This window comes from Myxine glutinosa, chromosome 7, assembly GCF_964187855.1.
Source record: "Myxine glutinosa chromosome 7, kmMyxGlut1.1, whole genome shotgun sequence".
In the NCBI taxonomy this organism is placed as follows: domain Eukaryota; kingdom Metazoa; phylum Chordata; class Myxini; order Myxiniformes; family Myxinidae; genus Myxine; species Myxine glutinosa.
In genome coordinates, this window is record NC_136267.1 from 88726616 (window position 1) to 88798704 (window position 72089).

Below are 72089 nucleotides of genomic sequence, written 5' to 3' on the forward strand. Positions count from 1 at the left end.
CGCTTCATTGTGAGCTGTGAATAACGAAACGAACGAACGATCGTTCACTCATTCACATTCTTTCTCCACGCTCCTCTTCCCGTGCAGACGGAGCACATCACGGGGACGTTGGCGCGTTCCGCCGCGGACGCAAAAAGCGCGTGCCCTACACGAAGGCACAACTCAAGGAGCTGGAAAAGGAATATGCGACGTACAAGTTCATCACCAAGGACAAGCGACGAAACATCTCGTCGAACACTGGTCTAAGCGAACGCCAGATCACCATCTGGTTCCAGAACCGTCGTGTGAAGGAGAAGAAGATTGTGTGCAAATTAAAGTGCGGCAGCACGCACGCTTAGCATGGGCGGACTGGCCGTGGGGTATTGTAAGTGCAATGTTGTGAGGAACAAGTCCTGGAGGTACATGCAGAGGCCACGCATATGATTCTCCATGACGAGTGCATGGATATGTTTTATATACGAGCCGTTTATATGTCTATCATTCGGGCAGAGGAGTGCGTGCATGTTCGTTAAACCGATACGAGCTCTGGTTTTATTCCGATCTTTCCCCATTTGTTTCATAAATCTGTACATGTAAAAGTAATTATTTTTTTGTGTAAATTGTAAAAATAATTGCCAAGTGTTTACGATAAATTTATTGTAGCAAAATGCAATACGTAGTTAAATGCGGTATATACTCTGTGTGTGTTTGTGTGTGCATGTATATCTATACATATGTCCCTGAAGTCTGAAACCACAGGGCAAAATAAGTGATTCATGATTTTTTCGTTCAAGAATGATCTTTTCATGATGTTTTTCATTTCATCAAGTTCCAGACTTATGGGACACCCTGTATGTGTGTGTATATATATATGTATATATATATATATATATATAAATATATATATGTATATGTATATATATATAAATATATATATATGTATATATATACTGTATATATATATATATATATATATATATATATATATGTATTATATATATATATATATATATATATATATATATATATATATATATATATATATATATATATATATATATATGTATATGTATAATATATATATATATATATATATATATATATATATATATATATATGTATATGTATAATATATATATATATATATATATATATATATATATATATATATATATATATATATATATATATATATATATATATATATATATATATATATATATATATATATACAGACTTGGCATTTAATATGGAATATATATTTTTTCTTGAATTGGGTTTACTTTCTGAACTCAGTATATCAATCTGGTGAGTTTCTTTTACCCTTCGGTGATGTCTTTGTTGAAAGAACCATGTCACTGATTGTCTTTCGCAACAAGTCAATAACAGGATTATATCACAGGTGGCATGACAAAATGTAAGGACAGGTACATTTGACGATTGGCTTCACAATGGGGTATATAAGGGTTGTTGCATTCTGTATTAGTGGAAAACAACTGCTGCAGCTGCACGTCTACAAAAGTTATTGCCGCTTCCTCTGGAGATGGTCCGTCAACTTGACAATGCTGTTTGTCATGGAGTGGTGGCTTTACGAAATTCTGGCATGAAACAGCGTGCTATTGCTCGACAGTATGGCGTCACTCAAGGTCAGGTGTCAAATATCCTGAAACGAAATGCTCAGAGGGGTGTCCCTACTCCAATACCGAGGCCAGGACGTCCCCGCAGAACCACAAGGAGAGATGATCGCCAGCTGCACTGCTTAGTCTGCAATGGCCGTACCAAGTCAGCTAATCAGCTTAGGGCTGAGTGGCAGCAACTGACAAATGTGCCTGTATCCAGAAGGCGAGTCAACCAACGACTGGTTCAAGCAGGCTATCGTGCCAGGCGTCCCCTGAGAAAGCCACGCCTGACCAGACAACACAGCCAGCGCCGATTGCAGTGGGCCAGAGAGCACCGTCAATGGCAGCCAGGACACTGGAATCATGTGATCTTCAGTGACGAGTCTAGATTTCTGGTCTATCGTCAAGATGGCCACGTCCGAGTGTGCAGACAAGTACATGAAGCCCACAACGAAGATTGTATAGTGCCAAGAGTCCAAGCTGGAGGTGGTGGGGTGACCGTTTGGGCTGCTATTCATACAGGGGGCAAAACTGACCTGGTTGTTCTGAATGGAAACCTGAACCAGTTCAAGTACAGGGTCATTCTGGAAGAAACATTGCTTCCATTTGCTCGTGCAGCCTTTCGAGGAAACTTTGTCTTCCAAGATGACAATGCACGGCCTCATCGTGCTCGCATGATCCAACACTTTCTTGCTGACCGTGGTGTAGAGCATATGGAGTGGCCTGCCATGTCCCCGGATATGAATCCGATAGAGAACATGTGGGCAGAATTAACACATCAAATCGACAACTTGGACCAGCAGCCGACCTCTGTGCCTGAATTGCAGCAGGCTATTGTCACTGCATGGCAAGCGATTCCTGTCCAAACCTTGGCAAATCTGGTGAACAGCATGCCTCGACGTGTATGTGCTCTCCTGAATGCTCGTGGGGGTTACACGAAGTACTGAACTGTAATTTTAGTCCGTAATCCCAGTCATAATTTAGCTTTTGTTTTTGTTGAAAAAAAATTTGGCTAATGTGCAAAATAAAGAGATACTTCTGGAAAACGCACAGAAGTTTAACACAGTACTGTCCGTGAATTGAGTTCGATATCAGTTTACATCACTTTCAAGGATCAATTTATTTGCTTCGAAATGTCAAATGTGGTTTTTGTTTCTTTTAAAGGTCACATTAACAAAATCTAGAATAATTTCAACATAATTCCAATGAACTTTTGGTTCTACGTCATCTTGAAAAGTACGTTTACCCCCACAAAAAAAAGATTCCATATTAAATGCCAAGTCTGTATATATATATATATATATGTATATATACATACATACACACAAACATACATACATACATACATACATATATATACATATGTATACATACATACATATACATATACACACACAAACGTACACAGTATCGGGTTGATAATATAACTTTAAACCAAGCAATTATATTGTGATTGATGTGAAGGATTTATCCTTTGTCCTGAATGAAATATTTTGTGATACGGTTATGTGCCCATGAAACCGTAGAAATGTGAGTGAAGTGAAAAAGGAACTGAAATAAACAGGTTCCCTCATGTGGAAGAAATGCCGGATACATGCTGATGCTTCACTCAACACCGCAGGAATATTCACCACATCTTGAGTGTCAGTACCATTAATTCACCATGGCAATTTTCGCTGTGTGGACCATGTGTGTTCGAAGTTGGAACCCCGCCTGTTTTTAATTACTGGTCGGCACAGAAGGGAATGGGAGAATTTATATATATATATATGTATATATATATATACATATATATATATATATATATATATATATATATATATATATATATATATATATATATATATATATATATATATATATATATATATATATATACGTATATATATATTGTTGCGGTTTTCCGAAGCCCGTTCCCTTACAAAGGGGAGATTAAGCCCCTTTTTCTCTCTGGGTCTTCGAAACCACGAGATTGCGTCGCCACTTCCGGGCAGATGTGGAAAAGTGTCTCGGGACAATTTCGCACGTACCCACGCCGCAGCGGAAGCGGGGATCGAGTCTCGCACGAGCCAAGCGTGATTGCGTACGCCCGAGCGGATGGCGTACCACGTGACCCGTGCTGTTACCTTTCTGATTGAACCTGATCAGAGCGATCTAATTCATACCATGCTAAGCCAATGATGGAAAACACAGGACGGTCAAATCAAAGGAATAACACGATTTAATTATTATTTACACAATGTACAATGATTCGGTAGAAGAAGAGACACAGGGCAGTCTTAAACAGTCGTAACTAATTTACCCAGACAATGGGCCCACTTACACACACAGGGAGATGGAGGAAGAATCTTCACGCGCCGAACGCACCTGCTTTGGTCGCTCCAGGAACAGCTCACCCGGTGTGGCCCTCTGGCGGTCACAGCACGTATCCCGGCGAAGGCAGGCAGGCAGGCGGGAAAATCCTCGCGGCGCGTATATTGGCAAAGGCAGGCAGAAGGAAATATGCACGTCTGTGGCCCGGCGCGGGTCTCTCTTTACAGCCGCGATTAATACTGCATAGAGCGTGGGGAGCAGGGCAAAGTTCGTATATGCGGAGTTATTCAGTTCCTCCGATCTGACTCAACACAACGGAATCTCACGCGCGTCTTCTCACAACTCCGATTCGTAACTCTTCTCATGGGACGCGCAACTCATCTGCTGACTCACCAACTGAACACCCGGAGAACTCACGTATTCTGACCCGACTCAACTCAGCGCATCCCCTCTCATAACTCAACGGAGGACCCCAAACTCTGACTTGCCCTGCGCGCATCTCATAACTGAGGTGGGGGGCTCTGGGCACAGGGTTATATTGCCCCACCCTAGCCCGACTCGAACGTTTCAAACCCCGACTTTTGCCGCAGTGGTAAGTCACTCCCCTCGAGCCCTGATTGGTGGCTCACGCTTACCGTCAGCTCCTCCTCCGCCTTCCTTTGGCCTTGATCGACTTGCTCATTCCGGCCTCGTGGTATTTCGTGCCAAAACCAAAAGCATCGAGGCATCGTAAAGGACCTAATTCTCATTATCCTTCTCAACGCAAAACTAAACACAGGAAAGGCCTACGCTTACATTTACTAAGAAATAACTGAGCTTTAAACGAGGCTACATGTTGTAGTGTAACTAAACTAGGAGGGGAAATTAACTTTAATTATAAACCACAAAACCGCAACACGACACCCCTCCCTCGTCAGACTCGTCCCCGAGTCGGAACCACCAATGGAACGACCGGTTAGAGAATGACATGCAAAATTAACTTTTACTTTTACATGTGACATATAGGTGTGGTTCCCCCTAACATTTACTCTGACCCGTGTATGCGACAGTTTTAAAACACTAGATATGTCCCTCCTATTGCGTTGAGTAGCTACATATCAGATTCACACCCACAACTAACCGAGTATTTGCGGAATTTTTCAAACTAAACACATAGACGGTGGGTAACATTTTTATATTTACAAGCACAAAAACTTAATTTTATTTACAATTCTATGACCCAGGACCTGTCCTTTTTGGAAGAGAAGATTGGAGGGGAGAGAAAGCCCAGCAAAACACATTCAAAATCATGACACTTGCTGCTTGATTATTGCATCTTGCTTCTTCTGTGTGCATCTATCAAACCGGCTAGCCCCCAGACCGGCACACAGGCCATTTTTAATCTTCAGGGCTATCTAAACTTACACATCTTCTCATGCTTAGCACACCATAATAAAATGCACAAAAATGCTTTTATTTCATTTCTTCTTTCCTTTGCCAGGCAGGGCCACTCCCATGTGGTCCGACTGCTTGGCATTAATGCCACTCACCAAGTGGTCCGAAGATGCAAGATGATTTTGCAGCAAGGTGCTGCACAGCAGAGGTGCAAGGCCACAAAGCTTGTGGCCCATAGTGTGTAAGGTGCAGCAAAGAGTTTGTGGCAGAAAAGTGCTGCACAGGTGCAACAAAGTTGCAGCAAAAGGATATGGCGGCAAATGCTGCGCCATTCAGCTGCACAGATGTAGCAAGGTGCAGAATGGATGCTGCACAAGTCGCTGGTGCTGCACAGTTCCACCTTCAAAATGGTCATGGGGTTGGGGGGGAGAGACAAGGCACAACAAGCAAAACGGAAAGGACGCAATGGCACACAGAAACGCAAGGTAATGCGATGCGAGGGGCGCGGAAGAGCGAGCAGAGCAGGTTCATCCCTAACCGTCCGTACCCCCCACCGTCGGCTATACTACCCTAGCCCTCCTTGTATTTACAATCCGTCTCTACGTCTTGTCTCCCATATCCCCCTCTATCTCAAATTCGTCTCCCAATCCCTCCCAGGAAGGAAGGGATGGAACAAACACAATGTCTCATTACGTCCTGATGCGTCTCACAACTCAAAACAGTTCACAGAGCCTTGGTGTGGAGCTTCGTCCTCCTTGGTGACTGGCTGTGGATGGTGCAAAGGGATTTCTCTTCCTAACTACACTACTGACATTTACTCATTTAAACTACCCGGGGTCGTACCCTGTCAATCGGCCTCTTTAAATTATGTGGTTCTAAAAACCCGAATTCCCATTGCCCACCCTGTGGTGCCCCTCAAATTTGGGTCTCACTCCCGCAAATTTTCTCTCTGTACCCTTGCACAATTTCGGGGCTGGGTCATGTGGCCCTACCAGCAGGTCTACCTACCTGCGCACCTCCGCCACTGAAGCCGCTACCCGAGCTTACCTGCTCCCGCGACTACCTAACTGGGGAAGGCCCTCCCTGGCACTTTACCCCCTGATGCCTACCTTGGCATTGGGCAACCCGGGTCCTTCCCTTGGATCCTCGGGCCCCACTCACAACTAACCTAACCGGCTCCCAGAGCCCACCTGCGCCCTCACCTGGCCGACAAACTACCAGTGGCGGAGTGCCCCAATAACCATATGCACCAATTACGCCACACGCCCAGCCATTCCACATACTCATGCACCCAACAAAACACTTCGTTCTACTACCCGCACCACAGGTGTCAATGTCCATACAGATTTTGCCGAAACCCTCTATCTGGCTTTACACTACCCACCCCGGGTGTCCGTGAATGGGTTCCACCTCCCCCCATTCACTCCTTCGCACCATGCATTCCACACCTTTTATTCCACACACCAAGCATTCCACACCACTTATTCGCACACAATTTATCTCACACACCTTTTGTCTCGCACACCTTTTGTGCTCACACACCGCTTTCCATACACTTCAACACAATTCCATTTGTCTCAACACAATTCCTCACACACACAGCATCATCTATCTAACTACTTCCCCTACAACTCGTGCTTCCCCGTCGTCCCTTTACACTATGCACACCCTGTTTCATTATCAACCACCTAAACTACCTACGTCCCCTCCACAGTACAAGTGTCACTACTTAAATCTTGTCCCTACAGTCTTCTAGTTCCTAACATTATCCTAGCCCCCCTCAGCTAGCTTCGGTGCCCCATGGAGGTAATCATTGCTGGCACCCCCATGTGCCTATCACTGCCATCCCCTAAACTAATCCTCATGGGCCCTGTCGTGTGAGGAATGGTCAAACTACCATTCCCCCACGTGGGGTACACTACTCTCCACAGTCCGCTACACTTCGAGCCTCTCCATCTATGGAGGTACGTCGTCACAGCTCGACCGCGAAGGGCCGAGTGATTCATGCGGGTGGTTGGTCACCTGTATGGGGTGTCCATCCGGCATTTTCGATCCAAAGGAGGAGGTATGGATGGGCCAAGGTGCAGGGCTCCATCCCGGCATGGGGCCTTGCGGTCCCACGCACGGTGACCCAACCGGCCACGGTCGGAGCACCGCACCCGACAGGGTGCGCGGCTCCGAAAACTCCTACCTCCCCTTGAACCTCGCCGATTGCATTTGCCGCCACGGCACAGCACCAACCATACAGTGCGGGGGCCGGCACGAATCGTGCACACCAGTCCTTGGGAGACCGACGTGGCACGGATTCCCTCCGGTCCCTGCAGCACACAACTCACCCGGGGCTCGCGTCTGCTATCCGTCCCGATAACTGCTACCCCGGTCGGTGTCGATGCTTGAGCCGCATCCTCACCACTCGTGACCCACTCCGCACTCGCACACCCAGGCACCCCCACGCCTCTCACACACTCCGTCACTGCACACTCTCCTTCCACATTCTCAGGTGTGCATTCTCCCTTACCCTCCGTACTCGTACCTGCACACCTAGGCGCACTCACGCCTTTCACACAGTTCAGTACACACTTTCCCCGCACACAGTCTGGTGTGCATTCTCCCTCGTACTCCGTACTCGTACTCTCAGGTGCACACCACCCAGGCGCACTCGCACCTTCCACACACTTCGTTGTGCATTCTCGCTCGCTCTCCTCGGCCATCGCAAACTCTCTTTCCACACCCCCAGGTGTGCACTCTTCTGTTACACACTCCATAACACACTCTTCTCTAACACACTCACGCTCCACGCTCTCGGGTACGGACTCGCTCTCACACTCCATACCAGTTGCCCTCGTACACCGCACAATGGGCCCTTCGCAAATTGTGTCATCCTCACTCGTACACCGCACAATGGCCCAACCGCGAACGCCCGGGTCTCGCCCTTGTCCCAAGCGTGCCGAAAACCCGTTTGCGCCAAACACATTCGCACCATTTTTTCCACTCACCTCGGGGTCCTCCTTCCCCGGCAGCACCTGCAAACTTTTTATTGAATAAGCAAGCCCGGCATCACAGTGCAAATACGAACTCTGTGCGCATTCCATTTCTTTATCCCGTGATTTGCTCTCTGGCTCTCCCGTCTCTTCAATTTCAATTATTTATTTTTCCTCGGCGACCGCCAGCGCCCCCGAGATTTCTTTGTCTAATTTGGCGATTGTCGGCTCTTCTACACCCCGCGTCGCGATTCTCATAGCCCCGATCAACTTGGCTGTGCTTTGCACTACCTCGCTCTCCACGCGTTCCCCACACTGCTTCACCCCATCGCGTACCACTGCGACCTCCTCGCTCAACCCACGCCTAATGTCCTCCCCCATTTCTTTTATTTCTTTCTTCGACGCCACCCTCATTTTTTCCAATTCCCGGGTGGATTTGTCCCCCATTTCTTTCAATTCCCGGGTGGATTTGTCCCCCATTTCTTTCAATTCCCGGGTGGATTTGTCCCCCAATTCTTCCATTTGTTTTTCAAATCCCTCACCCTGAGCCTTCATATCGTCCTTTTGGGCATTCATTTGATTAGCCAATCGATCCGCCTCCATTTTCATGGATGCCTGTATTTGAGCTAAAAGTAGTTCGAGGCTAATCCCGGCTTGCACAGCGGGCTCGGCTTCCGCCGCCACGTGCGAGGCGCCGCCATTTTCTTCGCCAGCTACCGCACCCTCTTCGACTTCCTCCACTACCAACTGTCCCTCTCGGTCCTGGGTCCTCAATTCCTCCTCTTCTTCTACCCCCACCAGCATTCGACCGCCTTGGCCAGCCATGGTACGAATACAATTTGGATTTTACAACTAAATTTCGTTCGCTCGGAATTTGAAGCCAATTCGTCCAAAAAAAATTTAGGGTTCAAATCCCACTCCTGACACCAAATTGTTGCAGTTTTTCGAAGCCTGTTCCCATTACAAAGGGGAGATTGAGCCCCTTTTCCCCTCTGGGTCTTCGAAACCGCGAGACTGAGTCGCCACTTCCGGGCAGACGTGGAAAAGGGTTTCGGGACAATTTCACACGTACCTTGAGTACCCACGCCACAGCGGCAGCGGGGATCGAGTCTCGCACGAACCACGTGTAATTGAGTACGCCCGAGCGGAATGCATACCACGTGACTCGTGCTGTTACCATTCTTTAGAACCTGATCAGAGCGGTCTAATTTGTACCATGCTAAGCCAATGATGGAAAAGACAAAACGGTCGAATCAGAAGGAATAACAGGGTTTATTTACACTATTTACAGGAATCAGTAGAAGGAAAGGGACACAGGGCAGACTTAATCAATCTTACTTAATTCCCAGACAATGGGCCCACTTACACACACAGGGAGATGGAGGAAGAATGTTCGCGCGCGGAACGCGCCTGCTACGGTCGCTCCAGGAACAGCTCACCCGGTGTGGCCCTCTGGCGGTCACAGCACGTATCCCGGTGAAAGCAGGCAGGAGGGAAAATCCTCGCGGCGCGTATCAGGCAAAGGCAGGCAGGAGGGAAATTGCGCATCTGTGGCCCGGCATGGGTCATCTTTTACAGCGCGATTAATACTGCGCAGAGCGTGGGGAGCAGGGCAAGTTCGTGTCCAATGGGATTATTCAGTTCATCCGATATGACTCAATACGACGCAATCTCTTGCGCGTTCTCAACTCCTTCCATGGGCTGCGCAACTCATCTGCAATGGGGGGCTCTGGGCACAGGGTTATATGGCCCCGCCCTAGCCCGACTCGAATGTTCCAAACCCCGCCTTTTGCCGCAGTGGTAAGTCACTCCCCTCGAGCCCTGATTGGCGGCTCGCGCTTACGGATGGCTCCTCCTCCTGCCTTCCTTCGGCCTCTGTCGACTTGTTCAGGCCTGCCGCGTGGTATTTCGGTGCCAAAAACCAAACCAAAGCGCCATAAGGACACCTAATTTTCATTATCCTACTCAACGCAAAACTAACACAGGAAAGGACTACGCTTACATTTACGAAGAAATAACTGAACTTAAACGAGGCTACATGTTGTAGTGTAACTAACTAGGAGGGGAAATTAACCTTTATCACAAAACCGCAAAACCACAACACTATATATATATATATATTTATTTTTTTTATTTAGTTATTTTATATATATATATATATATATATATATATATATATATATATATATATATATACACTAGCTTGACTCGGCTTGCTATGCTTGCCTCACCTCACGTCGTTACAAAGGAATGGGCTTGTTTTTGCTGAGGATAATGACTGTACCTGAGTTGCTGTGTTGTCATGATTTACACAAATCATAACACAAACAATTATTTTGCAGAAATGTATTTGTAGTGTTTGTGATATTACATTTTTATAGGCAATTTAGGTTGAAGATTTCGGATGAATTTTTTATTTATTAAAAAAAGAACCCCTCCGCACATACATACGGGAGGGAAAGGTGCAGACTGGAAGTTTGGGACGATTACACCTCACTACCAGGTCATTCAAAACACCTGACCACCAGGTAATTCAAAACACCTCATGACAAAGTAATTCAAAACACCTCACCACCAAGTAATTCAAAACACCTCACCACCAGGTAATTCAAAACACCTCACCACCAAGTAATTCAAAACACCTCACCACCAAGTAATTCAAAACACCTCACCACCAGGTAATTCAAAACACCTCACCACCAAGTAATTCAAAACACCTCACCACCAGGTAATTCAAAACACCTCACCACCAAGTAATTCAAAACACCTCACCAACAAGTCATTCAAAACACCTCACCACCACGTAATTCAAAACACCTCACCACCAGGTAATTCAAAACACCTCACCACCAAGTAATTCAAAACACCTCACCACCATGTAATTCAAAACACCTCACCACCACGTCATTCAAAACACCTCACCACCATGTAATCCAAAACACCTCACCACCATGTAATTCAAAACACTTTACCACCATGTAATTCAAAACACCTCACCACCACGTAATCCAAAACATCTCACCACCACGTAATTCAAAACACCTCACCACCATGTAATTCAAAACACCTCACCACCTCATAATGGAAAACAACTCACCACCATGTAATTCAAAACACCTTACCACCATGTAATTCAAAACACCTCACCACCATGTAATTCAAAACACCTCACCACCTCATAATGGAAAACAACTCACCACCATGTAATTCAAAACACCTTACCACCATGTAATTCAAAACACCTCACCACCACGTAATTCAAAACACCTCACCACCAAGTAATTTCAAACACCTCGCCCCCATATAATTTAAAATACCTCACCCGCACGTAATTTAAAACACCTCACACCACATAATTAAAAACACCTCACCACCACATAATTAAAAACACCTCACCACCAGGTAATTAAAAACAACTCACCACGAAGTAATTCAAAACACCTCACCATCACGTAATTCAAAACACCTCACCACCACGTGATTTAAAAACACCTCACCACGACATAATTCAAAATACCTCACCACCAAGTAATTTAAAACACCTCACAGCCATAAAACACATAATAAAAACACCTCACCACCACGAAATTAAAAACACCTCACCACCACGTAATTTAAAAACACCCCACAGGCATAAAACACATAATAAAAAACCTCACAGCCATAAAACACGGAATAAAAACACCACACCGCCATAAAACACGGAATAAAAACACCTCACCGCCATAAAACACGCAATAAAAACACCTCACCACCACGAAATTAAAAACACCTCACAGCCATAAAACACGTAATAAAAAGAGCTCACATCCACAAAATTAAAAACACACCACCACGTCATTTAAAAACACCTCACCACAATGTAATTCAAAACACCTCACCACCACGTAATTCAAAACACCTCATCACCAACTAATTAAAAACACCTCACCACCACATAATTAAAAGCACCTCACCACCACGTAATTATAAATACCTCACCACCACGTCATTTAAAAACACCTCACCATCACATAATTCAAAATACATAACCACCACAACGTTATTAAAAACACTTCACAACCACGGAAACAAAAGTTTGAGGGAGTCGTTAAGTGACAACACAGACACTGCCCAGATGTGTAGATATCTATCTATAATTCCAGTAATCTCTGTGTGTGTGTGTGTGTGTATGTGTGTGTGTATGTGTGTGTGTCGTTTGTCTGTGACCGTTGTTTCTCGACAACCACGGGTCCGATATACTTGAAACTTGCCAGGTATATTGCTGGGGACCCGAGGATGTGCCTTTTCAAGGTTTCATATTAATCGGAGAAGTAGTTACCGAGCTATGGCGATTTATTTACCAAACTCCGCAAGCCGTTCGCTTTGGACCAAACCATTTCATGTAAATAGAGGGGGGGGATTATCACCGTACTCGCAAGCCGTTCGCTTTGGCTTTGCGAATGGACCAAACCATTTCATGTAAATAGAAGGGGGGGATTGTCACCGTACTCGCAAGCCGTTCGCTTTGGCTTTGCGAATGGACCAAACCATTTCATGTAAATAGAGGGGGGGGATATAATTTTCGATATATATATAGTACGGGCATGCCCTAGTATAGATAAATGACTGTACCCGAGTTGCCGTTTTGTCATGGTTTAAACCAATCATAATTCAAACAATTATTTTGCACAAATGTATTTGTAATATATGTGATATCACATTTTATAAACAATTGAAGTTGAAAAAAAAAAAATTCCCCAAAAAAAAAAATTGGAAATCTTTTCAAAAAATACCCTTAGGACATACCGACGGGAGAGATATGTGCATACCAGAAGTTTGGTACGATTTCACAAAAGTTTGAGAAAGTAGTTCAGTGACAAGACAAGACAGGACAACACAAGACAGGACAGACACTGCACAGATATATATATATATATATATATATATATATATATATATATATATATATATATATATATATATATATATATATATATATATACATACAGTATATATATATATATGTATATATATATATATGTATATATATATATATATACACAAAGAATTAAGTTAAGCACCCCCCCCGTTTTTTTACAACCTCGCACATTACAAGTTTGTTGTCGTCAAAACAGTGTAATATACCCATGTTATTGCTATATTTTCTGGAGAAGTGATATTATGGTCACATAAAAACATAACAATCATGCCGTTTTCAATATTTTATTCTGAATAATTTAAGGTGAAATTTTTTGGGAATTTTAGGCATATTTTCACCTCAATTTAAGTATGGAGCTATAGGTCCATCACGGACAGTGTGGATGACGTTTATGTTTTCTAACGTACAGTCATTGTTCTGAGAAGACCTCTAGCGATCTTTGCGTCAATAACGTGTGTCGGACCCACGTGATCGGATCACTGACTCAACCCTACGTCTCATAGACCCTGTAAGCCGTCGTATGCGTTGCTGTGGCAGGTTGTTCCATTCCCGATGTAATGCACGTTCCAATTCATCCAGATTGGCTATTGGAGGGACCATCTTCGCAATTTGTCGTCCCAACATGTCCCGAACGTGCATTACATCGGGAATGGAACAACCTGCCACAGCAACGCATACGACAGCTTACAGGGTCTATGAGACGTAGGGTTGAGTCAGTGATCCGATCACGTGGGTCCTACACACGTTATTGACGCAAAGATCGCTAGAGGTCTTCTCAGAACAATGACTGTACGTTAGAAAACATAAACGTCATCCACACTGTCCGTGATGGACCTATAGCTCCATACTTAAATTGAGGTGAAAATATGCCTAAAATTCCCAAAAAATTTCACCTTAAATTATTCAGAATAAAATATTGAAAACGGCATGATTGTTATGTTTTTATGTGACCATAATATCACTTCTCCAGAAAATATAGCAATAACATGGGTATATTACACTGTTTTGACGACAACAAACTTGTAATGTGCGAGGTTGTAAAAAAACGGGGGGGTGCTTAACTTAATTCTTTGTGTATATATATGTATGTATATATATATATATATATGTATGTATATATATGTATGTATATATATATATATATATATATATATATTGTTACAGGTCGCGGACAGATGTTATAGACCGAGCGGTGGTGTAAGACCGCGACCTAACAAAACTCACCCGATTCACCCAGAACTTTGGCCGTATCGCACCGTAGCTGCTCAATGAGGGAAAAGACAAAAACGACGCAATGCAAGAGGAAAAGGAATTAAAACGAGAAGACGTACAGACGAGTAATGGGGTTTATTATTTACACACACAAGCAAAAAGGAGCAATTAAGTTTATTTACAACACATAAGACGCAGGTGACACAGTGCAAATACTAGCTTATCTACAGGCTTAACTTATCCCAGGACAGAACAAACAAAAGACACTGACTCACGCGGGGAATTGCAGGAATCGCAGGATGTGGAGGGCTGGAGGGAGAGGGAGGTCCAAAGGGGGGTCATGCAGCACGATCGGCGCGTTTAGCAGCCGCCGTTCCTTTTCGGCCCTGCTCCAAACCGCCGCCCAGGCCCCAAGCGGCTGCCGGGTGTCGCTGCTGCTGCCGCCTCCACTTGCCTTGCCAGGCCTTGTCCCACTCGTCTAAACCCTCAACTCTTTCTTGGTCCCTCACTCTTTACCACCACTCTCTTGACGACCAACTCAGACCAACTCAGACCTCTCTCACCAAGACCAACCCTTTGTGACCAACCGACTCAGACCCTCTACTGGCAACCGACTCAGACCAACTCAGAGTGCATCTCTCACCAACTCCTCGTGCATCCCTGACCAACTCCTTGTGCATCCCTGACCAACTCCTTGTGCATCCCTGACCAACTCCTCGTGCATCCCTGACCAAGTCCTTGTGCATCCCTGACCAACTCCTCGTGACCACTTCCGTTTTGCGCCTTTTATAGCGCCTCCAGCGATTACGCCCCCGGCGTTTTGGACACGCCCATCGGGGTGCTCACCTCGGCCCTGGTTGGTCGCGCGACCCTCGGGCTCCGCCTTGGATGACGACGGGCGGGCACGCCCCTCCTCCCCTCTGACGAGGTGGAGACACGCCTTTCTTCTCCGACTCAAAGCACTTGGTCAATGGCGGTTATTGGAGGGGAGGTGATTGGGAATCGAGGGCTCAGCAGTGACGAGAGGGGATGTAATATGGAAATGGAGGTTTTGGGGATGGGAAGGAAAGGGAGATTTTTGGGGATGGGAAGGAAAGGGGATCTATTCTCTTTCACTGGTGCAATGGAGTATTTCAATTAATGGAAGACACAGCCTTACACTAATACACATAATAAGGATATAACTGTCAAAAAAGATATATCGTGTCCTGCATGTATGTTTTATGGACTAACTACGGAAACGCCCTTTGACCTTTATACAACCACAAACGGAGGGAGGAGGGGTGATATTTTACAACAACCTTTTACAACAACCTTTTACAACAACGTTTTACAACAACAATAAAATTAAAAAAACATTCTCATATCCACAACACTGCACCCTCCTCCCCTTAGGCACGTCCCGGGCCTATAACTTTTACCTTAGTGTGGCACGTAGGTGTAGTTCCCTCTACTTTTAACCTGACCCTGAGTGCGACAGTTTTAAAACATAATAAATGTGTCCCGCTGCTCCATTGCACCCTGCCTAACAGACTTACGCCCACAGTTAACCGAATTGCGGAATGGTCTTCAAACTACACACTGACGGTGGGAAGCATTATTTACAATTGACACTATTTTTATTTACAAAACTAACCCAGGACCTGTAATTGTTCTTTCGGGGGGGAGACAGTCTGCTCTGCATCGACGCACCATGAACGCACCCAAAAACGCACCAATACAAGCCCAAGCACCAATCGGTGCAGTCACCATTGTTCATCAATGTTCAACAATAAAATAAAATCAACAACTCCTAACCCTGCAGGTGGTCTCTTGCTCTTCGGCTCCCTCTGCTGGTGATTATTATTTGTCTTCCAGATGTTGTCATTTTCATTTTGCTTTGCTTACTGGCGGCCTATTTTCAATAAAGTGTGCCCAATGTGTCCTTTTTTATTTGCTTTATTTATGGCCCACAGGGCCGACTATGTGTGGTTCACCTGTGGGACACCGGTGCCCTGTGGCCAAGGTCCGCCAGCAAGATTTCGGGCCCTCATGGCCGGTTCCAGCAGAGGGGCCATGCCCCAACCCATGGGGTCCATAAGTGGTGCTCGGCCACAGGCATGTGGTCCATAATGTGGTGCATCGATGCAGACAGCTGGTTCTGGGAATTTCGGGCGCACAATGGCCGACCCACGCACGCTCCCCTCGGCGCCCAACGGCGCACAGGTCATGTGGGAGACAAAAGGGGAAAGACAATTGAGCGAGGGGTAAGGTCACAAGGGTACACATCAATAAGGCAATGCAAGGCGAAATGCGTACGGAGGGCGAAGTGAGAAAGCTCGTCCCTACCGTACGTCACCCCCCCTGTCACCTACCCTACCCTTGCCCTTACCCCATATGTACAAAAATCTACACATTTACAAATTCGTCACTACCGTCACGTCTTCCCCATATTTCCCCTATATCAAATTCGTCTCCACAATCCCTCTACTTCAAAATTTGCCATCACCAAATTCATCATCAATCCTCATAAGGAGGCAGAGATGGAATTACGCACAATGTCACACCCACGTCATGATGCGTCTCACAATCCAAACATTTGCACAGTAAAAATAATAAGACATGGCATGGTGCGGAGTACCTGTCACCTCAGGTGAGTGGATGCAGATGGTGCGAGGAGATCCTTCATCCTAACTATCCTCTAAATGATTTTAACACACTTTACACTACCCGGGGTCTCTCCCTGCCAATCCATTGGCCAACTTACACTATGGGTTCTAATAACCAATTCCCATTGACCAAACTGTGGTGCTTTTCAATTTGGGGTCTCACTCCCCCGATTCATCTCCCGGTGCCCTCGCACAATTTCTGGGCCGCGACGTGTAACTCTCCCAGCAGGTCTACCCACCTGCACACCCCCACCACTGCAGTTGCCTCCGAGCTTACCTGCTCCCTGCCCTAACCTAACTACCTGGGGAAGGCCCTCTGGTGCTCTCCCCACTCGGTGCCCTCTCTGGCACTGGGCTACCCGGGTCCGTCCTCCGGATCCTCGGGCCCCACTGACACTAACGGCTCCCAGAGCCCACCTGCGGCCTCACCTGGCCGACATCCTCACAGTGGTGGAGCGCCCAACCAACTACCCACACTAACAGGCTACACGCCCAGCCATTTCCACGACACTAATGCACCCATCCAAATACCATTCTTTCACCTCGCACCACAGATGCCAATATCCAACCACAATTTACCTATACCCTCTACCTAACACTTACACTACCCGCCCCGGGTATCCGTGATGGGGGTCCACTCTTCCCCCATTCACACCTTCGCACCATCCACTCCACTCCACAATTTCCACCATACTCACTCCACGACCATCCATTCCAATACTCCATACCATTTATTCCATACACCTGTCTTTCATTCATCTGTCGTTGCACACCTGTGCAATCCTACCTGGTGCCACCTGCACCCTCCTCCTCTTCCTGGACCATTTGGTCAACACAACACGCAATCACCACTACTCCCTCATACACTGCCCCACACACCTGTTCAGTTGCACACCTGTGCAATCACACCTGTTCCATTCTCACCTGTTCAATCCTCACACACACGGCATCATCTCAGCTAACTACTCCCCTCTGAAACTTGCGCTTCCCAGTCGCCCCTTTAAACTATTGCGCTCCCTCGTCATTATAATCCACACTAATCTACCTGCGTCCCCACTACAGGTATCAGTCACTAACTAACCTTAACGTTACCTACTGTCATCTTCTAGGGCCCTATCCATATAACCTAACCCACCCGGGCTAGTTTTCACTGCCATACACCCCATAAACTATTGCTCCTTTGCCCCACTCTGTGAGGGATGGTGGATTTGCCATCCCACCACATCGGGGGTCTCTCACTATCAATTTGGCACACCTAAACCCAACCAATCAAAAATTCTGCCAATCATCGTACCAATCATCAAATTTCGCCTTTTTCTAATTTCGGGGCCAAACCACTATCATCACCCGTCTACTTATTACATCCTCTCGGTGCGCCAATTCACGTCAACAGCCCGGCTTCGTTCAGCCGAGCAATGAACGCGGCTTCTTTTGTGCCTGCGGTTGGATGCGTCCCGCATTCGGGGCAGGGGCGGGGGCTTACCCGGGCCGAGATCCCACGCACCACCTCGGCGTGGAGCCATCCAATGTCCCGATCTCGACCTGCCGGCACGTCTCAACAAAACGTGGTCGCCATAACGACCCTTCCTATCCAGCTGCCCGCTCCGCCTAGTGGAGCCCGGCCGCGGCCGTTCCAAGCGAGGCACAGCGTGGATCGCGTACGGCGGTTCTTTCCAAACCGCCGTGGTTCGGATCCCCGCTGATCCTCGCGGCACGCGAAGCTGCCCGACGCGCACCGAGGGCCTGATTCGGCTATAAGTCGTTCTAACCTCTAGCCTGGTTACCGTCGACGCTTCACCTGGACGCTTACATGCATACGCTACCCCTTTCTTGCTCATACATGCAGCTGTTCCCATTCTCCTCGTACCTTTCCTTACACACTTCGGTACACTCATTCCGCTCGCCGACTTGGTCACACACCCGACCACCGAACACTTTGGCACACATTCGTTGGTCGCACACCTCACCAACACACCTCTTCGCGCCCCCTCCTCGGTCACTTCCTCCGTGACAATCACAGGTGTGCTCTCATTCGCACACCCAACCACGTGCCTCACCACCAACTCAAATGTGCCTTCCCACACACGCCCTACCATTCCAGGTGTGCATCCTTCCATTCCAGGTGTACATCCTCGCTCACCTGTCATAACCAACTCACGCTCCGTTTCACTCTCACTACTCTCACCTCCACTCTCGGTCGTGCACTCACCCTTACTCTCGACAGTATGCGCTTTCCCCATGCACCCGTCCGTTACACACCTTTCTCGCGCATCCTCTCGCGCGCACTTTTTCGTTACTTCCTCCGTAACACTCACCACACCGCGCTTCCCTGTGCTCCCTCGCACACGCGCTACGACCGACTCACTCCTGACGGCACACTCACTCCTCGGCGTGCACTTTTTCCTCACACACCCCATGGTCGGACATTCTCGCACACCTCTTTTTTTGCACACCTGACCTGTCACACACTTCACCAACGGCCTTTCACGAACACCCGGATCCAAACCAATCCCCAAGCTGACTGAAGCTTTCCTCACATCATATACATTGCCACTCACCTCCGTACTTCGTCTCCGCACCTCCTTTGCCACCTGCAAACTTTTTATTTGGTTAGTGAGCATCACATTATGAGTTGAGCACCGACCTTGTACATATTCCGCTATCTCCTCCTTTATTTCTCTCTTAGTTTCTGTCCGTCTCTTCTTAATTTCACTCACCTCTTCTTCCACTTCCTCTAATTTTTGTTTAACCTCTTTTATTTCTCGGTGCGTCTCCTCAAGTTCGTCCTCTATAGTCTAGTAGGAAGACTAGGTCCCCCTGCACCCCCCGGAGATATACTTCTAATCAGTGTTTCTAGATTGGAAAAAATGTGTAGAAAATGACTAGCTATGGCCCCAAGCTGCAAAAATGTCCCACATACCATTTTTATGCAAATTACTGCTGCCATTATCAAAAAAACGATTTTTGACATATCTCAGCCAATATTGCAGATAATTGAAAAATGAAGGTGTCTAGACCCATGTTTTGAAGGGCATAGATCATGATAGAACTATTCATAACATGATTACATGTGTCTATGGTATACTAGTATGCATATTAATGCTGTAATTACAAAATAATCAGTTTTATAAATGATAAGGATACGTTAATACTGCAGATAACTTAACATGGTACATAAGGGGTCTAAACCCAGGTATTTTCAAGGTTAAATGTCAACAAGATGCTCCTGAGTCTTGCATAGGGGCGGGACATTGGCAGTAACATTGGTACCACTCAACTTTTCTTCCCACCATTGACTTTGTATTGCGAGAGATTTTCACTTGCTTATTTAAAGGTTTCTCACCCAGCCCACGTAAAATCTACCAACTCCTGCTGTTAACTCCCAAACATATTTTTTTATGTTATCCAATCACAGTGCAGAAATGACAGACTAGAGATCCAAATTAGTGCTGCTATAGCTGCCATTTTACATTTCCATCCATGTAACATGCGCGCTCGCGCGCTCGTATCAATTGGTAATGTCGCGCGCTCGTATCAATTGGTAACGTTGATGTTATTGAATACCTCAGTTGAAAGTTCAGTCTTCCATTCCATCTGTGTGTTGTTCTTGGTATTCATCCTCCAATCTAGCCAGGTAAGATGCTAACTATAATGTTACTCACACTCTTGACTTCAGTTTCTGCATGAAATCATAAACAGGCAGAATAACAGCTGAGCCAGCTAGCACCATGTTAGCTAACGTTAAAGCTAGCCTCATCTATGTACAGTATGTTCCTAATGTCGGTGTAACTTAAACTTTTGTTAATGCCAAACATGAGACATATCTGTTGACTTCTGTATATGAATTGAACCAGAAAGAGGCACGACAGCTGAGCTAGCTACAGTAACTTAGCACAATGTTTCATTGGCCTAGATAGCTAACGTTAGTGTGGAAGAATTTAGATGTTTTAGCTATTAGCACTTTTGATGCCACTAAACATGGTTTAGTCAGCTAAAAAGTACCCTAGTGTAGAACATGACTCAGAACCTCTGTTACCTCACTGAAAACTCAGAGCCTCCTTTCACAGGCACTTTTAACATCATTCGTGATTTCTTATTTGTCATTTAACAGTGATGGTAGACATCGACAGCAAGCATGCCCAAAAGAAAACGGAGTGTAGAACCTGCAGCCCAAAGCTCTCCTCCTACATGCATCCTTCATGTACCATCCATGTCTGATCATGGGGATTTCACGCCCCTCCGTAAAATTAAAGGATCTGCTTCAGAAAAACTGCAACTGCTTCAAAAGATCCGGGATAGACGTCTCAACCAACCGCATGACTCCCCATGTCGTATGCAATCAGTATGTGATCAGATCCCGGCAACTCTTCCTGATGACCTAGAAAGAGTAGGATATCACAGCAAGTGTTATAAGCACTTTGTCCGCCACTTTCATCGTCTGGGAGATGATACAGAACCAGGGCCATCAACCTCATCATGGCATCACTCTCCTCGTAAACCAGGAGGTTCTGCTGAACCCATCTTCCCGCCAGAGTGTATATTTTGTGAGAAAGTTGAGACCAAAGATGCTCATCGCAATACTGAGAGGCCTACAACCTTCCCATCCTTTAAAAACAAAGAAAATGCATGGGAGCAAATCGAAACACGGGCTGAGAAAATGGGTCTCTATCGACTCCATCGAAAGGTGAAAAACAAAGACCTCTTTGCATGTGAGGCCAAACACCATCCGTCATGTTTTAAAGCTTTCCGCACAGCATTCTACAACTATGAGCGTGCGATTCACAGAGCCGAAGCACCAAAGGAGCAGGCTTGCATGTCAGCCGCCCATGAAAAGGCATTCAACTCAGTACTGGAACACATTCAAACCCAGGTCATCCAGCAGAATAAAGTTCTACAGCTTTCTTCCTTGCGCTTGCTCTATGTCGAGGAACTGAAACTGAATGGATATGAGAACTCAAATTATCGGTCAGAGAAACTACTGAAACGCCTACAGAATGACCCAATCAAGGAGCATATCCACTTCACGAAGGTTGATCATGACAAATGTGATGTCATTTCTTTCTGGCTTGTGCACAGCTCAAACATAACAGTTTCCAATGCTCTCGCACGAGCATTCACACTCGGAAGCACAAACAAGAACCAAAATGTTGCCCTCCAACTTCGCCAGGGTATTCTACAGGCTTTCAGAGAGTGTAAAGACCAACCATGGCCACCAACAGCTGAAGACATGGAGCTCAATCCTGAAGACATCCTACCTCCAGACCTTGTCCGCTTTCTCAGCGTGCTAATGACTGGCAAGGAGGGCATCGAGACAGAAAAGGTGAAGCGTCTGGTCTTCTCCATTGGACAAGATCTGTGCCGTGCAGTGTCAGATGGAAAATGGAAGTTACCAAAGCACATTCTCCTCTGTGTGACTGTAAGGCACCTGTTCCGAAGCAAACAGCTCACCACAATACTACACAGGCTTGGACACTCTGAGAGCTACGATTTCGCCTTGGAGTTGGAAACTGCTCTCGCCAAGGTCCTGGATGAAGTCTCAACTTATCGTACACCACAAATTGTGACAGGAGAGGGCAACCTTGTATTCCACTGTGAGTGGGACAACTTGAATAAAACCACTACCAGTGTGCACGGCAGCAACATTGTAAACAGTGCTGGAGGAATCATGGTGCAGGAGGTCAAGCCCGGGTTCGAGAGCAGCAAGGACCGAATGCTACCTACCATCAATAGGTCACAACAGCGTAGCCTGAAGGTCGACACACCAAAAACTCTCCCACCCTTGCACTTTACTCGCGTTGGCCCGAAGTTCCCTGAAGGCTCATCATTCACACCGCCAGCAGAGAATGACACAGTCTATGCCACTACGATGCAAGAGTACTACATCTGGCTCTTCATCAGATACATCGGAAGCTGTGGCCTGCAGCCTGTGCCTGGGCTAGGGGGTTTCACCTCTGCAACTGGTTCTCCCCCACCCAGCAAATCAACAGTCGACTACTGCACGCCTATCCACCAACCGATCACAGACAACGCAGTTGTTCGTGAGCTACTGAAGCGTTCCGAGACAGCAACTGCTGAGGTGGGTCAGAGATGGGTCCTGAATACATTTGATCTGGGTGTCTGCATGAAAGCCCTTCCCATCATCTGGCGCTGGCCAAATGAATTTGCTAGTCATGTAGTAACGATTGGACCCTTCCACACATCAAGCTGACGGTGTACCTGGATACAGGGTCAGGGAAGCATCGCCAACTTGTCAACGTCTCTGAGCTGGCAGAATCCCTGGGAGAGGACTACTGTGCCACTCTCCTGGGGTACTATGTGTTCAGCGGAGAAGACTGCACCAGTGCCTTCAAAGGGAAGGGAAAAGTCGGGCCCTTGAAAAAGCTGGAGAAGAATCCCAGGTTTCACAGGGCATTCGGTGAACTGGGTGACAACTGGGATGCCAACCCTGAGGTGGAGAGGCAGTTAGAAAAATTCACCTGTGTGATGTACGGCCAGAGTCGCGAGTCATCAGTGGACATTGTCCGTGCCAAGCTGCTACGAAAAATGGTGGGAGAGGACAAGACCCTCACATCCAAGTCCAAGGTTGATCTGGCTCGCCTTCCTCCATGCCAGTCTGCCCTGAAGCCGCACATCCAGCGTGTGAACCACCGCGTAGCATTGTACAAAAGAGCCGATCAACCTATCATCGAAAAGCCAAAACCTTATGAGGAGCAAGGATGGATAAGGACTGATGAAGGACTGTTGAAACCAATGTGGTCCAGTGGTCCCATCCTACCAACCTCACTGGTGGATCTTCTGAACACAGGAGAGCACGAAGAGGAGGAGGAAGAGGAAGGAGAAGAAGAGTTTGACTCTGACGATTTCGATGAAAATGATGATGACTGACTCAGTGTAGAATAACTAATGCTAATGATGTTTATCTAAAACAAGCAAGAGAAGAGTGGTCACATTGAGTGCTAGGACTATTTTGACAGTTGTAATATTTAGAAAAATAAAACTTTGTGTTAACGTCTGTGTAGACGGACCTTAATATGAGTCTATTATTTCGTAAAACTGTGATTATTTTGTAAATAAAGCACTAATTAGCATACTAGTATACCATAGACACATGTAATCATGTTATGAATAGTTCTATCATGATCTATGCCCTTCAAAACATGGGTCTAGACACCTTCATTTTTCAATTATCTGCAATATTGGCTGAGATATGTCAAAAATCGTTTTTTTTATAATGGCAGCAGTAATTTGCATAAAAATGGTATGTGGGACATTTTTTCAGCTTGGGGCCATAGCTAGTCATTTTCTACACATTTTTTCCAATCTAGAAACACTGATTAGAAGTATATCTCCGGGGGTGCAGGGGGACCTAGTCTTCCTACTAGACTACTAAGGCTACCGTGACCGTCTCTATGTGCATCCTCACCTGCCGGTCCTTTGTCTCCATTATCTCTGTCACCTCGTCCACCCTCATTGTCAGTTCCTCCCGTACCATCTGACATTGCCTCTGTGTCGCTATTAATTCATTTTTAATGTCCTTTTGTGTCGCTTTTAAACCCCCGATGATTGCAGTGTTCTTTTCCACTTGGTCCGCTAGTTCCTTTTGTCCCACTGTCAGCTGTTCTACTCCTTTCGTCAGATCTTCTATTCCCCCCTGTAACTTTGCTGTATTATTTCTCACCTCTTTCTCTATACGCTTTTCGCCTCGCTTTACCTCCTCGCGTAGCCCCGAGACCTCCTCACCCACACCTCGTCGTATCTCCTCTTTCATCTCCCCCATCTCTTTTGTAGATGCCACCCTCATCTGTCCCAATTCATCCCTCTGAGCATCCAGTTTACTTTCTAACCCGATTTGCACCTCCTCTATCTGGTTTCCCATTCGTTTGATTTCCCTGGCAGATTGTTCCCCTATCTCCCGCAATTTGCCTTCCATCCTGTTTTCTAGCCCCATTAACCCATTTTTCACCCCTTCTAACTGATTCTCCTGGGCAGCCATTCTATTTTCCACCCCCGTTAACCCATTCTTTACTTCTTTTATCCCGTTGTCTAACCCCTCAAAATTATTGTCTAACTTCCCAAATTTCTTGTCTAACTCCTCCCCAGTACCCCTCGCTTCGTCCCTCATTACCCCCATTTGGCCCCCCATTACGCCCATTTGGCCCCCCATTACGCCCAATTGCTCACTCTGAGCCCTTATTTGCTCACTCTGAGCATCCATAAGGGCCTTCATTTGGATCATAAAAAGGCCCCAATCCATCGGCGGCGCTGCTACGGTCACGGGCGTGGCTAAATTTGGCGCCACAATAACCATGTGCGCGAGGCCGCCATTTTGTGCACCTGATACACCCTCAACCACCTCATTGCTCTCCTCTTCCCTTTCTTCCCCGAAGTCCTGGGTTACTTCTAACCCCTCTATCTCTCCCACCGGCATCCCGTCGCCTTGAACAGCCATGGCGCGATTTCAAAATTCGGGTTTTACTTTATAAAACAAAATAAATTTCGGTACTTTATAATTTTGAGCGCGTGAAGCGTGCTCCGGATCGATCTCACTCCCCGACACCAATTGTTACAGGTCGCGGACAGATGTTATAGACCGAGCGGTGGTGTAAGACCGCGACCTAACAAAACTCACCCGATTCACCCAGAACTTTGGCCGTATCGCACCGTAGCTGCTCAATGAGGGAAAAGACAAAAACGACGCAATGCAAGAGGAAAAGGAATTAAAACGAGAAGACGTACAGACGAGTAATGGGGTTTATTATTTACACACACAAGCAAAAAGGAGCAATTAAGTTTATTTACAACACATAAGACGCAGGTGACACAGTGCAAATACTAGCTTATCTACAGGCTTAACTTATCCCAGGACAGAACAAACAAAAGACACTGACTCACGCGGGGAATTGCAGGAATCGCAGGATGTGGAGGGCTGGAGGGAGAGGGAGGTCCAAAGGGGGGTCATGCAGCACGATCGGCGCGTTTAGCAGCCGCCGTTCCTTTTCGGCCCTGCTCCAAACCGCCGCCCAGGCCCCAAGCGGCTGCCGGGTGTCGCTGCTGCTGCCGCCTCCACTTGCCTTGCCAGGCCTTGTCCCACTCGTCTAAACCCTCAACTCTTTCTTGGTCCCTCACTCTTTACCACCACTCTCTTGACGACCAACTCAGACCAACTCAGACCTCTCTCACCAAGACCAACCCTTTGTGACCAACCGACTCAGACCCTCTACTGGCAACCGACTCAGACCAACTCAGAGTGCATCTCTCACCAACTCCTCGTGCATCCCTGACCAACTCCTTGTGCATCCCTGACCAACTCCTTGTGCATCCCTGACCAACTCCTCGTGCATCCCTGACCAACTCCTTGTGCATCCCTGACCAACTCCTCGTGACCACTTCCGTTTTGCGCCTTTTATAGCGCCTCCAGCGATTATGCCCCCGGCGTTTTGGACACGCCCATCGGGGTGCTCACCTCGGCCCTGGTTGGTCGCGCGACCCTCGGGCTCCGCCTTGGATGACGACGGGCGGGCACGCCCCTCCTCCCCTCTGACGAGGTGGAGACACGCCTTTCTTCTCCGACTCAAAGCACTTGGTCAATGGCGGTTATTGGAGGGGAGGTGATTGGGAATCGAGGGCTCAGCAGTGACGAGAGGAGATGTAATATGGAAATGGAGGTTTTGGGGATGGGAAGGAAAGGGGATCTATTCTCTTTCACTGGTGCAATGGAGTATTTCAATTAATGGAAGACACAGCCTTACACTAATACACATAATAAGGATATAACTGTCAAAAAAGATATATCGTGTCCTGCATGTATGTTTTATGGACTAACTACGGAAACGCCCTTTGACCTTTATACAACCACAAACGGAGGGAGGAGGGGTGATATTTTACAACAACCTTTTACAACAACCTTTTACAACAACGTTTTACAACAACAATAATTTAAAAAAACATTCTCATATCCACAACAATATGTATGTATGTATGTATGTATGTATATCTATATACATACATACATACATACATACATACATACATATACAGTCGGATCCCGCTATTCGCAGGTTTCGCGTATTCACGGGTGATTAAATGCGACCTGTTTCTCTATTCACGGAAAAGTGTCCTGCAAATTTGCAGGTTTTTTTTATATTCGCGGCCGTGTTCTTCAAAAATCGCGGTTTTTCTTTCTCCGATTTGCGGTCGTGTTCTGCAAATTCGCGGTTTTTCAGGGGTGCAAAAATAATATTTTCACGAGCCGCTAGCTTCACATATGGTATCTTACTATAAATTCACCAAATGTCCATCCGTCTGTCTGTCCGTCTGTCTGTCCGTCCGTTCGAAGGTACCCCAAAAACGGCTGAACCGATGGCAACGATATTTTTGGGTGGGTAATCCTGGGATCTCCTGGAGTAAAATAGGCTATATTGTTTTTCTATTTTTCAGCTTTGGCGTCCAACATTTTCAGGTTTGGACTCCCGCATAACGTTATTTTCCTGGGTGCCGCACAAACAGCTGCACCGATCGCTGCACAGCTGCATCGATCGGCTGCACCGATCGGAATCGGTGACCTTGGACAAAGACCTTTTATAAGGACATGGGTTCAATCCCTGCTTGAGAGAATGCCAACCCCCTCCCCGCCATCACGGCCGTCTCTCCAACTCACAATCCCACGAGATATGCGGAAAGGATGACCCAAAACCAATTATATTCTTTTTGATTCGTATATAAACATCATTAAAAGTAAATAATGACCTTGGCCAAAGTTCAAACGATGTGGGTTTAATCTAAACATGAGAGAATTCCACATAGCTATTTGGGCGGTCTGTAAGCCAACAGATCGCTGTCTCCATCGATCTTGTCGAGGCCGTAACACCAATCGGCTCAAAATCATTTTAACTTTTGACTTGGTAGTTTTTACAATGAAGGAAACATTAACAATGTTGTTAAAAGTTTATTTTGTGATTAATTTGTGATTGGAGATATGTTGTTTGGAATGAAAAAAGAGATATCGAGTTCAAGTGAATGACGACATGCCGTGATGGTTTCTACTTTCTGAACGTGAACTTCGCGGATCGCCATATGCAGATTCACAACGGAGCCAGGATCGATGTTTCTATACGTGAACGTACCCGTTTGTTTGCGAACGGGTACGTTTTTCATGGAAGTCCTTCAAGAACTTGCGGTCCATGTCTGATGTGCGACTGAAGGTGCTACAGGAATGTGAAATTTATTGGTTTCATGCTTTAGCATTCGCCGTATCTGCATTGCCTGTTTGCTTCTGGCCTTCCACCCATGCGTAGCATGGGTATCTCACTCATTTATAAAAATCCATCTTTCACCAGCCACGCATAAAGCAGCTGGACATACGCAAAAAAAACATCTACGAGCATGACCTGCTTATAAATTCACTGCTGTGTTTTTTTTTTGTTTTTTTTGGTATACAAGATCGAGGCTCGTGAAAGAGCTAACATTAATCACACAAAAAGTCAAACCGACACAAACCGACACATAAAACACAAAATAAGGGGAGCGGTTGACAAGATGGGGAGAGAGGGGGAAGGACACAAACACAACATTTGAGAGCAGGGACATCGAGAGAACTGTGGGAGGGAGAGGGCTTGGGGGAGGTGGGAGGGGTATAAAACATATGGACACTGCAAGGACTTCCAGGAAAGAAGTTGGAATTTCGAAAAAGTGTATCTGGGGTGAATTAGTGGGGGTAGAAAAGATCAAGGTTTTGGATGGGGGAAGATAAGAGATGGTGGTGAACAGCTGTTTTAAAGACCTGAAGGGAGAAGTGGGATTGAAGGGAGTGGGGGTGTTTGTTCCAGAGGCGGGAGAAAAGGCGAATGAAAGAGTGAAGGTCAGCCGAGAGCCTAGATTTTGGCAGTTTAACCAAAAGAGGGTTGCTGGCAGATCTTGTGCGACCTGTAGGAATATTTGGGGGACAGAGCACAGAGAGAGCTGGGGGAGCAAGGCCAGAGAGGAGTCGGTGGAAGACAGAAAGACCACCAACCTGCCTGCGGTGAGTGAGTGAAAGGCCCTCGGAGTTAGCTTCATCGCAGGAGATTCCAATGATTCTGAAAGCTTTGGCTTCAACAGCGTGAAGCTGAGCTCGGTGTGAGGCAGGAGCATTGGCCCAGAGGGGGGAACAGTATTCAATTGAGCTGCGGATGAAAGCCTTGTATGTGGTGAGGAGCTCAGGTGTGCCAAGGAAAGACTTCGCACGAAGGAGGATGCCCAGTCGGTGAATGGCTTTGGAGGCCAGCTTGGAAATGTGGTTTTCCCAAGAAAGATCATGGCAGATAGTGAGACCCAAAAGCTTGAGCGACAGAACTTCTTGGAGAGGATTGTTGGGAAAGTATATGGGAGGGTTTTCCAGTCGGTCTTTTCGGAGAGACATAGTAAGAGTGTGAGATTTGTCAGGATTGAAAGACATGTTCCACTTGTTTGACCAGTCTGTGATTTTGTCCAGGTCTGCAGAGAGTGAGGAGGCTGCAAGCTGCCGATCTGAGGGATGAGGAATGGAGCGGCGGAGAGTGGAGTCATCAGCAAAGAGATAGAGAGGATTTTCCAGAGAGTCGGAGAGATCATTGATGAAGACCAGAAAAAGCACAGGGCCCAGACACTACCTTGGGGAACTCCAGCCAGAACAGGAAGGGGCAATGAGAGAAATCCATTCAGGGCCACACGTTGACGACCAGAGAGGAGGTCCGCAATCCAAGCGTGGAGATTTCCATGGATACAATAGGAGGAGAGTTTGGTGAGCAGAGCTGGGTGCCAGACCGTATCGAAGGCACGTGATATGTCGAGGGAGACGGCTCTGATTTCCTGTTTGGCATTGAGGACCTCCATCCATTTTTGAGACAGCAGAAGCAACATGTCCAGACTAGAATGACCTGGTCTGAATCCAAATTGATGATCGGAGATCAAGCCATTGGAGTAGAGGAAGGATTTGATATCCGAAGCAATGATGGATACCATGACTTTGCTGATAATTTGGAGCAGGCTGATTGGTCTGTAGTTGCAAGCATCTGTTTTTTCACCTTTTTGTGTAAAGCGGTAATGTTTGCTGATTTCCAAGATGCTGGCAGATGACCTTGAGCAAAAGAGAGCATGAAAAGAACAGAGAGAGGGTGAGATAGAGCGGCAGAGCAAGATTTTAGGACCCGTGGGCTGATGCCGTCTGGTCCAGTTGCAGAATCAGAGTCGAGGTTTGACAAAAACTTTTACACCTTGTCAGGAGAGAAGAACACAAAGTCCAGGAGCAGTTGGGTTCGACTGGGTAAGGTGGGAACAGAGAGAGATGGGTTTGGGAGACAAGATGTTGAGGCAAACACAGAGTTTAGGCATTCGGCTTTGTCACATGCAGTGTCAACTGTGTAGCCATTTGAGGTGAGGAAGGGGATGGAGGGGGAACAAACACCAGAAACGGATTTGACCAGATGCCACCAGGATTTGGAGGAACGAGACAGGTTTGAGAGTTCATTCTTGAGTGTGGAGAGATCGTGCTTCCTGGCACTCCTGAGGGTAGACATACACTTGTTCCGAACTTTGTGGAAGGAACTGAGATTACCTTCAGTTGGATTTGCCTTCCAAGAGGCAAAGGCAAGTTGTTTCAGGGCAACTGCCTCACCACAAGATTCAGTGTACCATGGACGGGAGGAAGGGTAAGACAACTGAAGACGAGATGGGATAAATCTGTGCATGAGAGAGAGCAGTTTGCTTTGGAAGAATTCCCAGGAAGAATTGATGACAGAGGCAGTGGCGATGGGAGACCAGTCCAGATGATTGACGACTGCTTGCAGCCCGTGCCAATCGGCCTGAGTGAAATGCCAGACTTGTCGACGCTGAGGAGGCTCTCTGCGAATGGCCAGAGAGATGTCCACTTCAACAAGCACATGATCAGAAGAACCGATTGGGGCAGAAGAAGAGCAGCAGACATTTGCAGGGAAGTTTGTCATAACCAAGTCCGGAAGAGAAGATGCTCCGTTGACTGAGATCCGGGTCGGGAAATTGACAGATTGTGTCAGTCCCAATGAGTCACAGAAGTCCTTTGCTGAAGTGCCATGGCTGGTGAGAGAGGAACCCACACCCAGCCAGCTGACATGATGACAGTTGAAGTCGCCACATATGAGGAAGAGAGAGTTGGGATGAGTTGATAGAAGTTGGTCCATGTTGTCAGACAGCGACATGTAAATGGAGTCATCACTGTTTGGAGGACGGTACAGAACACATATGAACAAAAGGTGGGAGCGGAGAGGAAGCCGTAGCCAGAGGTACTCCTGGGGGTGGGGTGGAGAGAGGGCAGTGCGAGGAGAGTGAGGAAGAGAGTTTTTGATAAAGATAGCAACCCCACCACCAGGACGAGGCTCAGGTCTATCATACCAGAGGAGGGAGTAACCAGGAAGAGATATTAAGGAATCAGAGACATCTTGAAGGAGGAAAGTTTATGTTAAGCAGATCAAGTCTGGATTGACAGAAGCCAACCTGAATGGAGAGAACAATCAGGTTTGAGCGAAGGCCTCGGATGTTTGAGGTCCATATCGTTAATGAGGAGAGAGGGAGAGCATCGGGTGCAGGAGAGGGGAGGGGTGGGGTAGGGGCAGATGAAGGATGGGTGGGGGAGGTAGGAAGAGCAGTTAATAGCGTGTCAGAAATTACAGAGGAGTTACAAGAAAGGGAAGGATGAGGATGAAAGGTTTGATGGTGATGGGATGAGGCACAGTGAGGGGTTCTTTGAGGGGTGGCAGAGGAAAGTAGAGGGTTGGGGGAGGTGTAAGTATGAGATAGAAGGGAGATGAAGTCGGGAGGAGGCAGCTTTGATAGGGGGTGGGAGGGGGGAGAATTGGAGAGGGATGGTAGGGGGGAGATTTGAAGGGGAGGGGTTGGGGGGGAGTTTTGAAGGGGAGGGGTTTGGGGGGGTTTAGGAGGGGAGGGGCAGGGGGGGAGTTTAGGAGGGGAGGGGCAAGGGGGGAGTTTAGAAAGTGGATGATTAATGAAAGACGAACATTTGTAACAAATTGGGTTGATTGTGATTTTCAAGTTAGCGATCCGGTTAAGAACGATGGAGGAGGGGTGGAATGAATGTGAATTTAGATCATGTCGTGATTTCGAATTATAAGAGATTGAATATTTTTTTGAAGTAGAAAGAGGTAGAGAGGAAATTGAAAAGAGCCTTTTAAATAGGAAAACAGCGTGTTGTAATATACCACTGAATAAAACACTGCAGGGGAAAGTTTAAACATATTTAAACAGAACCGTGAAGAACAGTCTAATATTCACAAAAAAGCCAATGGGGAGAGGGAGCCTCGAGGGACAACGACGAGTTACGTGAACAGGGCAAAAGATGTCAGCAAAAAGAACAGGGCAAAACAGATCTGGGGAATGGCGTGAAAGTGGGGGTGGAATGGGGGTGAAACACGTGGTCGAAGAACGAACGAACGAAAAGAACAAAGAAGGAAATGTTTTTTGTTGTTGTTGTTTTTTCGATAAGATTTTAAACAAGGAAGTATGGGGTGAAAAGACTGGGAAAAAAACTGAGAGAACGAGAGTAGCAGGACCACAATCGACCGTTGAGAGAAAACAAAGCCTCCAGGACGGAAGCTTAAAGAACAACAACAAGGCCGCAATATTTCGCGGCACGAAATACTCGACCACTCTATACAGGTATGAAAGATTAACACTGATTAATCTTCCAAGGGACGCACTATAGGTACACACACATAAGATCAATTCAGTTTCGACAAAAATACAATTGTGAACAATTACTTAACTTCGAGCGTGCGTGAAGGTCAGGACAGCTTCGAACAAAAAACAAATGTGCTTTGCATTTTCATGGATTTCGTGCCCGTTAAATTTAGCTGCAGTATTTTAGCTGCCGAGCCTCGCGGGTTCTCCCACCAGATGTGTAAACAAGTTAACACCGCGAATTACAGAATGCAAATGCTTCATTGAACCTATTTGGATGCAATGGTACAAGCAGCGTGACTTCATTCACTGCAAGCAGCAGATGGTTCCATTGCAATTTATGGTAAAGCATCATCAGAGAAATGAAACACAATGACATAATGAACACAATGAACACAAAACACAATGAAAACACTACGGGGATGTTCCACCAGCTGAGTAAACAAGTCAACCCCTCAAATTATACAATGCAAATGCTTCATTAAATCTATTGTTGAAATTAGCAGATGGGCTCAATATGGCATCATCCGATAACATCCCCCACAAAAAATGTCCAGCGTATTCACCCCTCCAGGAGCTACCCACAATTCTCGCATTCCTACGTAAACAGATTGTGTCCTGGATCGCGATCATTCTTGTCCCATTGCTTTGACCTGCGTTTTTGACTCTTGCTCTGCTCATCTTTCAATCATGGCTCCCAAGCGCAAGACCAGTGCCGGAAATGTGTCGACTACCAAGAGGCAGAAGAAGGTGATGAGCCTGAACCAGAAAGTGGAGCTGCTCGATCGGCTTTCGAGAGGAGAGTGTGTAGCTTCTGTGGGCAGGCATTATGGTGTCAACGAATCCACCGTTCGCTACGTACAGAAGAACGAGAAGGCGATTCGTGAGATTATTTCATCGAGCGCTGTATCGAGTATGAAGGTGGTCACCCATGTCCGGGATGTCCACATAGAAAGGATTGAGAAGGCTCTCAGCACTTGGATCGAGGCCAACACACAGAAGAATATGCCTTTGAGTTGGACCTCTCATGGACCTCTCATTCACGAAAAGGCCAAACAAATTTACGTTCATCTGTCTGGCACTGGCGCGGGTGGTGCCAGCACGAGCAATGTGTCGTGCGATGATGGTACAAGCAGCACGACTTCATTCACTGCAAGCAGGGGATGGTTTCCTCGTTTCAAGGAGTGGTACTGCCTGAAAAATGCGAACCTCTTAGTGGAGCATCCCTCTGCGGACCACGAGGCGGCAAAGCATTCGCTGCTCAACTCATGAGACTGATTATAAAGAAGGGATACCTCTCAAAGCAGGTGTTCAATGCTGACAAGACTGGCCTCTTCTGGAAAAAGATGCCCATGAGAACTTTCATCTCGAAGCACATGGAGACAGCATCGGGATTTAAGGCTGCCAAGGACCTGTTCTCCTCTGTGCAAACATAAAAGGGGACTTTATGCTGAAATCAATGGTGTTGTACCGTTCCCTGAACCCACGTGCTCTCAAGGGCAAGAACAAGCAAACTCTGCCCATGTTTTGGAGGGCCAACAGGAAAGCCTGGGTAATGGCAACAACCTTCCTGGATTGGTTCCATAATTGTTTCGTCGCTCATGTGAAGATGTACGTGGTGGGAAACAATCTTGCATTCAAGGTTCTCTTGCTCCTGGACAATGCTCCTGGCCACCCCGTGAACCTGGATGTGGCTCACCCGAACGTCGAGGTGATCTTCCTGTCGCCCAACACCACCTCCCTCATCCAGCCACTCGACCAATGTGCGATTTAAACATTTAAAACATATTACACCCGCCGCACCCTTCACCGCATTTTGGATATGATGGAGTCCGACTCAGGGCTCACCGTCGGGCAGTGTTGGAAGGATTTCAACATTGCCCACTGCATCGGCGCCATCAAGGAGTCGCTGGATGAGGTGAGAGCCTCCACCATCAAAGTGTGCTGGTACAACCTGTTGCCACAGGCAGTCAGAAACTTTACTGGCTTTCCCGATAACACTGAGGAGAGGCATGTGATTGTCGGGTTGGCATGACCTGTGGGAGGGGAAGGCTTTGATGACATACAGCCTGAGGAGTTGGAAGATCTCATTGCCTCACATGGCGACAACCTCACCGAGGAGGAGTTGGAGGCCATTATAACGGTTTCTGAGGAGGAGAAGGAGGAGGTGGGCACTGATAAGGAAGAGGTGCTGAGGTCTAATCTCACAGTCCAGTTCCTGGGTGAGTTGCTGCATGGCATGCGGGTGCTTGTCAACAAGTTGGAAGATGCTGACCCAGTCATGGAGAGGTACCTCAAGTTCAAGAGGGGCTTGGATGATTTACTTTCCCCTACAAAGAGCTGCATCGAAACCTGCGGCAATCTGCCAGGCAGCTCTCCATTACACATTTCTTTCACCCTGCTCCCTCCACCTCAAGACCACCAGTACCATCTCCTGCCACCCTCTCAGCATCCTCACCAACACCATCAACTGCTCCCTCTCCTGCCTCTCCCTCAGTGCACGACGTTGCAGGACTATCATTTGGGTTATCATCACAGTTCAAGGAATTCATGGGATTTTAATTCATCACCATCAGCATCATCATCATCATCATCATCATCATCATCGTCGTCGTCGTCGTCGTCGTCGTCGTCATCATCATCATCATCATCATCATCATCATCATGATCATTTCAAAGTTGCGTGTGTTTGTAAAATAAAAATTTTAAACTGTACACGATGGTGATTCACGGTGTGGTATGGTTAAGCTGGTTAAGTACTTTTAATAAACTGTAAGCGCATTCTTCAATAAATTGGAAATGGTACCTGGTGTTGTCGTTTGTTTGTTTTTTGTAAGCATTTTTTTTATAAAATGTTAATCATGTGCATTTGCGGTCAAAAACATTTTCAACTTAAAAATTTTTCCTCTATGAATCAGGAACCGCAGGGAACCTGTGAATGAATATCCCCCTTTTCCTCATAGAAACAATGCCGTGGCATACATTCGCGGGAGTTTCATCGACCTTCAGGATTATCGTTGACATTTTCTGGATTTTCCTCGCCATTCGCGGATTTTGCCTCGTCATTCGTACAGCGAGTGTCTCCCCACTCGTGTTTGGTCCTCTCTATTCGCGGATTGTCGTGACTCGGGAACCTATCCCCCCTTTTTCCATTGAAACAATTCCCCACTCATGAATCGCTTCTTTTGCCCTATTGTTCCAAAGGGGGGTGATGGGGATTAGGTGCTGGGTCAGGTACAGGGTGGACGCATTGAACACATTTTGTGAATACAAGCCGTCCAAGACTTAAGGGGCACCCGACTTATGGGACGCCCTGTATGTATATATATATATATATATGTATATATACACAAAGAATTAAGTTAAGCACCCCCCCCCGTTTTTTTACAACCTCGCACATTACAAGTTTGTTGTCGTCAAAACAGTGTAATATACCCATGATATTGCTATATTTTCTGGAGAAGTGATATTATGGTCACATAAAAACATAACAATCATGCCGTTTTCAATATTTTATTCTGAATAATTTAAGGTGAAATTTTTTGGGAATTTTAGGCATATTTTCACCTCAATTTAAGTATGGAGCTATAGGTCCATCATGGACAGTGTGGATGACGTTTATGTTTTCTAACGTACAGTCATTGTTCTGAGAAGACCTCTAGCGATCTTTGCGTCAATAACGTGTGTAGGACCCACGTGATCGGATCACTGACTCAACCCTACGTCTCATAGACCCTGTAAGCCGTCGTATGCGTTGCTGTGGCAGGTTGTTCCATACCAATCATTATTTGATCTCACATACCTTAGAATATATGCCAATGTATACATATACACAAAGAATATATATTAGGGGGTGCTTACCTTAATTCGTTGTGTAGGGGTGCTTAACTTAATTCTTTGTGTATATATACATATATATGATTAGATTTCTCCAAACGTCTCTATCCTGCTCTGCTCCCCAAAGCGCCAGCAGACACAGAATGGTTGCGGCCTTTTAATAACCCATTTTAATAAACCATTCATCCAGTACATATCAGGTCTGACTTCTTCTTCCCGAAACCATACTAGCATTTTTAAATTCTCCAGACTTTCGTTTTCTGCACGCATGATGCATGTGCAAAGTATGACAGTTTCTGTTTTAGCGTCAGCACTCTAATGTACATTGTGGTGGAATTATCCATGCCACCTAAGGTGGGCGGAGGTTATCTTTTCACACCTGTCTGTTTATCCGTGAGCAGGATATCTCAATAGGTTGTTGATGGATTCTGATGAAATTTGATGGATAGGTTGTGTGTGTGACAAAGACAAATTTGTTCAATTTTGGTGAAGATCTGGATGTGGCTCAAATATATATATTTTAAAGTGAATCTTCACCATTAAGTGAGAGTGCAAAAAACGATATATCACATGGTATCTCAAAATGCTATGGATGGATTTGGACAAAACTTTGTGGAGAGATTGAGTGTCTGCCAAGGACGAATTGATTCGATTTGGCTGAGGACCCGGCTCCAGATACTCCAATTTTAAGTAATTATTCACCACTGATAAGACTAAAAACGATACATCACACGGTATCTCAAAAGTTATTGACGTATTTTGATGAAACTTGGTGAACAGGTTTGGTGTTTGACAAGAACGAATTGATTAGATTTTGGTGAAGATCTGGATCCGAGAACATTTTTAAAATTTCCATGTGATTCTTCACCTTACACTATATATACCATGATATTTCAAAAAGCTTGGGACGGATTATGACAAAACTTGGTGGATTATTAAGGTAGGTGATGAGAACAAGCTGATTGGGGGGAAGGGGAGACGAGGATTTCAGTGTCTGGCCCATGGACTATTATGGTGGCCATGCGCCACTCACATCCTGCACCATCTTCCTTCAGTACTCCGGATCTTCTTTAAGACCGAGAGGGAGCATGATCAGTTTCTCTTAAATACCCTCCTGAAGCTGCACCCACGCATGCTCCATAATGCTGCATCCCTGGGTACGTTTCCCAATTAGACCGGAACCGGAACTGTGTTCTCAGTGGGGAAACACCCTAATCCTATTCGTGGCCAGTCCTCTCTAATGGTGGCTCCCCCAATGGTGTTCATCCTCCTTCCTTCTCTTTGTCCTTTCTACCCAGCTCATGTACCACGCTCAAGACACTTGCGTCCTCGCATTCGCACTCACTCATGCCCTCACTCTCGCACGCACCCATGCCCTCATGCACGGGCGGCATGACCTCAGCCCCTTCTGTCTGCGGCTCGGCACGCACCGCAGTGCATGCTTCACTCCCTGAGAGCTCAGTGTTGGGCTCGGCACAGGCAGCGCATGTGTGGGTTTCACCCCGCATTGCTCACACTCAGGTGCGCTTGCCCTCCCAGGAAGAGTCCTCGTACTAAAAGGGTTAACTAGATTCGCTCCCCATTTTGCACCATTACTCTGTGTGACCTCGTAGCTCTACTCAGCAATCATCCCTCCCATCCATCTCTCCCAGCAAGTAGTCCTGCACCTTTGGGTCCTCACACACCTCACACCGTATCGCCCCTACATCCTGGCTCCTCTTATTTTACTCCGTTTATCTCTTGCTCTGCTGACACTATCTCTACTTCTGTGTCACCCATATTCTCTTTTCCTCTGTACTTGGTTTAGGTGCTATGTCCATTTTATTTTCCTCTCCCTCCCTTGCGATTTCTGCTGCTTTCTCTTTTTATTTCCCTCTACCCTTGTTCTATTTTTCTATCTGCGTTACCCCATACTCTCTTTCCCCTCTTATACTCTACGGGCAGCCATTCCTTACTGTGGCCTTAATTCCTTCTCCCACTTGCCTGGCTGGTTGCCATTTGCTGCACCATTTTTTTCTCCCATTCTGTCCAGCTTGGCCCTATTGACTTTTCATTCAACCATTGATTTATCCTGCGTGGCTTCCATTCTACCCTCTAGGTCTGCCCTGCTTCCATTTTTTCCACAAACTTTGCCAGTATGGTCATCATCTTTCCCATCTCTGCCCCAGTGGAAAACATCGGGTTGACGGGAGTTGGAGAAGTGGTCCTTGAACTTCTTGGGAAGGGGGGACTGGATGGGGAAGACAGCTCTATGGTGCTTTCCACTTCAATATTGATTTGCTCTGCCTCCTCCTCGCACGGGATGTTCTCAATGCCATTTTAATTTGAAATTTGCCCAAGATTTTTCAAATATCTCGCTCCTGAACACCAATGTTACGGTTGGCAGTGGATGGACTCAAGATCATGCCTTCCACCCAGACGATCACCAATTTAGCAACGGATAGTCCTTGGGGCTCAAGGCCATCCGCAGGGAAAAGCTGAACAGATCTTTACTTCGCTTTCTGACATCGAGAAACTCCAAATCCTATCACTTACAGCCAGTTTGTCCATCTACAAGTCTGGAGGGATAAGCGATAACTCAGGGTGAACGACTGCGTTTTAAAACTTCTAACGAGGACTTTTCCTGCCAATTTTATAATGGCCATGGTCTTACCCGTGCCAATAATTACCATTTCCAAATCCGTACTAATGGAAAAAAACCACATACAAAAAATCCGAACCAGACCGACATGCCAGTGAAAACAGGATGTATTGCAAGAGGGAGCAGTGGAAAGGACAAGAAGAAAACAAACTGATCAGTATTCTCCAATTGTCTAATATAAGCTACGAGGAAGAGTAACTGTCCGAAGTGACGGGAAAAGCTGGCAAAAGTATCCCCCATTTCTCTCCCCCTCCCTCCCTTTCTTCCCCACTTCCCTGTCCCTCCCCTCTCTACCTCACTCGTCTCTCTTTCCCACTCCCCTGTCCCTTCCCCACTCTCCACCACTCCCCCCCCCACTCCTTCCCCCACTAACCCTCCCTCCCCCACTCCCCTGTCTCTTCCCCACTCCCCTCTTCCTCCACTCACATTTCCCTGCCTAGCCACTCCCCTATCCCCCACTCCCTTCTCCTCTACATGTCCGTGTCTATCATTTGAAAACAACTTTAATTTACATTTCAGGTTTTTTTGCTTTTGCTATTCAGGTGTTACTTATTACCTCCACCGCCGAAGGTGGATGGAGGTTGTTATTTGATATCTGATGCACCACATGCTCGTTATGGAGCGTCTGTGCCGCCAAATCAGCTTCCTGTGCAGACACCGTGGGGATCTTTAACATCCACCAACTAATGTCAGAAGACGGGACACCCAGTTTAGCGGAGGCCTACATCGGAGGGAGGGCACACATTGATGATTTACCCAGTCAGTGAAACACTGGTCGGGATTCAAACCCAGGCGAGACAGCTTCGAGAAAAGTGTGCGTGCCTTGGAGGTCATCTTGTCTGCTGAGGTCATCTTGTCTGCTGAGGTCATCTTGTCTGCTGAGGTCGTACCTTAACCAACTGTTAATAACCAAACTGTGATTCCACGTTGCACCGGTATGTATTTACGATACGTGAAAAACATATAATAAAAGTAGAATCTGAATCCAAAAATATCGCGACCGATGTCCCTGGACGGTGTAAAAGAAAATCAGACGTACACTAATTACCTTTTAAAAGAGTGTAAAATGAATTTTGGAGCCAATTTACCTCGAGTCCCACGGTGCCTATTGTTTAATTATTTAATTTAAAATCGCTTTTTCCTAATTTTGTTCCGATTTCACTCTAGATTTCCACATAATTATTTAGGCCATGAGTTCCGATCATGAAATATGGAATCAGATTTCGAATATCAGCTTTTAATAAGCTTATATGATACATTGTTCAATCTTTCCAAGAGACACCAATCACATTGCACCGAGCCTCACACCAGCCAATCAGCATAACCACGGATGGACGAACGGACAGCCATCTCTGGTGTGTATAAGTATATATATATATATATATATTGGTGGTTGCTTTCTGTCGATGTACTGCATGCTCTGTGGGCCCTTGCTGACCGCTGTCTGCACCTCTCTCTGTGCTCATAGCTCTCTGTCTGCAGCTCCATGCTACATGTGCGATCACAAGACACCTCCAACGCACCATGAGCCACGATTCACTGCGGCTCTTCCACCAACGACTTCTCCAACAACCTCACACTAAACAACAACAACAACCATTCTGGCACTTTGACACTCTTCCACTCACTGGCTCATTGCCATTTCTTCGGCACGACCTTTTTGTCGTTCTTTCGTCTTCCCACGCCGGGCACCAATTGCTTGTATGGCGGCATTCGCGAGGCTTCTTCTGAAAACACCTTCCGACCTCTGAGGTGTTATTTTACCTCTGGCAGGGGTGCCAATGTGCTGTGCTTAAATTCTGCTCAAACCATTTGTGAAAAGAAACACATAGACAGATTACAAAGGGAATCATTTGAAGGATTAATTGGGAAGGAATGGTGGGGACCTTAAACACATTACAGAACCACTTTTATTGGTGTCTGAACACACTTCGACACATATCCTATCATTCTACACAGAAACCACACGCTTATGCTGGACATTTATTCATGAAATAACTAGTTTATCTGACTCCCTTTATAGTCCTTGAGCCAGACCAAAAGTAATGCTCCGGCGGGGGGAGTAATTCTCATTATGATTTTCCATTAGACCAATGTCTCAAGTGTCAGAAAAGGTGTGATGGACATCTGAGAACGGTAGCTTAGTGCCCGGATGGACGCCATCTTTGAAACCACCCAGCTCGAAAATGCCCATTTGGTGGGGTACATTGTTGCACGTGTATCTGGACTTCTATACTAGCTATCGATGTGCGGTTGACGACTAAATATACGTCCGATGTGTACCGTCTAAATAAAAAATAATATGAAGCATTTTGTTTTAGATTAATTATTATAAAAATCAATTATCGAAAAAAAATCATATATTTTTCAATATTTTATTATTAGACTTGTACTTTTTTTAGTGAAACAACACTGGTATGATTTTCCAAATTATGCATTGTGCTACACCGTTTATCTGTCTATAAAAATAACTCAAAAACTAAAACATATCATCCACCACGAGTTTACAACAAATAAATGTAAAGAGGCATAAAATGACTTAGGCCGCCGCTGGCATTATCTATTCTGACGATAACGCAAGTTAGGAATGTCGTACGGAGAGGATTTTAACACCATACGATATCTAATAAGCAGGCGGAAATTGTTACATAGGAAATCTGCACTTTGGTGGCCATCTTGGATTTCAAAATGGCCGCCAATTATATTAATTATTCATTACTAGAGTTTGGAAAGACGTATGGAGCTGATTTTAACACCATACGATGTATATTCCTAATAAGCAAGCGGAGGTATCATTGAACATGTCATGTTTTAGTCAAATAACACCGGTATGATCTTCCAAATTATACATTTTGCTAAACCGTTTATCTGTCTATAAAGATTTTCAGGCAATTTGGCCTGCATTATAATAGAGAACAACATATGCTATACAATATACAGTGCACACAAAGTTAATCATCAGAGTCGCCATCAGAGTCATTGGCATCCTGAGCCACGATAGCATCATCCTGCACCATGTTGGAGCATCCCTGCAGCTTACACACAACAGTGCACTTCAACCCATTCAGTATGCAGGAGCAATCTGACGGTCGACACGTCCTTCTGCATGTGCATGAGATGAGATTCAAGACGACATCTGGAGCTGGTAGACCCGCCATCCATCGGATTGTGAGCGAACCGCCATCATCGAGTTCCCAACCATGTCCTGCTGATGGTGTTGGGGCGTCTGGTAGGTTTTCAAGGCTGCGTCGCCAGATAGCCGCCTGATAGTTGGCCCTAAGCGTATGCTGCATCAAGGAGTCTTCACAAGGCGGCAATTGTCCAGATTCGATCTGGCCCTTCTTTGCACAGAACATGTGATAACGGAGCGAATTAACACCGACGATCTTCGTGTTCTTGGCGTACAGCTGACACGTGAAGGCCTGAATGCTATTGAAGACGTCTGTTGGTACATTCCACGAAGATCCCAGATCTGTGAATGCTTGAAGATACAGCTCATTCGCTTGCACAAGCTTCAAAGCCTTTATCTTTCCTTGGCTAGCCAGAGCACTCACAGTGTCACACCCGCTCCATGCATGAAGCCCTGGCAATGCACTGCAAACTCCAGACCCCAATACCGCAGCCAACTTTCCAACGTCGATCATTCTGACTCGAACCTTTGTTCCTCGTCTGATGAAGAGCTGACTATCGATGGTTCTGCTGAGATGAAGACTGATGATCAGAACGTCGGTGTCATCTGCCACTAAGATGATCGTCTTGTAGTGGGTAGCGGCGTGCTTTGCGTGGAGAAACATACGCGTGTCTGCTTCCTCGTGGCTACATTCGAGTGCTTGCACCAACTTCCACCTATCGCGGGTCAGTACCAGACATTTTTCACCACAGATGACATACAGTGTTCTGTTGCCTAGCTTTTCGCGATTTGTTTCATGTTTCCACGACTCCGCCAGAAACACAACCAGTTTCTCCTTTGTCTGGCTGCAAGCAAGGAGACGCCGCCAGTTCATGATTTTGTGTGCGGGTCTGATCTCGCTGAAACTGATGCCTTCATTTGAACCGCGGTTCACACGCTCAGCTGCTTTGATGGATTCTTCTGTGTATGTGTCAAAGACAACATCGATGCGCTCACTGCCTTGACCAGCGTGAAGCGCTGCAGCAAGGATGCGGTCAGATAGTTCTTCGAACGTGTCGTTCTCGCCATGCATCTTTTGTATGAGAGCCATCGCATCAATTATTGTTGCACTTCGCTTGTCAACGTTCTCGGCTGGTTCCACAAGACCTTCCATGTGTTTCGCAAGTGCAGCTTTGTTCGTTTTTTTCATTGACCCATCAACGTTTGCCAAAGACCATGGTAACGGCCCTAGTGGGTGACAAAGGACAAGTTGCATGTCGAGGTTCCTTGTCTTGGCGATGAGTATCATGGTGGCAAACAGTTGTCTGTCAGCTCTCAGGACGATCTCCTTGTTTGTGCCCTTCACAACTTTCTGCTTGATCTTACCAAAGGTCTTCAAGTTTAGCTTGTTCAATGTGTCATGAAAGCCTGTTCCCTCTTCAAGACGTTTCTGGAAGCTTTGATACGCCGCTTCCCCCTTTTGCAGGGTGTTGAGTAGGTCATTAGAAACGTCCTCCCTCGCAGCCGCTCCGGTAGATATACTGAGAAGACATGACGGATCATCGGCGAATGGATTGGTCCAGTCATTTTCCAGTAGATCACAGATAGCTGTGACGCCAGACTCATCACGTTTGATGCGAGAAGTAGACAAGTCAGGGTGCTTGGCGTGAGATGTGTCGCTGCCATTCACAAGGATAGTTTCTCGTAGTTGCCTCAGTGCAGTAGCCCGATTTTCTGCAGTTAGATAGTATCGTGACACAGCCCCTTGTCGAAGACTAAAACCTCGTGTTCCTCCAGCTGTTTGCGTATCTTTGTTTACTGTTTCTTCTGTTGTCTGATCAACAGCGATTCTGGCAAATGGATTCCCTGGTCTAAGCTGTACGGAGAAGTAGCCTTGATTGAAATGCCTGTACAACTCGGGGCATGTTTCGTGGAGTTGCGTCATCTGTGCATAGTACACTGGTAGATATCTAGCATAGTTCACCTTGTTCATTGCGAAACACCAAGGGATCACTCTTCTGACACAAGCCAAGTGAAGCATCCAGTCGCCTTCTCTATCCGCACGAATCAACCCCAGCAGGGTCTCTACCATATCAATATGCATCATCCAGAAGCGAGCCAGGTCTCCATGTTTGGTTCGCAGAAAATGTAGGTATTTCGCGAACATGTCAAAGCTCTGTACACATGAATCATCATCGAGAGCAGCAGCGAGAGTCTCGTGGCAAACATCCTCCTTGATGCTGCGAATTTTGAGGTCAGTGCTTCGAATCTGGGGTTCCTTGTCAGGATGATTGCTTTCTATCCACACCTGGAAGCCCTTCCAAATGATGCGCATTAGTGCCTCGTACATCAACTTGTGGAGTCGCACAGCACGGTTGTATTGCTTGCCTTCCAGAACCCTGTTGATGGAACCTTCAGCGATTACTCCTGACTCAACAGCTACATCCCGAAGGCCTGCATCTCCAAACATTTTCCCAATGCTCGACATGAAGTTACAGATGGTATGGAAGTTCCCCATCATGAGCACGATTCTTCCATATCGATCGACATCTTTCCATGCTATTTCGGTCGCCTTAGCAAATAGTGCCTGGTCTAGCACCACCGGTATACGCTCAAGCTGAAGTGACTGCTTCTTGCTGCACAGGATGCACGTTCCGGACTCAGGTTCAATCTTCGCCCGTTTCGCCTCGACACCGGCCATCTCAGCTGAAAGAACAAAAAGACTGACGTTAGATTACTCCGATATCCGAAAAGCTCGCCAGCTTACATAGACATACTCATCCAAGTCAGTGAACATGTTAGATGGCGCCACAATACAACTCTATAATAGAGTTGTATGTGGCGCCATCTAACATGTTCACTTTTAGTTCTTAAGCCACCCACCCCCCCCCCCCCCCCCCTCAGAAATTAATCAGGTCACCGCAACAAATCTCAGACTGAGATATAGAATATAGAATATAGATATAGAATAGACTGACGTCACTTTCGGCACTGGGTTCTGTGGGTTGATTATCGGCGGGAAATTCCAACTGACATAGTTTCGGTTTGTGGAAAGTGCATGCCTTTTCATATATTTTTTGTGTACACTCGTGGTGGATGATATGTTTTAGTTTTTGAGTTATTTTTATAGACAGATAAACGGTGTAGCACAATGCATAATTTGGAAAATCATACCAGTGTTGTTTCACTAAAAAAAGTACAAGTCTAATAATAAAATATTGAAAAATATATGATTTTTTTTCGATAATTGATTTTTATAATAATTAATCTAAAACAAAATGCTTCATATTATTTTTTATTTAGACGGTACACATCGGACGTATATTTAGTCGTCAACCGCACATCGATAGCTAGTATAGAAGTCCAGATACACGTGCAACAATGTACCCCACCAAATGGGCATTTTCGAGCTGGGTGGTTTCAAAGATGGCGTCCATCCGGGCACTAAGCTACCGTTCTCAGATGTCCATCACACCTTTTCTGACACTTGAGACATTGGTCTAATGGAAAATCATAATGAGAATTACTCCCCCCGCCGGAGCATTCACTTCAAAATATGGCCGGTTGGCTCAAGGACTATTACCCCTTATGGCTGTTCCTGCAAATATATATATATATAAATATAAAACACAGTTTGTGTGTGTGTGTGTGTGTGTATAATGTTACCGATAGACTCCTAAACGGAGAGGCTTACGTGCTTGATATTTGGCATAGACATGGCCATTGAGCCTGGGACGAACATGGCCGAACTCAAATATTTGACGATCCATATTTTTTATTCATATTTACCTCAGCGCATTTCAGCGCACGGATTCAACGGATTCAGAGCAGGTGGGCGCTGATTCGCTCAGAGCGATCACGTGATGACGCTATGATGCTATGAACGCTATGACGCTATAAACGCTATGACGCTTGAAAAAAAAAATCGCTATGACGCTATGAAACGCTATGAACGCTATGAACGATATGACGCTATGACGCTATGAAAAAAAAAATCGCTATGACGCTATGAACGCGATGACGCTATGAACGATATGACGCTATGACGCTATGAAACGCTACGAAGCTATGAACGCTATGAACGATATGACGCTATGACGCTATGAAAAAAGAAAATCGCTCGCTTTACCAAGGGGCTCGCTCTCCCCCTGTTCCCCTCCCCTCCCCTTCTACCTCCCCCTCCCCTCCCCCGCCCGGCAATGCCGGGTACTTCTGCTAGTATATATATATATATTCCTGCCGCACCCCCCTGTAGGTGCAGCAGGAATTTGGAATTTGTTCAGGGTGCTGGCGAAACTTCACCTGCTTTTTTCAAAGGACACCGTGGGATCTCTAATTTGCAGCAACTAACGCTGGCAGACGGGACGTCTAGTTTATCGTCCTTCCGAGGGACGACACACACACTCCCTGCGAAACACCAGGATGAGAGTTTATACCTGGCTCGGGATTATAAACCCAGCCTGGACAGCTCAGATGTGACGCAATTTCTCTGTGTATCGTGTACCGCCGCCTCCAGGTGAGAGAGGGTATTACAAGTCCCACCCTTTACAGTGCAGTATTCCTGTCCCCACGTTTTCTAGTCCAGTGAGGTGTTTTACATTATAAGTAGTCGGCATGTTTTTGCTTCATGGTATTACCCTGTGCTCGTGAAGGGAAAAGCTGGGTTAAGTGATTGGATATGTACGTATGTACGTATGTCATGTGTATGTATGTATGTATGTATGTTTGTCATACATATGTTTGATTTTTTTTTAAATTCATTTTCTTGGCAACTGTTGATGCGATTGACATGAAATTTTCACCATAGTATGTGTCTTCAGGTGCAGAATATTGTTACTATTTATGACGTCATAGGTCATCTTGTAAAAAGTAAAAAATATTAGACCTGCATATCTCCGAAACCGCTCCATGGAAAAAAATTGAAACGTGGCTCATTGTAAAGAACTCTGCATGGGGAATAAATGTTGTTAACGATGACGACATTGGTGCCTTCATTATGAATGAATGAATGAGCGTTTTAAGGCCATTTTTCCCCGCTAGATCAGGGGTTAGCCTTGCAGACCCCATGAAAATCATGCTTTCCTGTTTGAGGCAATGTTTTTATGGCCAGATTCCCTTCCTGACGCCAACCATTAGTCACCTCTTACCATGCGCAGGGAAACGGTGTACGTATGGTGTACATATTCTAAATCGGGGTACACACGGGGACCATTCATCCCAGCAAGCTGGTACTCAATTTGCCGACATTGGAAGGATGACAGGCTGAGTCAACCCCCTGGCGTTAATTCAGCAATCGACCGGGATTCAAACTCAGGATCCTAGGATCCCAAGCCTGCACCCTAACCACGAAGCCAACACAAGGCTACACCAACACGAGGCCTTCGTTACTGATGTCATAATTTGGCAAGTAAAACGCTGAGTCCGATCAGTTTGAAATTTCTTGAGCGTGATTTACGCAACAATTATATTGGAGAATGTAAAGTTATGACGTCATTGGTCACGTGGTCTGGCATCCATTTTGGATCGAAGAAAAAACCCTTAAAAACAGAAGAGTTGGTTTGCACCAAGTCGACTGCGTGGGTAAGTAATCTATAAATAGCATCTATTTGTGCACCGCTCCTTTCCTATGCCATCTCCAGGCATTGCATAACGTCATTGCCGGCACCGAAGGGGGCTCGGCAATGACGCACGCTGAAAGGGAGTGCTCAGTTTTCACTCTGGTTGTTTGTTTGTTTGTTTTCTTGTTGTACACCGCTCCTTTCCTATGCCATCTCCAGGCGCTGCATAACGTCATTGCCGGGCACCGAAGTGGTCTCGGCAATGACGCGCGCTGAAAGGGGGTACTCAGTTTTCACTCCGGGTGTTTGTTTGTTTGTTTGCTTTCTTGTTTTCTTGTTTGTTTGTTTGTCCGGACGATATCTCAGCCATCCTTTGAGCTGGGAAGCTGAAAATTTGGCACAATAGTGAGCAAGTGATTTGGCAAAAACGTATGTTTGGTTTTTTGATTAATTAATTAATTGATCAATCACTTAATTATTATCGATTAATTAAGAATCAATTTATTTCCTTTCTGTTCTGGGCAATATCTCAGGCACCTTTTGAGTTCGGAAGCTGATATTTGGACATGCCAATGACCAAGTGATTTTGCTGCCAAGGCTACTTTTGATTTATTGATTAAACAATTGATCGATTAATTATTTAATTATTCGATTTATGACTTCATTAATTAAAAAAAATTAAGTTACAGATTCGGATGAAACGGTGGTGGTTTAGGTATTATATTAGCCAATTGATTAATTTTTTTACTATTATTATTTATTTATTTTCATTATTAATCATTTATTTATTTTCTTTCTCATCTGGGCAATATCTCGGGCACCTTTTGAGCTAGGAAGCTAATATTTGGCCACGACAGTGACCCAGGTGATGTGGCTATAAAGGATACATTTGGTTCATTGATGAATCAATTAATCGATTCATTATTTATTGATTAATCAATTAATTATATAATTTTTTCAATGAATGACTTATTTAATTAATTTTCAAAAGGTTATAGCTTCGAATGAAGCACTGGTAGTTCAGGTATGCAATAAGCCAATTGATTAAGGAAATATTTTATGATCATAGTTTATTTACTTTAATTGTGCAATAAATTAATCAATCAATTTATTGTACACCTCTCCCTTCCAATACAGTCTCTATGAGCTGCACGGCGGTATTGCCGGGCGCCGGAGGCATACAGGGTAGTACAAACATAAACGCCAAAGGCCAAAGGCGCAAAGGCGCCCCAAAGGCTGGAGGATATTTAATTATTTGGCATGGGGGCGGTGTACTTTGAATGTATCTGTACTTGTTTTTATTTTATTTTGGGAGCATGCTGTTGGTTGGCTATACATCGCCCAAATAAAGGTACATGTTGGAAGAACGTGTTTTAAGGTATGTGTCAGAAGAACGTGTCGCACGCTTCAACCAAGATCGCCCTCAGGGCAGGTACTCACTCTGCTAGTGTTAAAGAAAGCATGAACCATGCGTGCTTTGATAGAGTCCATGTGCTAGAGAACATGAGAACACATCTGTGCTGGAGAGAACACATTTATGATTTTGTGACACCAACAAACGCGGCCATCCTGAAAATGAGTGCATTTTTAACGATGTAAATATCACGATGGGAATGTTATAAAATGAAAATCTACGTCTTTGTATTTGGGCTGCAGTTTGGCTGAAGGTAATTTGTCGAACTCGGTTACCAGATGGGGACATTTCGGAGAATATCGGACGGACCAGGTACGTGCGGAGCAAAACAGTTTGGTGGAGGTGCAGGTTCTTGAGGAGTCGGACCCTTTTGCTCAAAGTTTCGTCCTGCCATTTTGATGTCGTGATTTAGTGTCCAGCAGTGAGTGGACTTTGCACTTCGCTTTTGTCCATAAAACGGTGTCAACCAAAAGCACCAGACGCAGTGGCATTGCGGTTAGACAAGGTAGAGCGACTTTTGTGAGTCTGGTAGGTGGTCTGTTAGATTCTGACACTTGTTGAGTCATACCAAAGACGTTTGACGCTCAGCCTTTAATAGAGGGAATAGAGCATGGACAAACCTCGTGGGTAGTCTTTACCTGGTGGTGCGCTGCACCTGCAGGATGATATTCACATGATGATCAATTAATCTCATTCAGGGTTCATTAAAGATTGCAGATGTTTCTTGATCCAGTTAGCAAAGGGAGAGTCTGGACTTACTATCCCGCCTGGTAACAATACCTCGTCAACACCGTGAGGTCGATAGAGCTTTTTATACCTTAGTGGAGCCTGATGCCTCCTGACGATGCACCTCCATCAGATCTGCTCCATTTGACAGACAATCATTTGGGAATGACATTTGCTTTGCTCAAAGAGTCCTGGTTCGATAGAGATCGAGTGAAGAATGTGGTGGGGTTCACGTTCATCATGCAAAGCAGAAGTTTGGTTCACTATGATTGTGTGATCAGTTCCGCGCAGGCTCAGGTTACATGTGTTCCACAGATCCTGTAATGATCAGAAACTGCAATTCTGGTTCTGTGCTTGCAGGGGGAATTATTGTATTTCAGAGCATACCTTTTGTTTTTGGAGAGGGCTTTAAGGTAACCATTCCATCTACAACATTGAGACAAATGTCTCAATAATGTAGCCTACTGTATTAGTGTAGTTTATTTGTTTGCCCACAGTAGGACCTCGAACCGGGACTGTGTTCACGCAGACCATCGTGGTCAATTGATGTTGATGGTACGCGACGTGCGATTGAATGTTGTTTGTATGTGACGTGTGATTGGATGTTGTTTGTATGTGACATGTGAATGAATGTTGTTTGTATGTGATGTGTTTTTGAATGTTGTTTGTATGTGACATGTGATTGAATGTTGTTTGTATGTGACATGTGATTGAATGTTGTTTGTATGTGATGTGTTATTGAATGTTGTTTGTATGTGATGTGTTATTGAATGTTTTTGTATGTGACAGGTGATTGATTGTTACTTGTATGTGACAGTTAATTGAATGTTTTTTGTTTGTGACATGTGATTGAATGTTTTTTGTTTGTGACATGTGATTGAATGTTGTTTGTATGTGACATGTGATTGAATGTTGTTTGAATGTGAAATGTAATTGAATGTTGTTTGCATGTGAAATGTCATTGAATGTTGTTTGTATGTGACATGTAATTGAATGTTTTTGTATGTGACAGGTGATTGATTGTTACTTGTATGTGGCATGTGATTGGATGTTGTTTGTATGTGACATGTGATTGAATGTTGTTTGTATGTGATTGCATGTTGTTTGCATGAGACGTTGTTTTGTTTGTATGTTGTTTGTATGTGACATGTAATTGAATGTTGTTTGTATGTAACATGTGATTGAATGTTGTTTGTGCATGATGTGTGATTAAATGTCGTTTGTACATGACATGTGATTGAATGCAGTTTGTATGTGATTTATTAGATATTGTTTGTATGTAACATGTGATTGAATGTTGTTTGTATGTGATGTGTTATTGAATGTTGTTTATATGTGACATGTGATTGTTGCTTGTATGTGACTTGTAATTGAATGTTATTTGTATGTGATGTGTTATTGAATGTTGTTTGTATGTGACATGTAATTGAATGTTGTTTGTATGTGATTGCATGTTGTTTGTATGTGACGTTGTTTTTCTTTGTATGTTGTTTGTATGTGACATGTGATTGAATGTTGTTTGTATGTGATTGCATGTTGTTTGTATGTGACGTTGTTTTTCTTTGTATGTTGTTTGTATTTGACATGTGATTGATGTTGTTTGTATGTAACATGTGATTGAATGTTGTTTGTACTTGATGTGTGATTGAATGCAGTTTGTATGTGATTTATTATATATTGTTTGTATGTAACATGTGATTGAATGTTGTTTGTATGTGATGTGTTATTGAATGTTGTTTGTATGTGACATGTAATTGAATGTTGTTTGTATGTGATTGCATGTTGTTTGTATGTGACGTTGTTTTTCTTTGTATGTTGTTTGTATGTGACATGTGATTGAATGTTGTTTGTATGTAACATGTGATTGAATGTTGTTTGTACTTGATGTGTGATTGAATGCAGTTTGTATGTGATTTATTAGATATTGTTTGTATGTAACATGTGATTGAATGCTGTTTGTATGTGATGTGTTATTGAATGTTGTTTATATGTGACATGTGATTGTTGCTTGTATGTGACATGTAATTGAATGTTATTTGTATGTGACAGGTGATTGAGTGTTACTTGTATGTGACATGTAATTGAATGTTTTTTGTTTGTGACATGTGATTGAATGTTTTTGTATGTGATGTGTTATTGAATGTTGTTTGCATGTGACATGTAATTGAATGTTGCTTGCATGTGAAATGTAATTGAATATTGTTTGCATGTGAAATGTAATTGAATGTTTTTGTATGTGACAGGTGATTGATTGTTACTTGTATGTGACATTTAGTTGAATGTTTTTTTGTTGGAGACATGTGATTGAATGTTGTTTGTATGTGATGTGTTATTGAATGTTGTTTGTACATGACATGTAATTGAATGTTGTTTGTATGTGATTGCATGTTGTTTGTATGTAACATTGTTTTGTTTGTATGTTGTTTGTATGTGACATGTGATTGAATGTTGTTTGTATGTAACATGTGATTGAATGTTGTTTGTACTTGATGTGTGATTGAATGCAGTTTGTATGTGATTTATTAGATATTGTTTGTATGTAACATGTGATTGCATGTTGTTTGTATGTGATGTGTTATTGAATGTTGTTTATATGTGACGTGATTGTTGCTTGTATGTGACATGTAATTGAATGTTATTTGGATGTGACAGGTGATTGAATGTTGTTTGTATGTGACATGTGATTGAATGTTGTTTGTATGTGATGTGTTATTTAATGTTGTTTGTATGTGATGTGTTATTGAATGTTGTTTGTATGTGACATGTAATTGAATGTTTTTGTATGTGACAGGTGATTGATTGTTGTTTGTATGTGACATGTGATTGAATGTTGTTTGCATGTGAAATGTAATTGAATGTTTTTGTATGTGACAGGTGATTGAGTGTTACTTGTATGTGACAGTTAATTGAATGTTTTTTGTTTGTGACATGTGATTGAATGTTTTTTGTTTGTGACATGTGATTGAATGTTGTTTGTATGTGACATGTGATTGAATGTTGTTTGAATGTGAAATGTAATTGAATGTTGTTTGCATGTGAAATGTCATTGAATGTTGTTTGTATGTGACATGTAATTGAATGTTTTTGTATGTGACAGGTGATTGATTGTTACTTGTATGTGGCATGTGATTGGATGTTGTTTGTATGTGACATGTGATTGAATGTTGTTTGTATGTGATTGCATGTTGTTTGTATGAGACGTTGTTTTGTTTGTATGTTGTTTGTATGTGACATGTAATTGAATGTTGTTTGTATGTAACATGTGATTGAATGTTGTTTGTGCGTGATGTGTGATTGAATGTCGTTTGTACATGACATGTGATTGAATGCAGTTTGTATGTGATTTATTAGATATTGTTTGTATGTAACATGTGATTGAATGTTGTTTGTATGTGATGTGTTATTGAATGTTGTTTATATGTGACATGTGATTGTTGCTTGTATGTGGCTTGTAATTGAATGTTATTTGTATGTGATGTGTTATTGAATGTTGTTTGAATGTGACATGTAACTGAATGTTGTTTGTATGTGATTGCATGTTGTTTGTATGTGACGTTTTTCTTTGTATGTTGTTTGTATGTGACATGTAATTGAATGTTTTTGTATGTGACAGGTGATTGATTGTTACTTGTATGTGACATTTAATTGAATGTTTTTTGTTTGTGACATGTGATTGAATGTTTTTGTATGTGATGTGTTATTGAATGTTGTTTGTATGTGATGTGTTATTGAATGTTGCTTGAATGTGAAATGTAATTGAATGTTGTTTGCATGTGAAATGTCATTGAATGTTTTTGTATGTGACAGGTGATTGATTGATACTTGTATGTGACATTTAATTGAATGTTGTTTGTATGTAACATGTGATTGAATGTTGTTTGTGTGTGATGTGTGATTGAATGTCGCTTGTACATGACATGTGATTGAATGCAGTTTGTATGTGATTTATTAGATATTGTTTGTATGTAACATGTGATTGAATGTTGTTTGTATGTGATGTGTTATTGAATGTTGTTTATATGTGACATGTGATTGTTGCTTGTATGTGGCTTGTAATTGAATGTTATTTGTATGTGATGTGTTATTGAATGTTGTTTGTATGTGACATGTAACTGAATGTTGTTTGTATGTGATTGCATGTTGTTTGTATGTGACGTTGTTTTTCTTTGTATGTTGTTTGTATGTGACATGTGATTGAATGTTGTTTGTATGTAACATGTGATTGAATGTTGTTTGTACTTGATGTGTGATGGAATGTAGTTTGTATGTGATTTATTAGATATTGTTTGTATGTAACATGTGATTGAATGTTGTTTGTATGTGATGTGCTATTGAATGTTGTTTGTATGTGACATGTAATTGAATGTTGTTTGTATGTGATTGAATGTTGTTTGTATGTGATTGCATGTTGTTTGTATGTGACGTTGTTTTTCTTTGTATGTTGTTTGTATGTGACATGTGATTGAATGTTGTTTGTATGTAACATGTGATTGAATGTTGTTTGTACTTGATGTGTGATTGAATGCAGTTTGTATGTGATTTATTAGATATTGTTTGTATGTAACATGTGATTGAATGTTGTTTTTATGTGATGTGTTATTGAATGTTGTTTATATGTGACATGTGATTGTTACTTGTATGTGACATGTAATTGAATGTTATTTGTATGTGACAGGTGATTGAGTGTTACTTGTATGTGACATGTAATTGAATGTTTTTTGTTTGTGACATGTGATTGAATGTTTTTGTATGTGATGTGTTATTGAATGTTGTTTGCATGTGACATGTAATTGAATGTTGCTTGCATGTGAAATGTAATTGAATGTTGTTTGCATGTGAAATGTTATTGAATGTTTTTGTATGTGACAGGTGATTGATTGTTACTTGTATGTGACATTTAATTTAATGTTTTTTTGTTGGTGACATGTGATTGAATGTTGTTTGTATGTGATGTGTTATTGAATGTTGTTTGTATGTGACATGTAATTGAATGTTGTTTGTATGTGATTGCATGTTGTTTGTATGTGACGTTGTTTTGTTTGTATGTTGTTTGTATGTGACATGTGATTGAATGTTGTTTGTATGTAACATGTGATTGAATGTTGTTTGTACTTGATGTGTGATTGAATGCAGTTTGTATGTGATTTATTAGATATTGTTTGTATGTAACATGTGATTGCATGTTGTTTGTATGTGATGTGTTATTGAATGTTGTTTATATGTGACATGTGATTGTTGCTTGTATGTGACATGTAATTGAATGTTATTTGTATGTGACAGGTGATTGATTGTTACTTGTATGTGACATGTAATTGAATGTTATTTGGATGTGACAGGTGATTGAATGTTGTTTGTATGTGACATGTGATTGAATGTTGTTTGTATGTGATGTGTTATTTAATGTTGTTTGTATGTGATGTGTTATTGAATGTTGTTTGTATGTGACATGTAATTGAATGTTTTTGTATGTGACAGGTGATTGATTGTTGTTTGTATGTGACATGTGATTGAATGTTGTTTGCATGTGAAATGTAATTGAATGTTTTTGTATGTGACAGGTGATTGAGTGTTACTTGTATGTGACAGTTAATTGAATGTTTTTTGTTTGTGACATGTGATTGAATGTTTTTTGTTTGTGACATGTGATTGAATGTTGTTTGTATGTGACATGTGATTGAATGTTGTTTGAATGTGAAATGTAATTGAATGTTGTTTGCATGTGAAATGTCATTGAATGTTGTTTGTATGTGACATGTAATTGAATGTTTTTGTATGTGACAGGTGATTGATTGTTACTTGTATGTGGCATGTGATTGGATGTTGTTTGTATGTGACATGTGATTGAATGTTGTTTGTATGTGATTGCATGTTGTTTGTATGAGACGTTGTTTTGTTTGTATGTTGTTTGTATGTGACATGTAATTGAATGTTGTTTGTATGTAACATGTGATTGAATGTTGTTTGTGCGTGATGTGTGATTGAATGTCGTTTGTACATGACATGTGATTGAATGCAGTTTGTATGTGATTTATTAGATATTGTTTGTATGTAACATGTGATTGAATGTTGTTTGTATGTGATGTGTTATTGAATGTTGTTTATATGTGACATGTGATTGTTGCTTGTATGTGGCTTGTAATTGAATGTTATTTGTATGTGATGTGTTATTGAATGTTGTTTGAATGTGACATGTAACTGAATGTTGTTTGTATGTGATTGCATGTTGTTTGTATGTGACGTTTTTCTTTGTATGTTGTTTGTATGTGACATGTAATTGAATGTTTTTGTATGTGACAGGTGATTGATTGTTACTTGTATGTGACATTTAATTGAATGTTTTTTGTTTGTGACATGTGATTGAATGTTTTTGTATGTGATGTGTTATTGAATGTTGTTTGTATGTGATGTGTTATTGAATGTTGCTTGAATGTGAAATGTAATTGAATGTTGTTTGCATGTGAAATGTCATTGAATGTTTTTGTATGTGACAGGTGATTGATTGATACTTGTATGTGACATTTAATTGAATGTTGTTTGTATGTAACATGTGATTGAATGTTGTTTGTGTGTGATGTGTGATTGAATGTCGCTTGTACATGACATGTGATTGAATGCAGTTTGTATGTGATTTATTAGATATTGTTTGTATGTAACATGTGATTGAATGTTGTTTGTATGTGATGTGTTATTGAATGTTGTTTATATGTGACATGTGATTGTTGCTTGTATGTGGCTTGTAATTGAATGTTATTTGTATGTGATGTGTTATTGAATGTTGTTTGTATGTGACATGTAACTGAATGTTGTTTGTATGTGATTGCATGTTGTTTGTATGTGACGTTGTTTTTCTTTGTATGTTGTTTGTATGTGACATGTGATTGAATGTTGTTTGTATGTAACATGTGATTGAATGTTGTTTGTACTTGATGTGTGATGGAATGTAGTTTGTATGTGATTTATTAGATATTGTTTGTATGTAACATGTGATTGAATGTTGTTTGTATGTGATGTGCGATTGAATGTTGTTTGTATGTGACATGTAATTGAATGTTGTTTGTATGTGATTGAATGTTGTTTGTATGTGATTGCATGTTGTTTGTATGTGACGTTGTTTTTCTTTGTATGTTGTTTGTATGTGACATGTGATTGAATGTTGTTTGTATGTAACATGTGATTGAATGTTGTTTGTACTTGATGTGTGATTGAATGCAGTTTGTATGTGATTTATTAGATATTGTTTGTATGTAACATGTGATTGAATGTTGTTTTTATGTGATGTGTTATTGAATGTTGTTTATATGTGACATGTGATTGTTACTTGTATGTGACATGTAATTGAATGTTATTTGTATGTGACAGGTGATTGAGTGTTACTTGTATGTGACATGTAATTGAATGTTTTTTGTTTGTGACATGTGATTAAATGTTTTTGTATGTGATGTGTTATTGAATGTTGTTTGCATGTGACATGTAATTGAATGTTGCTTGCATGTGAAATGTAATTGAATGTTGTTTGCATGTGAAATGTTATTGAATGTTTTTGTATGTGACAGGTGATTGATTGTTACTTGTATGTGACATTTAATTTAATGTTTTTTTGTTGGTGACATGTGATTGAATGTTGTTTGTATGTGATGTGTTATTGAATGTTGTTTGTATGTGACATGTAATTGAATGTTGTTTGTATGTGATTGCATGTTGTTTGTATGTGACGTTGTTTTGTTTGTATGTTGTTTGTATGTGACATGTGATTGAATGTTGTTTGTATGTAACATGTGATTGAATGTTGTTTGTACTTGATGTGTGATTGAATGCAGTTTGTATGTGATTTATTAGATATTGTTTGTATGTAACATGTGATTGCATGTTGTTTGTATGTGATGTGTTATTGAATGTTGTTTATATGTGACATGTGATTGTTGCTTGTATGTGACATGTAATTGAATGTTATTTGTATGTGACAGGTGATTGATTGTTACTTGTATGTGACATGTAATTGAATGTTTTTTGTTTGTGACATGTGATTGAATGTTTTTGTATGTGATGTGCTATTGAATGTTGTTTGCATGTGATGTGTTATTGAATGTTGTTGGTATGTGACATGTAATTGAATGTTTTTGTATGTGACAGGTGATTGATTGTTACTTGTATGTGACATTTAATTGAATGTTTTTTGTTTGTGACATGTGATTGAATGTTGTTTGTGTGTGATGTGTTATTGAATGTTGTTTGTATGTGACATGTAATTGAATGTTTTTGTATGTGACAGGTGATTGATTGTTACTTGTATGTGACATTTAATTGAATGTTTTTTGTTTGTGACATGTGATTGAATGTTGTTTGTATGTGATGTGTTATTGAATGTTGTTTGTATGTGACATGTAATTGAATGTTTTTGTATGTGACAGGTGATTGATTGTTACTTGTGTGTGACATTTAATTGAATGTTTTTTGTTTGTGACATGTGATTGAATGTTTTTGTATGTGATGTGTTATTGAATGTTGTTTGTATGTGATGTGTTATTGAATGTTGCTTGAATGTGAAATGTAATTGAATGTTGTTTGCATGTGAAATGTCATTGAATGTTTTTGTATGTGACAGGTGATTGATTGTTACTTGTATGTGACATTTAATTGAATGTTTTTTTGTTTGTGACATGTGATTGAGTGTTGTTTATATGTGATGTGTTATTGAATGTTGTTTGTATGTGACATGTAATTGAATGTTGTTTGTATGTGATTGCATGTTGTTTGTATGTGACATTGTTTTGTTTGTATGTTGTTTGTATGTGACATGTGATTGAATGTTGTTTGTATGTAACATGTGATTGAATGTTGTTTGTACTTGATGTGATTGAATGCAGTTTGTATGTGATTTGTTAGATATTGTTTGTATGTAACATGTGATTGAATGTTGTTTGTATGTGATGTGTTATTGAATGTTGTTTGTATGTGATGTGTTATTGAATGTTGTTTGTATGTGATGTGTTATTGAATGTTGTTTGTATGTGATTTATTAGATATTGTTTGTATGTAACATGTGATTGAATGTTGTTTGTTTGTGATGTGTTATTGAATGTTGTTTATATATGGCCTGTGATTGTTGCTTGTATGTGACATGTAATTGAATGTTATTCGTATGTGACAGATGATTGATTGTTACTTGTATGTGACATGTAATTGAATGTTTTTTGTTTGTGACATGTGATTGAATGTTGTTTGTATGTGATGTGTTATTGAATGTTGTTTGTATGTGACATGTAATTGGATGTTGTTTGCATGTGAAATGTGATTGAATGTTTTTGTATGTGACAGGTGATTGATTGTTACTTGTATGTGACATTTAATTGAATGTTGTTTGCATGTGACATGTAATTGAATGTTGCTGGCATGTGAAATGTAATTGAATGTTGTTTGCATGTGAAATGTAATTGAATGTTTTTGTATGTGGCAGGTGATTGATTGTTACTTGTATGTGACATTTAATTGAATGTTTTTTTTTTGTGACATGTGATTGAATGTTTTTGTATGTGATGTGTTATTGAATGTTGTTTGTATGTGATGTGTTATTGAATGTTGCTTGAATGTGAAATGTAATTGAATGTTGTTTGCATGTGAAATGTCATTGAATGTTGTTTGTATGTGACATGTAATTGAATGTTTTTGTGTGCGACAGGTGATTGATTGTTACTTGTATGTGACATTTAATTGAATGTTTTTTGTTTGTGACATGTGATTGAATGTTGTTTGTATGTGATGTGTTATTGAATGTTGTTTGTATGTGATGTGTTATTGAATGTTGTTTGTATGTGACATGTAATTGAATGTTTTTGTATGTGACAGGTGATTGATTGTTACTTGTATGTGACATTTAATTGAACGTTTTTTGTTTGTGACATGTGATTGAATGTTTTTGTATGTTATGTGTTATTGAATATTGTTTGTATATGACATGTAATTGAATGTTTTTTGTTTGTGACATGTGATTGAATGTTTTTGTATGTGATGTGCTATTGAATGTTGTTTGTATGTGATGTGTTATTGAATGTTGTTTGTATGTGACATGTAATTGAATGTTTTTGTATGTGACAGGTGATTGATTGTTACTTGTATGTGACATTTAATTGAATGTTTTTTGTTTGTGACATGTGATTGAATGTTTTTGTAAGTGATGTGTTATTTAATGTTGTTTGTATGTGATGTGTTTTTGAATGTTGCTTGAATGTGAAATATAATTGAATGTTGTTTGCATGTGAAATGTCATTGAATGTTGTTTGTATGTGACATGTGATTGATTGTTACTTGTATGTGACATTTAATTGAATGTTTTTTGTTTGTGACATGTGATTGAATGTTTTTGTATGTGATGTGTTTTGAATGTTGTTTGTATGTGATGTGTTATTGAATGTTGCTTGAATGTGAAATGTAATTGAATGTTGTTTGCATGTGAAATGTCATTGAATGTTTTTGTATGTGACAGGTGATTGATTGATACTTGTATGTGACATTTAATTGAATGTTGTTTGTATGTAACATGTGATTGAATGTTGTTTGTGTGTGATGTGTGATTGAATGTCGCTTGTACATGACATGTGATTGAATGCAGTTTGTATGTGATTTATTAGATATTGTTTGTATGTAACATGTGATTGAATGTTGTTTGTATGTGATGTGTTATTGAATGTTGTTTATATGTGACATGTGATTGTTGCTTGTATGTGGCTTGTAATTGAATGTTATTTGTATGTGATGTGTTATTGAATGTTGTTTGTATGTGACATGTAACTGAATGTTGTTTGTATGTGATTGCATGTTGTTTGTATGTGACGTTGTTTTTCTTTGTATGTTGTTTGTATGTGACATGTGATTGAATGTTGTTTGTATGTAACATGTGATTGAATGTTGTTTGTACTTGATGTGTGATGGAATGTAGTTTGTATGTGATTTATTAGATATTGTTTGTATGTAACATGTGATTGAATGTTGTTTGTATGTGATGTGCTATTGAATGTTGTTTGTATGTGACATGTAATTGAATGTTGTTTGTATGTGATTGAATGTTGTTTGTATGTGATTGCATGTTGTTTGTATGTGACGTTGTTTTTCTTTGTATGTTGTTTGTATGTGACATGTGATTGAATGTTGTTTGTATGTAACATGTGATTGAATGTTGTTTGTACTTGATGTGTGATTGAATGCAGTTTGTATGTGATTTATTAGATATTGTTTGTATGTAACATGTGATTGAATGTTGTTTGTATGTGATGTGTTATTGAATGTTGTTTATATGTGACATGTGATTGTTACTTGTATGTGACATGTAATTGAATGTTATTTGTATGTGACAGGTGATTGAGTGTTACTTGTATGTGACATGTAATTGAATGTTTTTTGTTTGTGACATGTGATTGAATGTTTTTGTATGTGATGTGTTATTGAATGTTGTTTGCATGTGACATGTAATTGAATGTTGCTTGCATGTGAAATGTAATTGAATGTTGTTTGCATGTGAAATGTTATTGAATGTTTTTGTATGTGACAGGTGATTGATTGTTACTTGTATGTGACATTTAATTTAATGTTTTTTTGTTGGTGACATGTGATTGAATGTTGTTTGTATGTGATGTGTTATTGAATGTTGTTTGTATGTGACATGTAATTGAATGTTGTTTGTATGTGATTGCATGTTGTTTGTATGTGACGTTGTTTTGTTTGTATGTTGTTTGTATGTGACATGTGATTGAATGTTGTTTGTATGTAACATGTGATTGAATGTTGTTTGTACTTGATGTGTGATTGAATGCAGTTTGTATGTGATTTATTAGATATTGTTTGTATGTAACATGTGATTGCATGTTGTTTGTATGTGATGTGTTATTGAATGTTGTTTATATGTGACATGTGATTGTTGCTTGTATGTGACATGTAATTGAATGTTATTTGTATGTGACAGGTGATTGATTGTTACTTGTATGTGACATGTAATTGAATGTTTTTTGTTTGTGACATGTGATTGAATGTTTTTGTATGTGATGTGCTATTGAATGTTGTTTGCATGTGATGTGTTATTGAATGTTGTTGGTATGTGACATGTAATTGAATGTTTTTGTATGTGACAGGTGATTGATTGTTACTTGTATGTGACATTTAATTGAATGTTTTTTGTTTGTGACATGTGATTGAATGTTGTTTGTGTGTGATGTGTTATTGAATGTTGTTTGTATGTGACATGTAATTGAATGTTTTTGTATGTGACAGGTGATTGATTGTTACTTGTATGTGACATTTAATTGAATGTTTTTTGTTTGTGACATGTGATTGAATGTTGTTTGTATGTGATGTGTTATTGAATGTTGTTTGTATGTGACATGTAATTGAATGTTTTTGTATGTGACAGGTGATTGATTGTTACTTGTGTGTGACATTTAATTGAATGTTTTTTGTTTGTGACATGTGATTGAATGTTTTTGTTTGTGATGTGTTATTGAATGTTGTTTGTATGTGATGTGTTATTGAATGTTGCTTGAATGTGAAATGTAATTGAATGTTGTTTGCATGTGAAATGTCATTGAATGTTTTTGTATGTGACAGGTGATTGATTGTTACTTGTATGTGACATTTAATTGAATGTTTTTTTGTTTGTGACATGTGATTGAGTGTTGTTTATATGTGATGTGTTATTGAATGTTGTTTGTATGTGACATGTAATTGAATGTTGTTTGTATGTGATTGCATGTTGTTTGTATGTGACATTGTTTTGTTTGTATGTTGTTTGTATGTGACATGTGATTGAATGTTGTTTGTATGTAACATGTGATTGAATGTTGTTTGTACTTGATGTGTGATTGAATGCAGTTTGTATGTGATTTGTTAGATATTGTTTGTATGTAACATGTGATTGAATGTTGTTTGTATGTGATGTGTTATTGAATGTTGTTTGTATGTGATGTGTTATTGAATGTTGTTTGTATGTGATGTGTTATTGAATGTTGTTTGTATGTGATTTATTAGATATTGTTTGTATGTAACATGTGATTGAATGTTGTTTGTTTGTGATGTGTTATTGAATGTTGTTTATATATGGCCTGTGATTGTTGCTTGTATGTGACATGTAATTGAATGTTATTCGTATGTGACAGATGATTGATTGTTACTTGTATGTGACATGTAATTGAATGTTTTTTGTTTGTGACATGTGATTGAATGTTGTTTGTATGTGATGTGTTATTGAATGTTGTTTGTATGTGACATGTAATTGGATGTTGTTTGCATGTGAAATGTGATTGAATGTTTTTGTATGTGACAGGTGATTGATTGTTACTTGTATGTGACATTTAATTGAATGTTGTTTGCATGTGACATGTAATTGAATGTTGCTGGCATGTGAAATGTAATTGAATGTTGTTTGCATGTGAAATGTAATTGAATGTTTTTGTATGTGGCAGGTGATTGATTGTTACTTGTATGTGACATTTAATTGAATGTTTTTTTTTGTGACATGTGATTGAATGTTTTTGTATGTGATGTGTTATTGAATGTTGTTTGTATGTGATGTGTTATTGAATGTTGCTTGAATGTGAAATGTAATTGAATGTTGTTTGCATGTGAAATGTCATTGAATGTTGTTTGTATGTGACATGTAATTGAATGTTTTTGTGTGCGACAGGTGATTGATTGTTACTTGTATGTGACATTTAATTGAATGTTTTTTGTTTGTGACATGTGATTGAATGTTGTTTGTATGTGATGTGTTATTGAATGTTGTTTGTATGTGATGTGTTATTGAATGTTGTTTGTATGTGACATGTAATTGAATGTTTTTGTATGTGACAGGTGATTGATTGTTACTTGTATGTGACATTTAAGTGAATGTTTTTTGTTTGTGACATGTGATTGAATGTTTTTGTATGTTATGTGTTATTAAATGTTGTTTGTATATGACATGTAATTGAATGTTTTTTGTTTGTGACATGTGATTGAATGTTTTTGTATGTGATGTGCTATTGAATGTTGTTTGTATGTGATGTGTTATTGAATGTTGTTTGTATGTGACATGTAATTGAATGTTTTTGTATGTGACAGGTGATTGATTGTTACTTGTATGTGACATTTAATTGAATGTTTTTTGTTTGTGACATGTGATTGAATGTTTTTGTATGTTATGTGTTTTTGAATATTGTTTGTATATGACATGTAATTGAATGTTTTTTGTTTGTGACATGTGATTGAATGTTTTTGTATGTGATGTGCTATTGAATGTTGTTTGTATGTGATGTGTTATTGAATGTTGTTTGTATGTGACATGTAATTGAATGTTTTTGTATGTGATTGCATGTTGTTTTCATGTGACGTTGTTTTGTTTGTATGTTGTTTGTATGTGACATGTGATTGAATGTTGTTTGTATGTAACATGTGATTGAATGTTGTTTGTACTTGATGTGTGATTGAATGCAGTTTGTATGTGATTTATTAGATATTGTTTGTATGTAACATGTGATTAAATGTTGTTTGTATGTGATGTGTTCTTGAATGTTGTTTGTATGTGATGTGTTATTGAATGTTGTTTGTATGTGATTTATTAGATATTGTTTGTATGTAACATGTGATTGAATGTTGTTTGTTTGTGATGTGTTGTTGAATGTTGTTTATATATGGCCTGTGATTGTTGCTTGTATGTGACATGTATTTGAATGTTATTTGTATGTGACAGATGATTGATTGTTACTTGTATGTGACATGTAATTTAATGTTTTTTGTTTGTGACATGTGATTGAATGTTGTTTGCATGTGAAATGTAATTGAATGTTTTTGTATGTGACAGGTGATTGATTGTTACTTGTATGTGACATTTAATTGAATGTTGTTTGCATGTGACATGTAATTGAATGTTGCTGGCATGTGAAATGTAATTGAATGTTGTTTGCATGTGAAATGTAATTGAATGTTTTTGTATGTGACAGGTGATTGATTGTTACTTGTATGTGACATTTAATTGAATGTTTTTTGTTTGTGACATGTGATTGAATGTTTTTGTATGTGATGTGTTATTGAATGTTGTTTGTATGTGATGTTATTGAGTGTTGCTTGAATGTGAAATGTAATTGAATGTTGTTTGCATGTGAAATGTCATTGCATGTTGTTTGTATGTGACATGTAATTGAATGTTTTTGTATGTGACAGGTGATTGATTGTTACTTGTATGTGACATTTAATTGAATGTTTTTTGTTTGTGACATGTGATTGAATGTTTTTGTATGTTATGTGTTATTGAATGTTGTTTGTATGTGACATGTAATTGAATGTTTTTGTATGGGACAGGTGATTGATTGTTACTTGTATGTGACATTTAATTGAATGTTTTTTGTTTGTGACATGTGATTGAATGTTGTTTGTATGTGATGTGTTATTGAATGTTGTTTGTATGTGACATGTAATTGAATGTTTTTGTTTGTGACAGGTGATTGATTGTTACTTGTATGTGACATTTAATTGAATGTTTTTTGTTTGTGACATGTGATTGAATGTTTTGGTATGTGATGTGTTATTGAATGTTGTTTGTATGTGATGTGTTATTGAATGTTGCTTGCATGTGAAATGTAATTGAATGTTGTTTGCATGTGAAATGTAATTGAATGTTTTTGTATGTGAGAGCTGATTGATTGTTACTTGTATGTGACATTTAATTGAATGTTTTTTTGTTTGTGACATGTGATTGAATGTTGTTTGTATGTGATGTGTTATTGAATGTTGTTTGTATGTGACATGTAATTGAGTGTTGTTTGTATGTGATTGCATGTTGTTTGTATGTGACGTTGTTTTGTTTGTATGTTGTTTGTATGTGACATGTGATTGAATGTTGTTTGTATGTGATGTGTTATTGAATGTTGTTTGTATGTGATGTGTTATTGAATGTTGTTTGTATGTGATTTATTAGATATTGTTTGTATGTAACATGTGATTGAATGTTGTTTGTTTGTGATGTGTTATTGAATGTTGTTTATATATGGCATGTGATTGTTGCTTGTATGTGACATGTAATTGAATGTTATTTGTATGTGACAGATGATTGATTGTTACTTGCATGTGACATGTAATGGAATGTTTTTTGTTTGTGACATGTGATTGAATGTTGTTTGTATGTGATGTGTTATTGAATGTTGTTTGTTTGTGACATGTGATTGAATGTTGTTTGCATGTGAAATGTAATTGAATGTTTTCGTATGTGACAGGTGATTGATTGTTACTTGTATGTGACATGTAATGGAATGTTTTTTGTTTGTGACATGTGATTGAATGTTGTTTGTATGTGATGTGTTATTGAATGTTGTTTGTATGTGACATGTAATTGAATGTTGTTTGTATGTGATGTGTTATTGAATGTTGTTTGTATGGGGCATGTGATTTCATATGTTTTGTTATACTTCATGTAAATAATTGTAATATCTCCATCGTTTGTTTCCTTTAACCAACTGAAGAGACATGTGAACACCAGTCCATCTTGTATGTTATTTAGCACAGGATTGTGCAATCCCAGTCAAGATGAACACTCGTTAAGATGAACGAACAACAGAGTGAATTCATTCATCTTACTAATGAGAATTGATTGCACAATGGCAGAGACCAAGTGAATTCGCATAAGAGGGATTCAAACTTTAGCCTTTTCGAAATTCCTTTTATTGTCATAACGCAATAAATAAATTGATTAAGACGATCCCGAAAATCTACATTGAGGGAAATAACAATGTGAAATGAATAACATGTTGTTTTGATCCCAGCAGGCCCTTCTACTACACTCGTTGAAAATGATGACATGCCTGAACACTCTCCGTGCATCACTCAGTTTATCAGTCAACCTGAGTGTCTTATTTCAACCCCTCATTCTGCTTTAAATTTTGTAAAATCAGGCTCATGCAGGAGCTTATACATATATTACATACAATTGGGAAAAGGAAATGTGAATAAATCTGTTTACTTTATATTGTTGCGGAGATGAGGACTGTATTTTTTTGATTGTGTGCTGTACTATTATTACTATTGTTTATTTTGCGCCCCCCTACCTCCGGAGCTGTGTAAAGGTGAAAGGGCATCCCATAATTAGTCCACAAGCATACACGTCAGCCAAGTAATAGAATACCCCTGTTGATAGTTATCTCTTATTCTGTGTTCTAGGGTAAGGCTGTGTCTCCCATTAATTGAAGTACTCCATTGCACCAGTGAAAGAGAATAGATCCCCTTTCATTCCCATCCCCAAAACCTCCATTTCCTACCATCCCCTTTCGTCATTGCCGAGCCTCGATTGCCCATATTACATCCCCTCTCGTCATTGCTGAGCCCTCGATTCTCAATCACCTCCCCTCCAATAACCGCCATTGACCACGAGGCAGGGTCGGAGAAGAAAGGCGTGTCTCCACCTCATCATAGAGGGGAGGAGGGGCATACCCGCCCGTCGTCATCGAGGGCGGAGCCCGAGGGTCGCGCGACCAACCAGGGCCGAGATGAGCACCCCGATGGGCGTGTCCAAAACGCCGGCGGCTGAATCGCTGGAGGCGCTATAAAAGGCGCGCACGGAAGTGAGTTGTGAGTTGGTCTGAGTTGGTTGAGAGTCGGTCGTCAAGTGGAGAGTGGTGAAGAGTCAGTCAGTAGAGATGGTGGTCAAGTGGTTGCGTTGGTTGCGGTGAGGAGTCGGTGGTAAAGAGTGAGGGACCAAGAAAGAGTTGAGTGGTTGGACCAGATGAGCTTTGACAAGACGAGACAGACGAGTCCTGAAAAGAGCACGCGACGTCCACACAGCCGCAGCAGCAACAGCCACAGCAGCAACACAGCCACTTGGGGCCTGGACGGCGGTTTGGAGCAGGACCGTAAAGGAACGGCGGCTGCTAAACGCGCCGGTTGAGCTGCAGGACCCCCTTGGACCTTTCCTCTCCCTCCAGCCATCCACCTCCTGCCTTTCCACCCTTCTTGTGTACGTGAGTTTGTTTTGTTTGTTCTGTCCCTGGGTATTTAATTAAGTCTGTAGGTAAGCTAAAATTTGCACTGTGTCACCTGCGTCTTATGTGTTGTAAATAAACCTGGATTGCTCCTTTTTGCTTGTGTAAATAATAAATCCAATTACTCTTCTGTCCGTCTATTCGTTTTATTCCTTTTCCTCTTTGCATGCATCGTTTTAGTCTTTTCCCCTCATTGAGCAGCTGCGGTGCGATCCGGCCAAAGTTCTGGGTGAATCGGGTGTCAGGGATCCTGTAACGGTCGCAGTAATACACCACCGCTCGGTCATCATAACATCTAAACCGCGATCTGTAACAATATTAATGTATATATATATAAATATGACATTTGAACCTGAGATTCCCACATCATAAGGAAAGTGCACCAGGTCGAACCACTATTAACAGGTGTGTGGTTTGAAAGGTGGTTCTCCCTCTGCTGTGCTTAATCCTTTTGCATTTCCTGAAAGTACAAGATAAAAATTCAAGGTAAAAGATGAGTAAAGACTTTGAGTGAAATTGAAAAGTTACATTCACTCAGAGCAAAAAACGACGTGTGTTCTTCAACACTGATTATAATAATTGTGCAATTGTTAGGATGTGATGCAGCCCACACATGTGCACCTGGGCTAAAATGTCACAATCTGACCAACAACACAAGGGAGGTCACAAATGACGTCATCAGCTGTATACTGAACGACTTTACTGTACATATTATATCTCTAGAAAACAAAGAATTTCGTAAAGACCTTAATTGCAAGCATGCCAGCATAACAACTTCGCTGTTACACAAATAAATCCTTCATGATGTCACTGACAAAGGTAAACAAAATTGCTTTTTATTCTTAACTAGCAAAGATACCCGAAGTTGCTTAGCAACGTCGCCCCCCCCCCCCTCTCCACTATTTCTAGTCAACCCCACTCTCTTCTCTCTCCTCTCCTACCTCTCCCTCCCTCCACTCTCCACCTTCCCTTCGCCCCAATATGAAACTGCCAGCCCTAGTGGAAATTCCACTTAATGTAAAAATGTGACTTCAAGACATCAGCTTCCCTCTCCTTTCAATCCCCATCCTCTTCTCTACCCCTTGACACCAACTCTCTCTTCTCCCACCACTCTGCCTCCACCACCCACCAATTTCAAAGAGGTCCATTGTAGTATTACAAAAGGTTTCCGAGTAGTTACGAGGTAACTCTCCACTATTTACTTTCCCCCTCGCTTCACCCCCCCTCCCTCCCTCCCCCTCCCTCCCCCACCATCCCTTCCTCTCCTCTCCCTTCTTCTCCCTCTCTCCCCTCCTTCCCTCTCCCTCTCCATCACTCTCAACCTCCATCTCCCCCTCCCTCTCCTCCCACCCCCGACCTCCCCCCTCCCCTCCCTTCCTCCCCCTCCCTCCCTCCATCTTCCCCTCCCTCCCTGCTCCCTCTCCCTCCATCGTCCCCTCCTTCCTCCTCCATCTCCCCATCCTCCCTCCCTTCCAATCCTACTCCCCCTCCCTTCCTCCCTATCCTCCTCCCTATCCTCCTCCCCCTTCCTTCCTCCCTATCCCCTCCCCCTCCCTTCCTCCCTATCCCCTCCCCCTCCATTCCTCCCTATCCCACTCCCCCACTCCCTCCCTATCCCCCTCCCTCCCTATCCCCTCCTCCTCCCTTCCTCCCTATCCCCCTCCCTTCCTCCTTATCCCCTCCCTTCCTCCCTATCCTCCTTCCTCCCTCCCCATCGCCTCCCCCTCACTTCCTCCCTATCCCCCTCCCCTCCCTGCCTCCCTATTCCACTTCCCCCCCTCCTCTCTATCCTCCTCCCCTCCCTTTCTCCCTCCTCCTCCCTATCCCCCTCTCACCTCCTCTTCCTCATATATAATTATATATAATATGTTGTCGGGACTGCAAAAGGAAGGAAAGCTCAATTCCACACATCCCCAATTAGGCCATTTTGTGTCGTTTTGATTCACAAGTTTCCCACAAAAAAACCTTCTATAAATAAGCTGCACCTAGTTTCAGCTTTTCACCATACAGCGTCTCTCATTCTTCCATGAAGAATTTTGTTGACAAAAAAGAAGAGAAAAACGTTATACGTTTTATTTTCACGTAAATATTGTCACGTTACGGCCCAAAGCCAGAAACCACAACCATTTATAATTGACGCATTGGTCTGCGTCAGACCAATTATAACAACCAATGATCATTTATAGAAGGGAACTGTACACGCTGGCAATTAAAATCCAGTAGATAGACGGCCTAAGGATACATTTGGACGGCGAGACCCTCCCCTCATTCCCCTCCGAGTGGTTGTGTGACCGATGTTTCTCTGGTCTCGCATGTGTCTAACATGTGCGAATAGTCAAACACAGGGGTTATCCAAATTCATTTATGTCCCTCCAGGTTTTTAAAATTAACCATCGGTGTGGGAAAATGGCAAGAATAAGGGGCACATGCAGCCCTAAGGAAATATAATTGATTTACTTGGACAGAACGGAGGGCAGTAAATGTAGGATGAAGGAGAAGCACAAAACACACAATCTTAATAAACTACAACAGCACTCGGTAGAGCACATGCCTCCACCAGGCTGAACAGTTCACGTTTTGTATCCCACTATGGGCTAGACCTGCATCCGGACCTGAACCAAGTTTGAATTGGCCTGGGGGGCGCCGTAGGTGCATCCCTCTGGCCCGGCTCCCATATGGCTCAACACAAGACACGTGACATGACATCCCTACCCTCTCAACATCTACCCGACAGCTCTGGCAATTTGGCTCATTGTGAAGATGGTCATAACCAACGGGATACAACGATGACTGGAGTATGTTATTTACAGTCAGAGCTTCTTGATGAGAAACTCATGCAGCCTTACTCATAACATCTTACTGTGCGGCTACCGCTGGGTTTACACAATCGCCTTGCACCTACCAAGGACGCGGAGCGATCACCATGCCGGGCTCGTCCAGGACGCCCGGGCAGGCCCGCTCTCGACTTGCCAGGCCTCGTCCGGGACGCCCGGGCATGCCCGGGCACGCCCGGCCACGCCCGCTCTCGACTTGCCAGGCCGCGTCCAGGACGCCCGGCCACGCCCCCTCTCGCCTTTCCCGGGCAAACGCTCCGGGATAATGTGTATATATATTGCTGCCCGATAAACGGGCTTTTCAGAGTACCCGAGTTGTTTTGTTTCAATAAAGAAACTCGGACGAATTCCAGCTTTTTGTCGCGTCCATTCTTCCGATTACGTGGGAGCCCCAGCTCCTACATTACTATAATTCACCAAATGTCTGTCTGTCTGTCTGTTCCCAGGTGCCGCAAAAACGGCTGAACGGATCGTAACGAAATTTTGGGTGGGTAACCCTGGGACCCCCTGGAGTAAAATAGGGTATATTGTTTTTTCCAATTAGGATTTTTTTTCCCAATTTTCCAGCTTTTCCAAACACGATGGAATAATATTTACCCATATGAACAGTGAAGTGGCGTTTATTGAAATTGTACAAATACTGTTTAGATTTTGATGATTTGCATGTGATATGATTTAACGGATGTTTATATAAATCGTTTAAAATAAAAAACCTTCAATTTCTGATATTTTGCCTTTTCATTTGGGCCTCCCAATTGAAGCTCCGTCCGTAGGGCGGGTACCGTTGCTAGTTGATAATAATGAGAGGGTAACCTCACCTTATGAAAAAAAAAAATCGCTCATTTCCTGAGTTTCCATGTGAACATTGTCATCATTGCTACAAATGCGTCACAATCACAGAAATTGAGAATAGAATATGGAATTTTTGCGCGATGTAGGATGAGACGAATCATACATCAGGAATGATAATCCTTCAACTTGGAGGAAACATCCGTGCTGAAATGTAAAGGAGATGCTAATGTCCAGGAAATTCACACTGGTATCAGAAATGACATGTCTTCTGGAGAGAAGGATGATGATTGGACAATGCAATACAATTGGAATTGGACAATATTGTGCACTGCAATATCGATCTGCAGAATGGACTTAAAATGGGAGACAAATATAATGAATCACACTGGTGTTGATCAGCTGTTAATGTCTCGCTATAGAAGAACAGAGATGATACAGATGATGAAGGATGAAAGATGTG

At 42.4% G+C, this 72089-nt stretch overlaps 1 protein-coding gene across 1 annotated transcript in view; it reads left to right on the forward strand.

The window, feature by feature from the left end:
- The window catches only part of LOC137430775 (homeobox protein Hox-A13-like), a 17138-nt gene extending 16800 nt beyond the window's left edge, over window positions 1-338 (forward strand). The window contains exon 2 of the mRNA XM_068121548.2: window positions 88-338. Within this exon, the coding sequence (XP_067977649.2) occupies window positions 88-338 (251 nt within the window). The remainder of the gene's footprint in view (window positions 1-87) is intronic.
- The last annotated feature ends 71751 nt before the right edge of the window (window positions 339-72089 follow it).